A 72,089-nucleotide genomic window follows, 5' to 3' on the forward strand; every position below is an offset into this window, starting at 1 on the left:
CGGGCAGAATTGCAGCAGTTAGAGGGCAGTTTCTGGAGCTTTGAGACACAAATGACCAGAGAGCAGACGTGCATGGAGACGACAATCACTTATCAATAGATAGATGAGAGGAGAGAATAAAATGTACGAGAGGTGAGGTGGGCAGCGTCAAACATGTGGAGAATTTCCTTTTTGCTCAGATAATGAAACGGTCAAGAAAGTGAGACCAGGCTGGAGGGAAAAAAAAGCAAGTGTGGAGTGTGTGTAGTAAAAGTAAATGATCTGGTAAAGCTCCCAAATGACAAACAATAAAATATGTTTAGCATGAGTTTTGACTCCAGTCTGCTTGGGGTATATTTTTGTTAATTAGACTACAGCAAATAAAACATTCACCAGGATCTCTGCAAGAATTTAAATTTTTATTGATTACATTACATTAAACTAAAATACCACACCATCTATAACCAAAATCACTGTTGTTCCTGATAAACATGCAAAGAAGCCACAGACATGACTGATACTGTAACCACGTCCTGTTTGTTTCATAGGAGTCGGGCATGCAACACAGATGGCTTAGCTGAGTGTTTAATGTGAGTCATATGAATGACATCACTGACAGCGAGATCATATTTCGAGGAGGAAAAATAAAAGCGGAAACAAAATCACTCAGGAAAGTTTCATTGTTCACTGCATTATGATAACAGCTGCAGATGTGTGAGAGTGTCTGCTTTATTAACATCAGAGGAGCGAGAGAGAGGGACTGTGGCAGGGATGGCAGATCGTCTCTGAGTGTCTGATTTATACATAACTGATTTATTCATTTTTTGTGGAGAAAAAGGGCTCAAGCTGCCCGATACTGGTCCTGTTGACTGATATCTGTAAATAAGGGGCCATTAACAAACATCGTGCTGATGTTTATCTGTAGTGTTATATTAAAATGTCAGTGCAAAATGGAAAAAAAAATTGTGATGGAGAGATTATTTTTAAGATAACCTCTTTGTTTCCTTGACACAAAGGAACACATATAAACAAATAAGCATAAATTAAAAAGATGCTTATTGGCCAAATTGTACTTGTAAGTATCAGTACTGACCCACAGTTTTATAGATGCAGCCCATTAAAAGATGATAGAACATACACTAAAAAAAAACAAACACACACAACATGTTGTCCTCCTGCAATAGTGTGTAAATTGCACCCACAACAGGAAAAGCGGTTGGCTGCACGGACGGATGGCAAAAGATAAAAAGCTAAATAATAACAATAAACGACAGACGACACATTAAGCTGCTGCTGTTGCTGTATTTTCAAATCATGCAAGCGAATCCACAAATGTGAAGACATGGAACAGAAATGTTTGAAATTTGCACACAATTCCATGACATCATCATGTTTATTGAGATTTCCCATTAAAACGTTTCTTTTTTCTGGAATTTTGAATCTCAATTACAAGAAAAGAACAATAATAATTTAGTATCAAGCATTTTACTTTATGTTCATTCCATAATGTCATTTATAATGCCATACAACAAACCCCACGTACAAGTATTAAGATGTAGACAAATAAAATCTCTGAGACAGAAATCTTAAGATCTGGAACCATAAAACCAAATCTGTCCTACTGCATGCAAGGATAACAGACATTAATCAATAACTACATAACTAATTTATGTGTGATTTGAATGACATACACCCTCAAGCAGCAAAACAATAAAGTAGACTGTGGTGAGAATTTAACAACAAGCAAAACTCAAACTGACAAAAATGAGAATTTAATTCAGATTTCAGTTTTCAGAGATTCGACCTCTGCATGAACTCAAATGCACCAGCACGGAACAAAATAATCCCACATTAACTATTAATTGACATTTTTAGCCTCTTTTGCACCCCGTCCTGCTCCTCTTTAACACTCCACATAGTGGACACTGGAATTTCTTCTCCCATCGGGCACTGGGCCTCTTAGGAACTCCTTGACCCTGCAGCATGATCCACTTTGCCCACATTTCCCAGAATGAGAAAGAGCCGCCATGTCTAATTGTACCCAATGGGCTTAATTAGCTTTGCATGCTGGCGTCGACGTATGCCAGAGGTGGATATATGTATATACTGTAAGAGCCTCTGCATGATAAACACTTGGAGCTGAGCGTGCTCTGCTGTACTGAGCTTGCTCGGCTTTGAATCAGGCTGAATATTTGTTTGGAAATGTGGAGTTGAGGGTAAGCAATCTGAAGAGGAGGGAAGCAGTGTCTATTGAAAAATCTACATGATGACACAAACAATTATGAGGAGAATTCATAACAGGGCCAAGATGGCTCCTTATGACCTATTTTGGATGTTTCTCCTGGCAAAGCAGGAACAGAGGAGAGAGAGTGAAAGAGAGAGAGAGATGACTGAAGTCTATTGGGGCTGAAAGCAAAATATGAAGAGACTATTACTGCTGCTCAGGTCTTTCAGCACCTCTGGTGATAGCAGGGCAGGAAAAAAACAGGCAGAAAAAAATGAGAGATCAAAAAGAGGGAAGGTTCTGGTTAAACATTTGAGAGAAAGAATGGAGGCAAAAGGAGAAAAAGAAGTGGAGAAAGTGATACAGAGAGAGATGAAGAAAAGGAGTAAGAGGGCGTGTGGGTGTATGACCAGTGTTGTATTTCATCTCTGTGTAGTGGACGTCTTAATCAACAGTGTCAGGTTTTCTTTTTGGAGGCTGCATGGTGTTTTTCACGCTGACAGCGGAGGCTACACGCGAGTGGCAAACAGGACAGAGAGGAGGCTCATAAGCAGCCCCAGCTTTGCATAAAAATATGCCAAATGCAATATCATTGTTTCATGCGCTTATTTGTTGAACTGTGCAAGAGGAGGAAAATAAAGTTTGACTGTAGAGGCAGAAGATTCGTGCTGGCTTGCAAAGCGACAAATTGCACGTCTGAATTTACAGTTTAACAGCAAAATGCATCTAAATGCAGACGTGGAACCAAAGTGGAAAAAAAAGTTTAAATTAACCATTTTGTTTTATAGCAAAAACAAAATTTGCTTTTCAGTTCACAGGGGACTTTCTTTAATTAAAGGAAAAGTTGCACACAAAAACAACCTTTCCCCCTTTCTCCTTCTCTTGTCTTTGAACAATTTTAATAGTTTGTATATGTTTGACACAAGAAGGCTGAAAAAGGATTTAAGAAGGAAAACAGATGCACAATTTATCACACTTGTGGGTAAAAAAAAAAACCTCCACTGTGCTGTGGTTTTTCACTTTTCACTTAAATAGTGTATCTTATATCCATGTCTTATTGTTTGTTTAGTGTAAAACTAAGATGCTTTATGGATGCAGAGTTATAACACATGATAATGCATGACATGCAACTGCAGCCAAATAACAAATCCCCTGCATGGAATTGGTCCTATATTATAATCCCAGCAGCTCAGCTTCCTATTGCCAATAACTTGCTGTATTATAGAGGTAAACATCCCCACTGAACAGAATGGCTCAGTACTTCGACCCTAGTGAGATTATCAGCCAGATGTATGTTAGTTCAATTTCAGATCTTATTAGAACACAAAAGTACATCAATGACACATTCAGTAAATGTCTACTAGAAATGAATTAATATAAAATGCTTGCTTCATTAATTACTGTTTAATATATATATATATATATGTATATAGTTTTTTTTTATGTAAATTTGCATCGTCCTATTTACTTTTGTACATTTTTTTGCACATGCTTTTATTTTTCTGCTTTAAAGCATTTTATTTTGACATGAGGCTCTTGTTGTATTATGTGTCCATAATAAAAATAAAAAGCAAGATAAAAATAAGTACAGTTCTTCAGGATGATGCATGCAAGTATAAAAGTCAGCGTGGTCATGATGAAGAATGGCTCCCCTAAGACTGTCAAATAAATGAGCAGCAAATTTCAGCGCTGTAGCTGCTCCAGGTGCTGTGAGCCCCTTCGGTATTTTAAAATGCAACAATCACAAATTTATATTGTGCAAAATCAACCATAACCCCTCATAAAAAAATACAGTGGACTTCAAAGTATCTGTGTGGCTATATACACAAAAAATAATTCAGTCGAAAGAATAAAAGTGTATTGCAGGAGTGTGGATGGTAACAACGGGAAAAAACGCAGAGCATTGTGCGCATTCATATGAACCTTTCCGTGCAGACTTCAGTGCATTCGTGTGAAGTAAGGAACATAAAGTTGTGACTGATGATTATTTATTGTAACGCAGGTTGGTCGGTGAAATATGCTGCAAACTTCTTAGCTGTAAACAGTGAGCAGGCCAGGAGAGCTTTTATGGAATACTTGTACCCGTGCTGCAGGAGGGTGACACCTCCTGATTTATGGCTGTATTTAGATAAGACGCCGCCGTAAATGGTTTCTAAATAGCGTCAAGGTCATGTAATGTAATGGGATAATGTTTTTAGGCGATGGCGATAAGATGATGTGTTTGGTGGGCGAGGAGCTGCGCGAGGAAGAGGGAAAAAAAATGATAAAGCCAGTGCAGGCCTTCTCCTTCAGGTATGACGCGGACAGGCCGCTGATTCTGTGCGCCAAAAGTAGCACAAAAAAAATCCTCAAACGGGTCATTTACACTTCTCATTACTCTCTGACATTCACGTCATGTTATTACTGGAAAATAAGACGTGGATAAAAATCTGGTCAGGCCTTTTCACTCTGATAAAATAGTTCTAAACTTTGACATGTGACATAAGAAAATGGCCATTACGCCTTAAAGAAAATATTTTTAAAACCCTTAGATAATCTTTAAAGAAGGACCGAAAAAGAAAAATAATTTCATGTTTTTAAAGCAACTAAATTGATGCGTGAGCACACCGGGGTAAAAACGGATAAAATGGTGTCAATTTTACATTTTAGGCATAGTTCTGCCTTTTTTATTCGCCCATTCTTTTAAATGTTTAGCTGAACAAAAAGATAAAGTCTGCTTTGGATTATTTGGGATTATCATTAAAAACAGTCGAATTGTCTGAATTTCTGAGTTGGCAAATCTTATTTATTTTTATTTTTGAAATTTATACACACGTCTTTAAAAATTTACATTTTATATATATATTTTTATTTTAATCTCTGACTCCATGTATTCCAACCTGCAGTTGTTAATTCAAATATAAATGTAGATAACACAGTGCTGCTGCAAATCAGTGGCAGAAATGATTAAGCGTGTATGCCTTAAGAGATGTCAGTGCGTAAAGTTCGTGCGTAAACGCTTTCCAAAAGTAAAACAAGACTTTGAATCCTACAAAGATTTACAGATTTACAAAGTACTTTCTGCTGCAACATTTTCGGATAGCCGATAGTTGCTCCTTGTGCAGGGTCTTGAAATTATGGTGCATGTTTTCAGAAGCCTATCCAGACTCTCCTCCCATCCTGGGCGCTGCCCTCCATTGGCTGACTCCTTTTCACGCAGATATCCAAGTCATATAAACCTGGGGCCTCACACCTTCACCAGGGTCAAATTTCTTGGTCAAGTCAGAGCTGCCTCGTTTGGAAACGATTTCAAGAAGGAAACACAAGTGGAGCCCTGCTCATCGCCGAGATTTCTTCTGTGGAATTTAAAACGTTTTTCTCGGCCTGGGCTGAAGCCGCGTTCAGAATGAATACGATGTGAAGGCGGTGGTTGTTTTTGTTTGACTTGTTAATAAATCCAGAGGAAGACGTATTTAAATCTTGAATGATTTCTTTTGGCTGCGGATCCCCGAGCAAAGATCGTTTTGGGGCGGCAGCAGAGAGAGGCCGAAGGGAAACACGGCAACGACCATATTTGCAATCCCGCTCAGCATGAACCTCATCGGGGGTTACCAGCATCACCACCACCTGATGCACGAACCCTTCCCTTTCGTCCAGCGGTGTCACCAGGATGCACCGTACTTCCAGAGCTGGGTGGTGAACCACGGCGAAGTGCCCCCTGATTTCCAGATTCAGGCGCCCTACCCAGCTGCGGAGCTGGGAGCGCCCGGAACGACGCACGATGCCCGGCTGGAAGGGCTCCAGGCCGGGATGGGAAAGAGGAGAGCGTCGGGGCCGAAGAAGGAGCGCCGGAGGACGGAAAGCATCAACACAGCTTTCGCCGAACTCAGGGAGTGCATCCCCAACGTGCCGGCGGACACAAAACTGTCAAAAATCAAAACTTTACGCCTGGCGACCAGTTACATCGCTTATCTGATGGACGTCCTGGCCAAAGACTCCGGGGAGACGGAGGGCTTTAAGGCCGAAATTAAGAAATTTGAAAACCGGGATTTGAAACGAAAACGGGAGCTGGTAAGTTACGAGTGTCGAAGTGAAATGCAACCCAACCCAAAGCATTTTTCTGGGATTCGGTAACATGTTAGTCAGTGTAAAAGCAGCTGTAGGCCTGAAAATGATGAATGCTTCAGCATGACCTTTCGGATTGAAGTACCGTTAATGTTTAACCTGCAACCAAAGCCTTTTTATCGCTTTATAATTATATCATTTTATTTAATCTCATTTTTCCTTCAAATAATTCCCAGTTATGAGTCCCAGTTGAAATATCGGCCAAATTATATTTTAAACTAACCTAACAAACAATAAAAAAAACAACATTTAACAGTTTGTGCATGTAAACATTTATGACGTGTTAATTATAGTGAATGCATAATGTTTGCTAACAGTTTCTAATTGTAGATTTAGACTCAGATATTTAGGCTTGAATATGTGCAGGCCTAAAATATTGACATGAATAACAAGCTATTATTAATTATTAATAACAGTTATTATTATTTGTTATTAATTATATAGCTCCTAATCATAGCCGACGAAAAGTAAATGTCCTTTCCTTATTAGATATACAATAAAATGCTGTTTTAGACAAATGATAAAGTCTTTATCGTTTCTATGAATTTAAAAGATTACTAGTCAATATTGGGGTACGTGACAGGCAATGCCTGATGCTCCGACCCAGGAGCTGACTTACTGTCAATTAGTGAAATCCTGTTATGTCATCGCCCTGAATGCGTCACTAAAACCTCCAGTTTTCTTCAGATTACACGAGGATAACTTAGAGTCGAAATCCAGATTTATTTATAAAGCACATCTAAAAATAGAGTGCATCACATGAGACAAAGATTGGAATACAGATAAATATGATGTGCGAAATAGCGCAAAAAGCTCAAATAAAGTAAAAGCAAAGTGGCCCTCAGCTCTCTGTCCTGCTGATTATGTTGTGGTGTTTTGGTCTCCATCCTCATTCTCATCCTCCTCCCCCTCCTCCCACAGACCGACGGCCTGCCGGAGTCCTTAGGAGCCGAGAAGAAGGTGAAAGGCCGGACTGGGTGGCCGCAGCAGGTCTGGGCTCTGGAGCTGAACCAGTGACCTCCACTTCTCAACCCGAAAACAACTCCTCAGAGACTCTGGATTCAAATCAGATTTAAAATAAAACAAACCACTGAGTGAACCTAAGCACGTCGCTGTGGCCGTGCGGCGATGCGCAAAAAAGAGCGAACTAAAGGACAACACGGGCATAAAAGGTGGAGGGACGTGGAGAGCTCCAGGACAGACGTCTTCTTCTCTCGTGCCGTGGTTTCTAAGCCGATTCACAGATCCGATTGTAGGTGTTTGATATTTGTGGTATTTCTGCTTTGTTGATGTTTTCCACCCCTGCGGACCAGATGTCGTGATGGAAGGTGTCAAAAACACATCTGTCTCCCCTTAAATGTGTGTTTACCTGACGCTGTCTTCCCAGTTAAAGGAAATGAAGCAAAAAATAAATAAATTATAAGAAGGTGGAAGAAGTCTTCAGTATGAAGCCATTTAAATTTAGATATGTTTTTTTTTTTCAGATCAGAGACACCGGTTTATTTCTCAGTGTTAATAATTTATAGAGTTTTGTTAAACCAGGAAGCAGTTATAAATTTCAGTTTTGTGCGTGTTGGCGTATTTTTTCTTCCTTTTTTTCTTTAAAAATTAATATTTCATTTCTTACCTTAAACTTACTGTACTTAATTTACTTAATGCTGACACAAAAACGTGTACAAAATAGGAATAATTTACATGTCAAAAATAAAATTAAAATGTTAACTTTTAAATCATGGATCGAGTAAGTACTAAAAAAAATCGGACGATTTTTATAGATGTCTGGCTTCTAAAGATACAATCAAATAAACGGAAGCCGGAAGAAACACATCATGAAAGGGGGGACACGTTTTTGTTTATCACTGTTCCATCCCGCTGTATTATTTCATTTTCAGGTATTTTCGTCCACAGTAGGTTTTCCCAGCTCAATTATCTCCCAACAGACCCTCTGTGTGTGTGCGCGTGAACTCTCCGGGCTGTTGTTTCGCGTAGGAATCGTATTGAATTTACTGAATCTACCTCAAATACTCTACACGATGTCACTGTCCGCTGGGAGAAGACACCGACTGTTCAGTTACCGCAACTTTATTCACTCCGTCATGTAAAACTTAAAAAACAAAACAAAATCAAAAGACCCAATAGGATAAAAGTTTATTAATGTGCGCAGTGGTGATGGAAATGTGCATTAGATGTGAAATTATATATATATAGTTCCGTAAATAAATGATTATTTTAAGACACTAGCTGTGTTTGGTGAAAGTGTTTTTTCCCCCCATCATGTTTAAAATTATTATCATTATTATTATTATTATTGTTGTTACGTTATTTTTTTTTTTAGCCATGTAGGTGTTATACCCATTGCTTGGTCCCAAGTAAGAAAAAAAAACAACGAAAAACAAAAAAACCTAAATCTTGATATGGACAATAAAGTTTTTTTTTCGAACAGCAGGATTTTTTTTTTTTACATTTATTTAAAATTTAATATTTCTAATTCCTTTTTTTTTTTTCTTACTTTTACTCATTTGCTTCCCAACTGAGTTTGTTTCACCAACACAAGTTATATGTAGGCCCACATCTAAATTATCCATTTGTTAATAGTTTTCTGGTATGTTTTAAATCTACATATAATTTGAAATAACATAAAAAGCGCTATCGTGTTAACCGGATGCTGTTCAACAAATTCATTACTTTGAAAATGTAACGCTGTCCTTATCCTTTAAATAATTTCCACAGGTTGACAGTCTGCTGTTCTCCACAGTTTCCTTCATATTATTTATTTATTTATGATTCTTTTGCAAAAAGCTAAATAAAAGAACAGCGTGAAGTAAGTGTTGTTTCCAAATGTAAGAAAAAAAAAAAACCAATGGACTGCTGTCGCGCTACAGTAGCAACAGTGACACCTTGTGGTCGATGGGCGTCATTGTAAAAATACAGCATGAGGAAACTGCAACTTTCAACCAAGTAAAAGAAAACTTTTTCTTCATCTTTAAATATAGTGTGGTGGAAAACATGTAGGACAAAGTCAAGGCCTCTGAATCTCCAGTGCATTTCGTTTAAAAAAATAAAAAATAAAAATACAGTGCCAATCTGTTAGAAAGCATTAAATGAAGAGCTCCAATACAGTTTAAACATCAGTCCTAATAGACTTAAAATACTTTGATGCTAAAGTGCTATAAGAACTTATCATATAGGATCATACATTAAACCACTGAAGCATAATGTGTATATAACTTTATTTAAAAATATTATCTCCAGCTGTCCAGCGATGCATTACTTACATGTTCTGCTTCATGTTTAGTGACAGAGCATAAGGTATTTCTAGATTGTACTTTTTAAAATAAGTGGCATGGAGTACAAAGTATAATCTTTACATAGAAAACACTTAAAGCACATCGCTGGTTCTATTGTATAATTAGTCTGGTGTTATTGACCTCTGGTCACAACATGTTAAAAGAGCAGAGATGAGGCTTTTTCTTCTTCCTGTACAATACATTTATTTATATTAATAGGAGCAACAAGCAGTCATACTTAAATATGTTTCTTTTTCCTAATACAACAATTAGGTTAACGTGGCATGACCTACACATTAATAAAGATGGATGTTACCTACATGACACTAACAAACCTACAAGCAAAATTTAAAATGTGACACTTAAAAAAAGAGAGCGAGGGAGAGAGAAAAGGACAAATCTGACACAAATCGTGCGCACAATTATCCAAAGTGCACGTACGATCCGTGCCTCCGCCACCATAAAAGACAAAGAGGATGTGTCTGTAAAACAGCAAAGATGTCCGTCACCTGGAGGTTGCAGCAGTGCTTTAAAAATTTTTAAATAAACTTATAGGTCGTCAGCAGCGCGTTTGCTTTATCACATTAAGTGTTTTTAAACACATCAACAGGTGGTTAACGGTGGCTAGCAACCCAACAGCTCCCACTCATTTCCCATCACTTCAGGCAGCTTAAAAAAAAAAAAAAACAGAAGGGAAAAAAAAGGAACTGAACAAAAGTAAAAAAAAAAAAATAAACAAAAAGCCAAACGTATTATTTCTTCTGCTTTAAATGTAAATAACTGAGTCTATACAGAGAAAAAACATGTTGCTGTTTGATGCCGTTTTACTGCCAAATGAATCGTGCTGGACTGAAGCAGCAGCAGGTTCACCACTATGAAAAGGTTTTTTTTAAGTTTTTAAAATTTTAAATCTCACCCGCCGATACGGAAGAAGGGCATCCACATGTAACACATATTCAAAATTGTGAATAAAAGAAGAACATTAATTTTTTTTCTCCCGCTTTCACCAGGCTAACCTGTCAGCCCACTTTGGAGGAATGAAATTAAGAGCAGAGATTTTATCCGCTGTAAACACCGTCGGATGGCAGCACAATACAGCCCGACCATTCATGCAGGCACAGCTTTCACTTAATGTGGAAGGAAAAAAAAGAAAATAGAAATGATATATGCAACCAGACACAACCTTTGAACAACTTGTGGAATTAAGGCTGAACTAAAGCTTACTTAAACTTAAACTGGGTTACAGAAATAAAGAAATCAGCATGTGTATGTTCACAGGTACAAAAGAAAAAGAAAAAAAAAGAAACCACTAACAAATAGAAGACTGAGTCACAACGTATCACATCCTTACTCGGTTCTTCTTCCTTTAATGTTTTACACAACATTTATAATCATTATCTTCACCATTTGCAGCTTTTAAAGAGTGAACCTGAGCCTTAATGTTCTGGATGTGACTTCAGACCAGGGTGGCATTTCTTTTCCAACAGTCACGTATGAAGAAAGAGGGAAAAATCCCACTTATCATCGCATCATTCAGCTCCATCTCGCAGTCTCGTTTGGCACAAGCATTCCTCACTGTGAGCGTGTTTAACAGTCAACTTGGCAAAGAAAACCAAAATTACCAAAAGTTGTTTTGTTATCTTTTTGACTCTTAAGGCAGGAGCTGCATTCAGCTAAGTCGCTTGAGTCGGACGCTGTTCTTTTGTACATATAGACACAGTTGTGTTACAGTATGACGACATAAAACTCTGCAGAGTGAGTCCTTGTAATCAGCAGTCTTTATGGTCCTGGCTTTCGTAAATCAGGGAATACCTTGGAGAGGGCCAAGTCAAAAGGGAGAGACTGGATTTCTGTGAAGAGGGCCAAAAAGCCAAAATGAACTCATCTCACCCTGGATTTCTGTTTTGAGTCCTTTAAGGACAACAGCAGTTCGTGTCCTGTTCTCAGAGGGGAGCAGGAGGGTGCAGAGGAGCCGTTACTGAAGTCCAGGTTTTGTCTGTAGCTACAGTTGTTGTTGTTGTGGTTGTAGCTGCCGCTGTGATTGTTGTGGGAGAAGTTTAGTCCAGCGGTTTGCCACCGTCCCCTTTCTGGTCCAAGCGGCTCTTGCTGCTCTTCACCATGTAAATAAAGTAGGTCAGCGTCTCCTTCTCGTTCACTGGAATATTCCGGAAGTGACGGCTCACCGTCTGCAGAAGGGAGAGAAAGAGGGAAGCGGTTAAAAGAAAAGCGATATACATCGTTTGTTTCAGGGTTGGTAAGCGAAAAGACTGAGACTGCATACCTGACTGCTGAAATCTTCCATCACACCATTAAATTAAATCCCCAGAAAGAAATCTGGATCCAGATTAGTTTGTGATATTTGTAAATGAGAACATGGCGACACGGTTTCTCATTTTTCTGCAATTGTGAAAAATTTAACTTTTCCATATCTCGCACTGGTTTCCCAAGTTTTCCCAGAGCCAGATTTGGAGAAACTTTAAAAGTTGATCACTTCTAAGTTGGCCCCTCCTCTGATATGATGTTTATATGAGTCAGTCACATGATAATGAGCAGCTTTTTTGGGAGTTATTATTTGAGAAATGCTCCATTGTTGTCCAAAAAATGAGAGCGACTTTATACTTCTTTAAAAAGCAACCCCATGATTCCTCTTAATCAGCTTTGACTAATAAGTTGTTTAAAACTATGTAAACACACCTCTTACAAACATTGTAGGTGCCCTCTGGACACCTACAATCCTTGCTTTAAGAAGAGTTGGTGCTTTTAACCTCTTCTTGGTTATTCATTTGCACAGAGGGCCAAGTGATGCATCAATCAAAAGCAAATGGAGTTGAATTTATAGCTCAGGGAACAAAAACATTTTACAGAGTGAAAACAACACTACAGTACAAAGCTGGCTCCAGTCAATTTATAATTACTGGAAATAGTCCTTGCGGTGTCTGCACTGAAAGCGTCGATCACCAAAAGCACCGGGCCTAAACTAAACCCTGAAAAATAGCCATTTGTGTTCTTTACCTCGACTTTTACAGAGCCAAACATCCTCTGCACAGCCTCTCACATTGCTATGCTTCTCCTGAACACGGCTGAACACAGGACAGCTGTAACTGGTTGTGGGGCTGTTGACTGGTGTTTTATTAATGATGTGGTAGGCTCATTAATAGGAGGGTTTGAATGTGACTAAAAGCCTGGGGAAACATCCAACTTACAGCCCAGTTTGATTTCATTCATTCCCACTGTTAGCCCAACACCACATGCGACCCCAGCTGACCCCATCTCAGGATGACCGGGAGCGCAAAGCACAGAAGGTAATTATAAGGACGAGGGCGGAGCTGGCTGCACCGAGTCCACCTGTCGATTTGGGAAATCAGTCTAACAATTTGCCATTACAGCTGAATGGGAGCGCCAACACTTCCTATATCACAGCAGCATACACTAATGAGAGCAGCTCAGTGATCAACATTCCCAAAGAAAAGAAAAAAAAAAAGAAAAATTAGTGAGATGTACTGGATTAAAAAAAACACAAATCCACTCTCACGGTAGTCTCCCTGATGAAAGCGTTAGGGTACACAACACCCCAAATGAAAAGCAGCATCTGCTGTTACCTCTGCCAGCTGGGCCTTGTTGAGGCCGGGCCTGGTCTGGAGCTTGTAGTGTCGCTTGTAGCGTCTCAACGTGTTCACTTGCAGCTGGAAAAGGTCCACCTGAAATCACCAAGAGAAGCAGGGACTCAGTGAGTCGGTTCAAAGCGATGAGCTTTTTGTTTTGTTTTTTTTTAAATCCTGCTTTCCATGGTTTATGCAAGGCTCCCAGTGGCTTCTGCCTCTTTTTCAGCTTTTAAAGGAGCTGAAACTTTAATGATGCACAGAGAGAAAGTGGGTCAATGCAGCATGAAAATACATGAAAACAAGTAAATCCAGAACAGATTTATTTTTCTTAAAGAAGGAAATTGTGGCAATCCAAACGTGGTCTGAGCTTAGTGCTGCCTTCTCAAATATGGCTGCACTGGGGAACAGAGAAACATCCACTGTGGGGTTTCAAGCAGTTTAAATGTATCATTACAGGCCACGAGGAGTGCTGTTGAGCACAATGAGAGGGGACTAACTGTGAACCCACAGCTCTCATTACACAACCCAAAAGTTAATACAGGATAAATATTACCCATCCACACCAAGAAAGCTCCACCCACACAGTGACATGGAATCAGGTGAGGCAAAGAAAAAGACTTAGGTGTTTTTACCCAGAGAGAAATAAAGTTTGTTTAAAAGGTTCACTTTAAAACTGCTGCACAAACATTAACGAGCCATATGTAAGCATTTAATTTTGCTTAACAGAAGTGATTCTTTTTTCAATTATAACTTTAAAAAGTTACTATATATTGTATGTGCTTCTGACAAAAAGTAACACATTGTAAACAATATAGTGACATACACAAAGCCACTTGAATCTTAATGAAAACAGTGATACTAATTTGTAGTCACACCATCCAGTCTTATGTGAGTGATTAACACATTCACCTTAGATGGCAATCTTTGGTTTGAGAGACAAACAGAGGCTCAGGGGAGCTAGCATACTCCTGCCAATCCCTTCCACTCTCTAACTGATGCCTAAAAAACTGGGAGTTTATAAACAATATTAAAGGGCTGCCTGCTCGCAAAGCAGGAAGAATTGCTGCAAACACAGAGGGCAATGTTCATAAAGTATGCAAAGCAACATCTGGATAAACCAGAGTTCTTTTGGAGACGAATGTTGATGTGGATAAATTATAACTGAGGGTTTTTTGCTTTTTTTTTTTTAAATCAAGCTTAGAATGTTTACGACGTATACATCAGTTCTGCAAAGTCAGTAAAGAAAGTGAAACTAAAACTAGTGCAGGGAAATCATCCAAAGCATTCCTCAAAGTTCACCATGGACTGCTTAGAGAAACAAAACAAGCCAAGCTTTTAAACATGAGGTACGCGGAAAACATCGAAAGCAAGGAAAGAAACTTGAATACTTGGACAACAGAGCTTCAGCATCATTATAATGATTAACGTTTCACTCCCTGTTACCTCGGGCACCTCCACATCATGATCTGGGGATTCCCCTCCATCATCGCTGGTCTTCCTCTTCCTCTTGTTGCGAACACTCTGAATGAAATTCTTGTGAAAGTCACAGATGTAGAGATGTCGCACCTGTGGGAAAAGATGGGAGAATTCCATTAATGCAAAGCTTCAGGTTCACCAGTCTCACTGGTCATTTCCAGATTGTTTAATACAGTTTTTCAAAATCATTCTCAAGCTTCTGCTTTAATGTCAACCAAAACAACACTTCTGTTTTTGCCGTTCTACTTTAAGCCTCTTGTTTGCAGCCACGCAGAAATCATCCAAAATGTGTCACTCAAAACAGGAAGTGTCTCATTAAAGACCTCCACACTGAAACTGTGACTCTACGCTCTGCTCGTCTTCCATGTGTTGTCTCAGCTGAAAGCCTCTAATGCAACAATCCCTGTATCTTTGTGTGATCATAAGCACGTAACTCCTCAAGGCCACACTTTCACTGTATGACGTGTCACTCGAGTCCCTGCATGTCATGAATAAACTAGGAGAGTTAACACACAAACACAAATGAATAGAAGCTCATTCCCTGAGCTGACACGTGGGTGTAACAAATCACCAACGTGCCCACGGCCACCACCTTGTAGGAAACACACAGGACACAAACGAGAGTGGACACAGTGAGGAGCAAAGCATGCAGAGTGGCTTAATGCAGCAACAACAGACACCTGTACACTCGTGGATATGACACTGCTGTGCATAACGGGGCAAAACTGGGGCCCGTAGGTTCTTCTTAATCTTTTTCAGTGTTGTGGACAAACTGCACAGCAGATCACACAAGGACGCTATGTAAACCTGCCATATGTTTGTGTTATTCAGCAGCTGCTGTAATGCGAACACTATTCATGAGCTGCTCATTCGCCAACTGTTTGAACCAAAGTGTTTCTCAAAGCGTGAGGGAATCTGACTAAAAGGAAGAATATACACAATCTCATTTCTGTAATGAAAATAAAAGAGTTTGCCATTGTTATTACTGGAATTTCGCTTTGATCCAGATTTGCTGTTTTTGTTAATAACTGATAAAACTTTCTCCAGCTTTTAAAGTGGGGCATACTCAAAAGCTTGACTGCGTTCTCTTCAAATGCGCCAATCTGCTGATTTTCTCCGTTTTGTCACTCGGTTAGATAACCCTCTTTTGTTTTGTTTAAAAATGTGGCTCTGGGCTAATGAATGCTTTTGTTTTTGTTCCCAGACACAGTAAACAAAACCAGTGTTTGTGGAGCTACAAGGCAGCCTGTCATCCCCAACAATATTGAGTTTCAGTGGTCTTATTCCCAGACATCTTTGTGCAAAAAATTGACAAAACTGGGGCTGGGAACAGTTGCTGTCTCAAAGTATGAGGCCCTCACTATGGCCTGAGGCACTTTTACTTTAACATGGACCCTACAATTTTTATTGATTATCCTGGTGCTGTAACAACAATTTCCCAATAATTCCAATAAAGTATCTTCCTATAATGTCTGCTCACTCCGAGTAAAGTGCTGTCTGTTGCTAAATATAAGCAAAATATGAAAAGAGAACTTCTAAAAAAGTCTCTGCTTCACGTCTCAACAAGTGTCTCTCTCACTGTGGGCTCACACAGACCACGTGATAACTGCTGGCACAATCAGCTGTAATAAATGCGTATCAGACAGCGCGTGCCATTAAATAACTGCCATAAAAGAAGCCAAGTCGCTGCAAAGCTCTTCAGCAGACACACGGTAGCGATGCGGTGTGGAGTTTAACTTTAACAATTGTCGACAGCCGGCATTAAAACTCGACTGTTGCTATAACTGGACTGACATTTAGCAACTCGTTAAGCTTCCCTGGCAACAGCCATTTTATGAGCAGCGGCGGGGGCGTGTTGGAGAAAACTGTTGCGACGACAGAAAGCTCTGAGTTCGGGACACTGCTATCCCACACGACGCTCAAGTAACGAGCACAGCTAACGTTAGCATGACAGCTAAATCTCTCAGCAAGCAGGACTACCACAGTCTGCTAACTTTACCTCCAGCAGGACCGGAAAGCTCTGTGGTCACAATAACTGACGCTAACCGGCTAACTAGCATTAGCTGACAGCTGTTCAGATTCCACTAACTTTCAGCCACCCCCGCACTCTGTTCAAGACTTTAAAATACGCAATAACATGCTTTGTCTTACACTCTTGTCGATGTCCAGTTTGAGCTTCTTCTGTGATATGCTCTTCTGGATTCTCTTGCTGAAGGAGGCGTTTCCAGCAGACCGGCCGCAGCGTTCTCCGTCCTCGATCAGGCAGCAGCTCTGACCGTAAAACGGCGGAGCAGGCGGTCCGTCGTGGCTATCTTCCTCTGTGCTGAACCCATTCATTCTGTACTTGTGACGATGTGCCTGCTTTAACCTCAACAATTAAAAAGAGGAGCGCCAACAAAAAACAAACAGCGTCAGGTGGGACACTTAGTCTCCTGTTCACCCGTTGCCCTTTTATGAAAGACAATTCTGGCAACGTTAGCTAGCGAGCTACCTTGGCTAAGTGGCTACAATGTAAATTTAACAGCCCCTGATGTTTTGATGCCGACTTGCAAGTTATTTAAAAACACGATCGCTGCCATAGGTTGAAGACATATTCGTATATATCTCCGGCAGACTGGCGCCGTCAGTCTCTGCTTACACTGGCTAGCTCCAGTGCTAGCGGTGCAGCAAGGTGGATGAGCTGCCGCTGATGCAGGAATTCCTTCGGTGAGACCGCCGCAGTTCGTCCCTGTAACCAGCCGTCGCTTCTGCGCGTACGACAACAACTTATCTGTAACTCCGAGCTATAAAAACACTGGCGGCTACAGCTTTCTAACCAACTTTGACTAAATTACACATTTAACGACGTACACCTCTAACGATTACGGCACTCTTTCGAGGAGATCCTACAATGGAACATGCTCTGTCTATGGGGCGGAAGTTCCCATACTGAGCGCCCATTGGCTCATTTCGTACAAAGGCGGGCTTAATGTACAAAAAGTGACATTTCCATTGGCTCTAACCAACTTCAATTTTGCAGCCCAGTTCTTCCTGTATCGTTCGGCGTCAGATGTTTTCTACTATGAATCGGAGTTAAAGGTGGCGTTGCTGCCAGTTAAAGGGGCTTTTGACGACACGACACACTTTCGAAATCAGTTTTTCTTTCGTAATGTTAAAGTTTTATTGATTTTTGACGAGTCACCACTTCTATCACACGAAGTGAGTGTATGCGAAATTGAAGGGGGAACCCCACTTTCGTTAAGTCTGGCTTTGAATCGTTTGCGTTCTTTGGATTCGTGATACGAAGGAGACATTGTTACTAATTTGCATATCGTCACAGTTACTAGTTTACCGCTTCAAACAAACCATCGAAGGTCAATATTAAAAGACTGGTTTGTAGCGGCGTGCTCTCGGGAGCTTAAACAGCATTTAAGCTACATGAGGACAGAGTGAGGACAGAATTGTTCGCATCAACACGGTGCAGTTCCACACTTGACCGCTGGAGGGAGACAAAACCTCACAAATGAATAAAAACCTGAGGAACAACAGACTCCTTCACATGCCGTGCCTTGATTTGGACTACATAGGCCAAAGGTTTTGACTGCTCATCATTCATCATTTTGGTAACATCTCAAGTAATATAACTCCGACTTGACTGTCAAGGATATAAAGCCATTTTAGTGACTAAAAATGTTGGGTTTTATAGTTCAATGGGCAATGGTGTTTTCTTTATTTCTAGCCATCCATTTTTCTTCGTGGGGTACTGGAGCCTAACCCTGCTGTCACAGGGTGAAAGCCAGGGTACACCCTGGAGAGGTCGCCAGTCTGTCACAGGGCTAACACAGAGAGTCAGGCGTTCACGTTCATATTCAGATCTATTTAGAATCACCAATTAATCTAACCTATTCAGCCAAACCACATACATGTTTGTATGGAAAGAGGCTGGAGTAACTGGTGATGACACATGCAAATACTTGAAAGGCCCCAGCTGACAAGTGAATTGCAGCCCACAATTTTTTTTGCTGTGAGGCATCAGTGCTGCCCACCATTCTTTATCTGTAACTGATATCCTTAAATGTTCAAATGCAATTCATTGTGGTTTTCTTTTGCAAAAAGGGGTTGTGTCAAGCGTGGGCTAGTTTCAATTCAGCTTTATTTATATAGTGCCAAATCACAGCAACAGTCACTTCAAGTTACTTTCTAAGGTATACTGACTTTTTGTTCAAGTACAGGTCATTCCCGGATCCTAACTTTATCCTAACTTTTAATCCAACTCTGTCATGACATCTGTTGTGCCATATTGCCATCATTTTCCAAATGCCACACCACATTTTGGACTGTAAAGTCCATTGTTATCTTCAATTAAAAGCTGAAAATTACTGAAAAAAAATGTTGTTCAGATTCTGCTCTTAACCTACTTATGTCACAAGATCATAACATGGTTATTACGCTTCATCCATATGTAACTGCTGATCAGTGCTGTTGGCTGTACCTAGGTCTAGGTTAAAGACAAGAAGTGAGGTTGTGTCTTCCAAGTTGTTGAATTCTCTTCAATTGGACTGAACATCTGTGGACGCTGCTGATACCTTAAAAAAGAAGCTTAGCTCCCCCCTGTGCAGGATTGTCTTTAATAAGTTTTATCCATTTATATTGTTTCAGTTGTGGCACATTATGACTATTGCTTTAGATAAGAGCTATAAAAGCACATTTTACTTACAATTACACAATGAAATGTCAGCATAAGTGTGTAGTTATATTTTCTAATATTATTCTTGTAGAAACGACTTGGATGTGTTTGACAGATTAAATTGTGCTTAAGGCAACTGCAGAGCAAGAAGAAATTCAGATTCTTTAGCAAAAAGAAGAAGCAAAATCAATAGTACTCATTCACTAAAAGGGAAAACCATTATTCACCAGGAAAAAAACTTTATTCAGCCTTATATTAGTAGTTTATAATGTGTTATTGCATTATTGATTCTGTTTTAATATTATAGTCACCGGTGCAAATTAGATACGTTCCTCTAGGAATTTATCAGAATCAGAATCAGAAAGGGTTTTATTGCCAAATGTTGAGCAGGTTTACAACATTAGGAAATTGCTGCGGTGCTTCAGTGCAAACATACTGTCATAAATTACGCTTAAATAGACATGAAAATAAAAATGAGAATAAGAATTAAAAGTGCTAAGTAGATAGATATATACATGAGTGCTGGTGGTGATCAGTGCCAAACATGGAATGATGCAGTGAACACAGCGTAGGGTCATGAGTTAGTGGTGGGAACAGTCATACGGTTATTGTTCATGTGTCCAACAGCAGAGGGGAAGAAACTGTTCTTATGGCGAGAGGTTCTGGTGCGAATGGACCGGAGCCTCCTGCCTGAGGGGAGCAGGTCAAACAGACTGTGTCCAGGGTGAGAAGGGTCAGCTGAGATCCGAGCTGCACGCCCCAGTGTCCTGGAGGTGTACAGGTCCTGCAGAGATGGGAGTCTGCAGCTAATCACCTTCTCAGCAGAGCGCACAACACGCTGCAGTCTCTGTTTGTCCCTGATAGTGGCACCAGCGTACCACACGGTGATGGAGGAGGTGAGGATGGACTCGATGATTGCAGTGTAGAATTGCATCATCGTCCGTGTTGGCAGGTTGAATTTCTTCAGCTGCCTCAGGAAGTACATCCTCTGCTGGGCTTTCTTAATGACGGAGGTGATGGTGGGCTCCCACTTCAGGTCCTGAGTGATGGTGGTACCCAGGAAGCGGAATGAGTCCACAGAGGTGATGGGGGTGTCAGACAGGATGATGGGGGGGAGTGGAGCTGTGTGCTTCCTGAAGTCCACAATAATCTCCACTGTCTTCTGGGCATTCAGCACCAGGTTGTTGTGGCTGCACCAGGACACCAGACGTTCAACCTCCCTCCTGTAGGCAGACTCATCCCCGTCCGAGATGAGCCCAATAACGGTGGTGTCATCTGCAAACTTGATTAGCTTGACAGACTGGTGGGTGGAGGTGCAGCAGTTGGTATACAGGGAGAAGAGCAGAGGAGAAAGAACACAGCCCTGAGGGGAGCCGGTGCTGATGGTCCGGGAGTCCGAGACATTCTTTCCCAGCCTCACATGCTGCTTCCTGTCCGTCAGGAAGTCAGTGATCCACCGGCAGATGGGATCAGGCACATTCATCTGGGAAAGCTTGCCTTGGAGATGGTCTGGAAGGATGGTGTTGAAGGCAGAGCTGAAGTCCACAAACAGGATCCTGGCGTAGGTTCCTGGGGAGACCAGATGCTGCAGGATGAAGTGTAGGGCCATGTTGATGGCGTCATCTACAGACCTGTTGGCTCTGTATGCAAACTGCAGGGGATCCAGGAGGGGGGCCGTGAGGGTCTTGAGATAGGAGAGAACCAGGCGCTCAAATGACTTCATGACCACAGATGTCAGAGCCTCTGCTCTGTAGTCATTTAATCCAGTGATCCTAGGTTTCTTGGGGACAGGGATTATGGTAGAGGACTTGAAGCAGGCAGGCACATGACATGCCTGCAGTGAGGAGTTGAAAATGCCAGAAAACACTGGGGCCAGCTCGTTTGCACAGTGTCTGAGGGTGGCAGGAGACACACCATCTGGGCCGGGAGCTTTTCGAGCATTCAGACTCTTAAACTGCTTCCTCACACCTGCTTCATGAATATGAAGAGTTGTGGTGGGAGGAGGTGGTGTGAAATCCTCTTTTGTGTGGGGTGAGGAGGGGGGTGTCGTAGGTGAAGTGTTTGAAGGTGGTGATGGCTCTATGGAGGGGGGAGAGGTGGGGGAATGTTGGAAGTGTTGGGGCCATTGGAGGTGTGAAGGCTGCCTGATGGCTCGTCAAAACGGCAGTAAAAGTCGTTAAGGGTGTTGGCCAAGAGCAAGTCATCAGTGGAGTGGGGGGCTTTAGGCTTGTAGTTGGTGATATTCCTAAAACCTTTCCACACAGAGGCCGAGTCATTCTCTGAGATCTGCTGCTGCATCTTCTCAGAGTGCTGATGTTTAGCAACGTCCACTTCTTTAGTGAACCTGTACTTGGCCTCTCTGTAGCAGTCCCTGTCTCCGCTTCTGAACGCCTTTCTCTTTTCCAGCCACAGCTTTTTGAGTTTAGGAGTAAACCAGGGTTTGTCATTGTTATAACTCACCCTGGTGCGTGATGGCACAATGCTGTCCTCACAGAAGTGGATATAGGAGGTGACAGTGTCCGTAAACTCGTCCAAGCTGTTAGAAGCAGCCTTCATTGTGTCCCAGTCTGTAGACTCCAAACACGTGCGAAGCTCCTCCACAGCCTCGTTGCTCCACAGTTTTTTGGTCCTCACGACAGGTTTGGAGAGCTTTAGCCTCTGTCTGTACGCGGGGATTAGGTGGATCATGACGTGGTCAGAAAGTCCGAGTGAAGCGCGGGGCACCGCACGATAGGCCCCGCTGATCGTGCTGTAACAGTGGTCTAATGTCCTCTCCTCTCTGGTCGGGCATGCTTGTATTTGGGAAGCTCATGGCTCAAATTGGCTTTGTTAAAGTCCCCAAGAGCAATGATGAGAGAGTTCGGGAATGTCCGCTCCATGTGCAGTATCTGCTCCGCGAGTGCGCACTGAGCTGCCTGCGCATCTGCATCTGGCGGGATGTAAACAGCGGCCAGGATGAATGAAGCAAACTCCCGCGTAGAATAAAACGGTTTGCAGTGAATAAAAAGGTATTCCAGAGAGGAAGAGCAGTGCTGAGCAATCACTGTTACATCTGTGCACCAGCCACTATTAATGTAGATGCAGACACCTCCACCTTTGGTCTTACCAGAGAGAGAGGCCTGCCGGTCCGCGCGCAGCAGATGAAAGCCCTCCAGCTTGAGCGTGCTGTCCGGGATGTCCTCACAGAGCCACGACTCCGTAAAACATAAGACACAGGAGGAGGCAAAGTCTCTGTTCATGCTTCTCATCGGGGCCAGCTCGTCTATCTTATTCCTGAGTGAGCGTACGTTGGAAAGGAAGATCCCAGGAAGAGCAGTTCGCAGTCCGCGTCTCCTCAGACGCACGAGTGCGCCGGCTCGCTTACCTCTCTTTCGGCGTCTCACTTACCTGATCAGAGTCTGCAGTAAATCTGCCGCAGATGCGACAAATATTGGAAGTAAATCCACAGGTGTTGTAGTCCTGTAGTTAAGAAGCTCTTCTCTGGTGTAAGAATATCCAGAGGAGTGCCCAGACACAGAAGTTATGCACAAAAACAAAACAGAAGTAATGCACTGAAGCACCAGGGCATCCATACGCGGCGCCATGGATATATATATATATACACATACATACACAAGAACTTTACTTACCTGCACAGAGCCTCTGATCACAACCTTATTCATCACCTTCAGGTTAAACTGGAACAACAACCATGAGCCAGACCTTGCTACCAACAAGAGCTGCAGACCTGACTAATGGTGCTGTAGCTGAGCATGGACAAATAACTGCAGCTGGTTCCCAAAATGATAACAGGCTGGGCTGGCCACACTGGGAGCTGTTAATGCTGTAAATGTGAATCTGTTTGTACTCTGTTGCTTTGCTGATGATGTTCTTTGTTGTCATATGTCTAATGTGATATTTACTCTCATGTGCAAACATCTCGCATGAAGAGGTAGGAAATGACTGAGAGAAGGGGTGCCATATCTAAAATATGAAAAGACAACTGAATTCCTCTGTGTAAAACGCAACAAGCGCCACATTAGCAGCTTTCTCTTTGCATTAGGTTATCTCATGAAAAGGCTCGGCAGATGACAGAACAGTGGTCTCTCAGTGTATTCAACGTTGTCCCGACACCTCTTATCCACATCCGGTGACAATTTGAGCGTTATGACATCATCGAGACCGTGAAGTGGGCACGCTCTGGAGAGCGTCATGTAACTGTGCCTAAGTCTGTATAAGATTTAACTGTTGTTGTTCTATTATATTGTCATATCATGTACAGTTGTACCACGACAGCCTTACCTTATAGTATAACTATACACAGACTCATAGTGTTCATAAAGTTGTATATACACAGTTCTATATATGCTCCTATATGAGTACAGCTATTCACAAAACTTCTGATGGGCAACTGCATTTCGTGCCTGTACCGATGCAGGCAATGCAATAAAGTTGAATTCTACTGATGCTATTCTAAAAGCCATCCCAGCTTCTGCGTTGACAGATGAAATGATTATGAAGTTAAGATTTTGTGTGTGTTTTAACATCATCAGTCACAGAGATGATTAAAGTCATTAAAGAAGAAAAAAAAAAGCACGGTAAGAGAGGCAAAACACAAAAGCTCAGGGCCGGGGAAGATACCCAGCAATTTATTTAGAGAGGAGATGATTATGGTTTGAATGAGTCACTTCTCCTTGAGTTAAGCAAATACAGGGATTACAAAGAAAGAGAAAAATCTGTGCCAAATCCATTCAGGATTTGGAGTTGGAAGTAGGTAAAGTTTGATATACAGACTGAAAGGTATTACCAAAGAGTTCAGTAAAGATTGGGTAAATTAAAACATCTGTCTTTAAAAGCAAAAAAATAGTTTTTTTCAAGTGCTGTTTGAAGATGGAGGAAACTAGCACATCTACTCAGATTTTTCAATATCACTGTAGGTGCAAGGGCAAATTTCAAAACTCCTTTTAAACATTTATCAAAGAAGATTGGATTTTATCGATTCCACAAGAAGGAAAATTAATGCTGCTGACATCCACAACCCATCTATAAATGTCAAATATGCTTACACCCCGACATCTATTTACTTTAATATCGGCTCAGCCTCATAACAAAATGTGAAACAGGCACAAAAAGACATATTTACTTTGTTTGTGCACAGAAACACGAGCTTCTGCTTTTTGTTCTTGCCTAGATTTAACAAGTAGCTTTATTTTATTGAACCCCAACCCCAGCTACAGCTGCTTAGCAGATCTGCATGTTGTAATGCCACTAGAGGGCAGTGTCAAAAATATGTGGAAAGTCAGTTATGTGGGCTACTTTTGTTTGTGTTTGTGCTATTGCTGCTCCTTTAGGTTAGTAAAAGGCAAAAATGATAACATACAAAGAATTTCTTTGTAATGAAGCGAAACAGTGGAAATCTCCCACTGCAGCCGCTCGATGCTTCTCATCTGTGCTTCTTCAGGTGTTTTTCTTTTCAGCCAATCAGCATTCTACCAAGCCAAACAGATCTACATTGCTACACAGATTGCTACAAAGGATACAAATGCATTACCAGTAGTATTGATGAATAAACCCAACCAGACAGCAAGTGTAAATACCATGACATTAGTACTGTCATTTCTTGTTTACTGTTACTACAGCTAATATTAGCAAAGAAAGTAGCATCAAGCTGCACAGGGATTAATTTGCTCACTGTGATTCACTTTGGGATCTGCCTACTTCAAGTCAGTAGTGGGTTTTTTTTTTCTTGTTCTTTGCTCATAATCGCTTGAAGTCTCCAAATGTGCTTGACTTTCTATGGTCTCAGGTCAGTGTTGCTTCAAATCGCTTCCTTTGAGGATGGAGCTTTACTCCCAGGACTAGTGTTTCTAGTAAATCAAGACCAATAAATTGTATTTATCAAGTTATTAAGTTCTGTATGGCATGCTAATGCCTATTGTAGACAGTGCTGTAAAATTATCACCATGAATCCAGGTTGTTTCTGATTTAACCTTGATGAAAGCAATGTCAAAAGAAAACTATGGGAGGACAAGCTGTTTTACTCTGCCCTGTAATAACTAATCTTTAGTCCATATGTGGACACAGTAATGAAGAGAAATAAATGAAGAGAGAATGCATTTGCTTTCTCCTAATGTGGTCTTTAATGCTCTATTAATTTCAAAGTACTACATAAAACACTAAATTAAATTAATTATATACAAAATAAAAAAAAAAATTGAGGGAGACACTGAAAACTCGTCAGATCTCATTGGCTCAATGTGAAAGAAATCATGCTGAACATCTATGCTGGTATGGACTGGGTAATGTGTTCAGTTTGTATGGCCGCCATATATGATGTTCCCAATGAATGATGGATGTTTTCCAGGGGGATTTCTTCCCAGATCTGGACCAGGGAATCACTGAGCTCCTGGACAGTCTGAAGTGCAGCCTGCAGTGTTGGATGGGCCAAAACATAATGTCCCAGATATAACCCAGATATATGTTCTATTGGATTTAAGTCAAGGCAAGCATGGGGACCAGTCAGTGGTATAAATTCCTTTATCCAAAAAGTCATAATGAATGACAGACAGCATAACATTCTTAATGGCTTCTCCAAACCCTTTCACGTCTGTGACACATGCTCAGGTTGAACCTGCTCTTATCTGTGAAAAGCACAGGACACCAGTGGTGGATCTGCCTATTCTGGTATTCTAGGGCAAATGCCAATTTTCTATCTTGGCTCTCAGCGAAGGTGGTCGCACTTTTCTCCTCTCCTCCTTACCCTTTATGTCCTTGTCTTGTCTCGTGTGCATTACTTTCCCTGGAACAGTCTCTCACTGTCGTTCTCTAAAACCTAAACGAGAATTATGGATTTGATCAACTGGTCTCTGAATGCTATTGACACCCTCTTCTCAACGAGAAGTCTGGGCTCGGGAGAGCCCGAGTGCCCTGGAGGGACTTTCCCTGCCGGATACACGATGGACGGGTGGCAGAACTGGAGGGTCATGTGCCTGGCGGGACTGTCGATCGAGGACGCTGAAGATATCTATCTATTCGGAACCGTGATAACAGGGTTCTTGCTGATCGGAGCTGGCTTAACTCTGGTTTATCGGAGAAATAAGAGAGCGGAACCGGCTGTTCAAACCCCCCCCCAAGGCTGCCCGCTGGAATCAAAGCGATGGGACGAGGCGCAACCTCTCACAACGAACGTAATATGGTCAACACCTTGGAGACGCTTACAGCTGCTGTGAAGGCTCAAAATAACACCATTGAGCGTATGGGGGGGAAACATCAGAGAGAGGCCTGCTCAAAATGAGACCCTTGAGCGACAGTTGGAACACATCGCGGAACGGATCACTGCAGTTGTGGGGTCTCAGAATCAAAAGAATGACAACACCACGGAACAGAAGTTTGATACCATCATGGCGAGGCTCGCGGCTCTGCAACGGGAAATTGAGAGAGCAGCGTCAGAGTGTTAAAGAGCAGCCTGAAAATTCTCCTGGGCTGCTCACATGGAAATTTACAAAATCAATATCGAAATTGCGGACCCCCATCACGGCGCCAGCTGCAGGCCCAAGGCTGGAGCCGAACAATCACTCCCTGATAACGACTGTGTTATGGCTGTTCTTCCCATCCCATGCAAGGCCACCTGGATTGGCTGGAGGACTGTTTACTTAGCCTGATAGGGTGAAGGACACTGTCTCAGCTGAACTATGGACACGCACACACACACTTACACTGATAAGCACTCACTCATCCCCCTTCCCCTTCCAACGCCTTCGATGCTTACCTGCCCCATGATGTGGACGTCGGGTCAGCTGGCGGCGCAGTCGAAAGATTGCAGCAGTTCCCAGATCAGATGTACACACTGTGTTTATTGTGTTATGATATCCCCTACCCAACCCTGTGGCTTGTCATGTCTTTCACTATGTGGTGATGTGTCCATTCTTATGGTCCTTTTTTTGGTGCAGAGGAGTTTTTTTGTTTCCTGCTCTCGTGCTGTCCTGCCATGGAAGCACAGCATGAGTGGGGGTCTCTTTTTTTCCTCTTGTACCATCCCGTTGTTGTGTATATTTCAGTGTTTTTTTTCCCTTCTGTAACGCTGCCAATCTCCGACTTGTAACCCCATGTGATGTCTGTGTTATGTGTGTAATGTCGGGGGGGGGTGTCCCATTTTCGCTGCAGGGCAACCTGCTTGCGACAAATAAAGCTTGATGATACTGATACTGAATTGGACCCAATGGTACTGGCCAGTCAGCACAAGGCCCACTAGAGTCTGTTTCTTAGTCAGAGACATTCACGTGTAGGTCACTGTCGGTCATTTTCTTGGTCTCTACCAGAACTTAACCTGTTCCTCTTTGAACAAAGGTGCAGATACCAGTAATTCAGATAAGTTAAGAGTGTTCTATGGCCCTCTCCTAGAGAAATTGTCTCCTGGAACCTCCCCCATGCTCTTAAGGTTGTGCTCCAAGACACAGCAAACCATCTGGCAAATGCAGATACAGATGTGCTATCCTGGAGAAGTTGGACTACCTGTGCAACCTCGGTAGGGTCCAAGTATCACCTCATGCTACCGGCAGTGACACCGATTCTAGCCAAATGGAAAACTAGTGAAAAGTCAGAAAAGATAAAGAAGGAAACACATTTCAGTGTCCTCCACCTGTTTTTTTTGTTGCCCCTCTACTGCACCTGTTGTTAATTTCATTAACGCCAAAGCAGCTTAAACTAATTAACAACCCTGTCTGCTACTTAAATGACCAGATCAGTATCCCAGAAGTTTAATCGACTTCATCTTATACCATGATTAAAAAGTGTTCCTTTAATTTTTTGGAGCAGTGTATTTCTGTTACTATTCCTGAACTGCGTAGACAGTTTTGAAAGAGCATTACGAAACCTCATACTGTATGAAAGGAGAACACAGATCAGTAGATTACACGACTGCTTCACCAATTTTGCTGCTAATGCATGACCTGTTATCAAATCAAACATGCTCTTAGGGGTATTGGGAACTGCAAGATTTACATATAAGATTGAATTATTCAATTAAGATGATCCTACAGATAATACAGTGTTTATGCCTCAGGTGCTCTTCTGGATGTTTTTGTCACAAAGATTTATATTTTTCTCCGGTGTCTGCTATGGAGCGGTGAATGGACAACATAAATCATTTGAACTACATCACGTTGGGAAAAGCAGGTTCCTTCAGGTGGTAACAGGTTGCTGACAAAATGAACAAATGGGCAAGTTGTTGGCACAATTTTGAACAATCTTGGTTTTCATTCAGGCTCAAGGTTTTATCTGTCTGTTGCTCTTCACTCATCCGCTTGTATTTGGGGGGAAAAAATCCAACCAGTCAGTGGTGACTCACAGAAACACCTTCCTGAGTCAGATGTTCTCTCAGAGCAGCTGCAGTCATATCTCACTCTTGTGGCTACAGGAGGGTAAATTATTTAAATCGGAAAAAGATTGGGAAAAAAGGTGCATTTTCTCTCCTCATATTTTCTAATACTATCTGTTTTCAAGAATTAATTTGTCTACATGCATGAACTCGTAGATGTCCATACATGGCAATAAAATGATGCGTCAGAAAGTCATGGGCTTTAAAAAAAAATAGTTGCGGCATCTTTCACACATGACTGTTTTCCCCCTATACCTTTGCATTCCCTTTAGCAGATGTAGCGCAGTACTTTATGAAAACCACAGCCCAGAAAAGCACCTGCTTCTCCAGCAGATGTGACTGAAAGCCAATTATCCCGCCTGTCACAGAGGGGAATGGAAAATTTCCACCACTGTCTCATTTTCTGACACTCTGTGGAATGTGAAAGGACAAACAGGTCTGCTCTGTGTAGACACTATTTCTAGATGGGGATCTGATTAACTGTCTCCGTATTATGACTCAGTGCTTATAAAAACCTGGAACACAGTCTGCATTTGTTTCAGTTATGTCTCCTGAATTAAAAAAAAAAATATTTTAGAGAACTGCACTTCTGGAACTTCTACATAAAGCAAGAAAAAAGACATATTAAGTGCATTATATTACAGCATTTGTTCTTAAAGTCTACGTAATTCATTACAAATTGCTTTTTAAATAACACTGCTGACTTGCTCGGGCACAAATAAAAGCTTACACATCAATATACACATTTTCTTGTTACCACTTACTTACAAATAGCATTTATTTACAAAACTTGAAAATTCTACTTGCTTACTTACAGATCAGTATAGAAGACAAAAATTCAGAGCCCAACACATACAATCTTGCTAGTTCTTGTGACGAAAGTACTAGCAATAAAGTTGTTCAACATGCTGCAAGTGTTTTTGAGTTTTTCCTACTTGGAAGCTGGCAGAGTAATGCCGTAAATAACTACTCACTGACTAAAATCTGCACTTAGTATAATTTGGTAAGGCTTACAGATGAATAAATTTGGGCACATCTAACTTGCTGGATGGTTTGTTACACAGAACCCTCTGAGAAGTCGTGCTCTGAAACCAGTTAGAAAAGAGCAGTCATACATACAGAAACATATCTTACAGGCTGCTACCTGAATCATGCATCACATAAATTTCAACCAGTCAGATAAGAATCAATAAGATCACTGATAGCAGAGGGCTCCAAAGAAAAGAACCTACAGTCTGTGCCAGAAAATCACTGTCTCAAATTGCATACTTACACAGCCAAATAACAGGATAAGTTATTAGTGCTAATTGTGATTTCAGTGCTAACTAGCTTGCAGTGGTAGCTTTAGGTCATGTGCCAGTGCTATTTATGCTTATATAAACTTTCATCTTCAGTGCAGTCAGATAACTAACAAGTTGCAGTCAAATGTGATTACCACTTCTGTTAACAACTGCTTCGGTCCAGTACAGGATAACTACCCTATCAAAATTCATGCACTGTGTGCATAATATTCACAGTACAGCACATTAACGTGAGCATCCAAATTGACACACAGCTGGTTAAAAGGGTAAGCATCTGTCTGTTGTTTCACCCTAAACCCACCATGTTGATTCTCAAAGGATGTTAAAGCATGTATGGTTTGGCTACAGAGCTTGAAGGATGATCAGATGGATTTGCTCAGATAGCGTTTGTACTGAGTCATTCTCAGTGGATGGTTGAAGACTGCTTTGGTTTACTGTCCTTTTGTAAAAACCAGACATTTTGAAGTTATCTGAATGCAAACCTTTCTCCTATTTTGTGGAATCCATCCTTCCTATCTTGGTGATGCTTTCTGTGTTTGTGGCTTTAGTGATTATGGCCAGAGAGCTTAACTTTTAGTCTGTGTACAAAATGACTGGCTTATGCAGCTGTTGCTTTATGTACTCCATGAACAAACATTTAGACCCTGTTTTTGGGTGGACCAGTTCAAACTACATGTTTGAACTGTGGGTTTAGCTTTGGCTTGACAGCGAGCAGATGTGCACTTTCATCTGAAAGTGTTCTTGGCTTTCCAGATTCTGCTTTGTAAGCATAATGAACTTTCTTCTTAAATCCTTAATATGTTGAATCTGTGGTTGGGTAATGAGTCAGGGAAATTATCAAACTTGTGGAAAGTCATCAGCTTGCAGTTTCTATTCACACTCTGAGTGTTATGTTTTATGCTTTGCCAAAGGTTTTGTGCTCCAACAAACATTTTCCCTTATTCTGGCAGATTAGACATCCACTCAAGTTGAAGTTCAATGAAACTGCAATTGAACTATTTAATCATGGTAGTAAAGACAGAGAAACCCTGACAAGCAAACAAAATAAAAAAATTAATAAAATTAACACCGAGTCAGTGCAGCTGCACTCATGGTTAAGGACAGCTTCTTTATTATTACATTGGCAAAAGGAAAAAAAAACCCTTTGACTTATTTAGATTCCAGTAATCATGAAAATAAGAGAAAAAAAAAAACTCTTGGAAGTTTGAAACCTTGACAAATAATAATGATGATAATACTTTGGGCCCTAAACTCTTTGCTTTGAATGGTATTGAAAATACCTTTCAATAATGTATGAATAAAATAAGTATACAAAACAGAGAGAAAAGTGGCAACATTAAAGAAAGAACACAATTATTTCCTTAGAAAAACTAAGGAAATACAAGGACGGGTGAATCCATTAACAGTTGGTGACTGCAGAAATAAACTTGTCAAAATTCATTTTCTTCAACTGAAATCATCACATCTCAGTCATAATGTGTCGTCTAAACCTGCTGACATTTCGCTCTTTTGTCAAATGAAATTATTGCGATTGTGACCATAACGAATAAAGAAGCCTCTAGTTTGTGTCATTAATTAGTGCAGATTCTGACAGCTGACAGCGTGTCTGCATGCAGACTTTATGGATTAGAGGATGCCAATTTATTTATTTTTTACATTGATAGAAAAGACCAGGAGATAAATGACAATTAAGGATATTTCATATCTGCGTGGCTATGAGTGAGACCAAACAATTTCATGTGAACTTGCTGTGTCCAGACCGTATCCTGGTCTTTCAGATCATTTCAAGGCACCTGCAGAGTGAGGCTGATAAATCTGGGTACAACATCAAGTTTGACATGTAATCTTGCTGCTGCAATGCGGGACTGAATTTCTTGTTTCACTGCTGTCCTCTTGGCTTGTCATGATAACAGCTGAAGGATCCATCATACAAACGTTTCAGTGCCACAACTCGGCAAGATTTTCTTCTCCACGCTACAATATTTTATGTTCTTGGGTTTGTTTTGTTTTTTCAAAAATTATGTTGATCAATTTGTCATTTCATGCTTTACCACTACTGGTTGGCTCTGTGGAACTGTGAAAAATGAAACCATTAAGGAAATGTCAAAACTTGAATTTGCTTGAATGGCCACCTGAGACTGGTTCCCAAAGTGAAAAAAAATCACCATAGACTGTCAGCGTTAGAGCAGAAATAAATAGGTTTACAACCCAGTAGAAAGAAAATACCTTTTCTCTATAACTAATTCCATCTATGTAATAGATACTTGAATAATTAATTCTATTAAGGCTGAAAGTAATGGATTTTAGATGTGTGCCTGCCATACAAGCGGCTTTTACTGGTGACTGTTTATTAGCTAATTAGAGTCATCGAGCTGGACTTCTTGGCCCATCCAAAAGTTTATGCTCTGATTTTGGTGAATTAAATTTTTGTGTTTCATAATTGTTATCCCTAATCAGCAGCTATATATATATTTTCCATGCCACCTGTTAATAAAGTTTGTTAGCTGTTTTTAAACCCCTTGTATTTTACATTAGAAGAGCAGTTTTGGAGCTAAGGGTATGACCATGATTCTTCCACACAGCCCGAAATCACACAGATTGTGCTTACTTTAACTAAAGAACATAAACTTCTGAGATTTGGAATGTAATAAAAAAGACTAAGATCAGTTCTAACGATCATATTACTGCCAGATACCACACTTAACTGTTTTCTCAGTTTAGGATGAAAATAGGTTGGTGAAATTTGGCAGTATCACCATCATCAGAGAGATATCATTAATGAGAGAGCCATGTCCTTTTCTAATATCTCTGCCACAGTCATTTGTTTTCTTGAGCTCCAGTGACTAGAGTCAACAGAAAAGTAAATAATCTTTCCATTTCCACATTGATGCTTTCAGGTTATATCTGCAGTTAACATACATTTTGGAATATTCTCAAACCATGAAGGAATGCAAGTTACTCAGGAAATAAATATTTATTTGCTTTTGGAATAAAAATGTTCTGAGATGTTTTCCAGCAGCGGCCTTCAGTTTGAGTTGTGATACTTTAAGAAAAAGAAATTTTGCTCTGACTGTTAGCTTTATCACTCATAAGGATATACAGGCCCTGTATTGATTCATATACTGAGCATCAATATTGGTTTGGAACTTGCCGACCCCTGTGCTGCTCAAAATGCCAGGCATAATAAAGTATAAATTTCAATAAACATCAAGTTTTGCCGGAGCAACACAGGTCGGGGCTCTTCAATCAAATGAGTGCCAGACTCAGTAGACTCAATAATTAATTCTAGGTCTCTTTCTGTTATCCTTACTGTTTACTATTTTCTGCTAAACTAAAGAATGATGCATACAACCTGTGAAATCAGACACCCTTGCCAAGCAGAGCGGCACTTTGACTTATTGCTTTCTGACCTTTCATGGCATTTGGAAAGGGCAACTGCAGACATGTGACGCATACACATATGCAAATTGATAATGTTAGCTGATGGCAGCAGCAGGCCGTATCAGTGATTCCAGTAGCTTCCTCTGTGCCTTCATCGTGCTCCTCAATGTCTGAACTATAATCAGAACTCCATCAGCATGGTCTGAGTGAAAAGACACAGAAGTCCCAGCGCTCTTTAGGGGAAAAAAAAAAAAAAAAGACCATCTGCATTTTTTATGTGACTGAAATTTTAATGGCTTAGACCTCCGACCCCTCCCTCATTAAACATTTGTCTCCAGTCAAAGTTAATTTCAGATGCTAAATCACTGAATCCCCCATTGCATATATGCTAATTTCTAAGAGCATCACCCTTGACCTCCACTAACATTTTCATTGCATAAGCAGACATGAAGGGCATTAGAGAGATTCCAATAAATATTAAGTGCTCTTCTGTACTTACATACACACTACACAAGCAGTGTAAATGCCCAGACCTCCCCCACCCCAACCAACTCCCCCGGCTCTTCTGGGAGGCCCATATAGGAGTTCCTAAACTAGTCGAGACAACCTCTCTCCAGTAGGTACTGGGTCTGCTTTGCAGCCTTCTCCCAGTAAGATGTGCCTGAAACACTCAACTGAGGAGGTGCCCAGGAGACATCCTAGTCAGATGACCAAACTACCTCAGATGTCTCCTTTTGATGCGATGAAGTAGCCATTCTTTCAGTCAGTACCTACAGCTCCTGACCATAAATGTGGTTGGAAATCAAGTTAACCAGTAAATCGACATCCTTACTTTCATGTTCCATTCTCCACTGAGACAAGAGACAGGTACTGTGTCTGTCAGACACTGCTTCAGGCTTGGAAGTGCTAATTCTTATCCTAGTACTCTGCTTCAAATCAAACCAAACCTGACACCCTTCACCCTATTGCTGAAATTCTGTCCATGCAAATTATGAGTTAGTGACAAAGAGTAGGCCCTATGAAGTCCAGAAAACACAGAATGAGTCCGACTTACTGCCAGCAATAGGACCCAAACTCTCACTATGGTTGTGTCTGTTTGCAGTAATCGTCGTAATCCCCCTGCTTCTGACACACCCCACCGCAGGAAGAATGCAGTCAAGTACCTCATCCGAGTCCACAAGCTCACATGCTCAAGGATTGTCTAGTGTTCCACAAAAAGAATGAAAATCTCATTGTTCCTTGTGAATCTGAGGTTTGACTAATGAATGGACTTTAACATCACAATTAAGCAATTTCTTATTTAAAAAAAAAATAAAAAGACTTAAATGTAACAATAGAGCAGTAAGAGTTTTGGAAAAAGGCTATTCCAATTAATTTGCCATTTCAGTGTCAAGTTGTATGAGATTTTTCCCTTTTGAAGAGAAGAAACATGCTGCTTTTGTACAGGTGTCATATTAAAAGAGTGTGTCAGAGATGGTATTAATGGATTAATAACATTGAAAGTTTGACTCTAAACACCGAGTGACTGAAAACATGAGAGAAAACATGTTTACTTCATTAACAATATTCCAAAAATGATCTTTTTCCAACATAAGCAAGTGTACTTTCTGCATGTACCCAGCCACACATGGAGCTCAGAATGAGAACCCAGTCTCTGCCCCAGTGTGCAAACCCTGTAGCATTTTGTACGCTTCCTGTGTCTTCCTCAGTCATGGTCAGATCACCCTCCTGTTTCCCTGCTGTCTGACATCTAAGAGCATCTTTTCACTCATTTCTCAGCCAGTCTATTCCTGCTCTTCATGGACAACTCCTCCTACTCATGTCACAGCTTTAGCATCAATTTGAAAGATGAAGACTAAAAAAAATAAAAAAATCAAAGTAATTAGCAGGATGTCTCACAAGAGGAAATGTGCCATCATCCACTCAGATCTCACATTATTTTCATTTGTTCTATTTTAGTGGAGGAGAGCTTGTGCTTTAAATGTCTGGTTTTCTTTAAATGTGTACAAGTGAAGTATGCACATCTATTGACAAAGTTAATGCTGAATGACTTAATCCAGATGCAATCTTTGACCTTTTGTTATAGTCATTGTTTTAATAAAAAAAAAAAAAAACCAATAGATTTTTTTGCTCTAGGTTAATGTTTTTTTTTTTTTTTTTTTTTTTTTTTTAGTTAGTTAATTTAATGATGCTAAACAAAAATTAACTATGTAAAAAAAAGAGAAAAGAAAAAAAATAATTTGGACAGCAGATACTTGTATGTGCCTTCAGTCTGGAGCTGGTTTTTATGTGCTGGGCCTCACAACAGTTAAGCCTTGATTGGCTGCACAAAGCTCAGATCTCAACCCCATCCACCCATCCAAACACCTCTGGGATGAACTGGATTGTCGACTGTAAGCCAAGCCTTATCGCACACTGTTGGATCTTACTAATGCTGTTTTGGCTGAATAAGAGCAAATCCCTGCAGCCAGTTTCCAAAATCTGGTGGAAAGCCTGAAACCAAAAGTGCGGAGGCTTAGAGTAGCAGAACAAAGCCCACAGTATTAGAATGACATGTTCAGTAATCACATGTGGATGTACAGTTCAAGCATTCGCATACTGTTGGTAATACTGATAAAAACTGTGATGAGTCCTATAACCAGGGCATGACTTTAAAAAAAAAAGGGAAGCTGAGTCATGAAGCAGTTTGGATCTACTGCCAGATACAACAGTGGGCTCAGCTGTGACAGCCCTGCCGCTCTGAGACACCTGCAACTACAACAGAAACAAAAGAAGAAATATTCCATCAGAAACATTCTAGTGCTTAAATTATTAAAGCAGTGCTATCCAACTATACCTAAACATAATAAAAATGTAGGTTTCAAAACTGGAAAAGCAGAAATGAATGTATTTTTATAACAGTCTGCTGGTACAAGAAGTAGGCAGCTACTTTCTCATAGTCAGGGCCCTGGGAAATGGTTGAAATGATTAGACGAGCCACACGGTGGTCATCTGTAACTGTGGATCTTGCCCTGATGAGTTATACTCAACATAAAAAAAAAAAAAAAAAGAGTTGCACAAATAATTTGGTCCAAATGGCGCTGCATATCTTTGAAGTTTCTGTCAGAGCTCTCCACTCATGCCAGGTGATGCCATGGATATAATCTCAATATACTGGTGATTGAGAATTAGTCAGGAATCACCATCAACAGAAGCACAACAGAGGTAGAATAATGCATGATGCAACCCATGTTAATATCAGTACGGAAGCTGTGAACAGGCTCAATAGATGCAAAGTCAGTAATGAAATTGTAAGATGTGCTCAGTTTCACAAAACCTCCACAGGTGGCAGCATTGCATCACTTTTATCTTGTTTTTCACTGTAGTCACTCAACTGGGGATGTTGGTTTCATATTTATCCTTACTCTGCAACTCTAATTTAAACATAATGGGTGGGTTGGTGCAATCTGTCAGGAACACCAAATCCACAATCCAGAGATAGTCATCTAGCTGTGTTTGCTGCTTGCTTGTTTCAATTGAGTGTAGAATATCCATCTAAGCAGACTGTTGGCACAAACAGAACAAGTAATCCCAGAATTCTGTCCCAGATGAGCAGAGTCAACTTTTTGAGATTCCTTGCCTGAATGATTGGACATGCATCAAGACAGAACAAGTCATGTTCAGGAGAAAATCCATCACTCCTTTGTTAACCCACACAATGCCTGCTAGGTAACTGATATTTTCTCCTTTTTCTCCCAGTCTATTTACAACAAGTTTGTATTTTCTCTGGCAAAATCATCTCCAAAAACCTGATGAAAACACTTTAATCACATCAGTCAACTCAGTAAACTGGAGAAAGCAATACTCACATTTTACAGTGACTGGCCACACTTGTTATAAATTGACCACATAATTTAGCTTAGCTCAGGTAAACTGTTTCGTCTGTCAGATAGTATATCTGGGTAGCTCTAAAAAACAAACATCTATAATTTAGCCAAATATATCAAGTATGAGAAATTGTTTAGAAGTTAGAATTCCAACACGTCTCATTCAAGTCTTAACCAAAAGGTGTCAAATATTGGTGTCTGATTTACAAAAAGCTGTCCTTTGGTGTTTGCTGGTTAACACACTGGCTGAGAGACAACTGTCCTCTTTTAAAGGACGGTAGTAGTCAGTTAGAGGCAGAGGGGAGGTGGAAGTGACTACCCAGGGCCCCATCGGAAAGGACGAGCTCTTCCAAACCTTTTGTTTACATTCTTAAAATTTCTACCCAATAAGTGTTATAATTTAATTGCTTGAATAAATCAGTTGGCTGCCTGAACTTATTATCATTAGAAATAGTAGCGGAAGCTCTCCGATGCCGTTTTCACCCCTTACAAATCAAGCAAATTGGTTTAGTCCGCCTCACACTGGGACTTCCCTTTACAACACAGCTAATTTATTTTATCAAGGTGACTGCTAATGTGAACTGTGATCCATTTGTTTCCCCAAGAAAGAAAAATCGGGGGCATCAAAAAAGAAAAGAAAGAATGGAGAGGGGGCAAAAGCCAACTATTAAGTAATTTCTTTTAAAAGAAAGGTGAGCAGTGCACAACTAACATGCTAAGAATGGTTTAGATCAGCAGCTGTTAAAAATATTAAGCTAATGCCAGATGTAACACTATAGCCCCCTTTTCCATTAGTAACTATCGGCTCGAATCGAGGCGGTACGACTTGACTCTACTCAGTTCTCATTAACATTTAGTACCACTGTGTGTGGGGTTGTTATAGCAACGCAGCCGAGCGCAGTAGCGTTTTTTGATACAGGCGACACGGGCATCGTGGTGGGGGGCGGCATCACGGGCATCGGCAAAAAAAAAATAAAAATAAAAATAAAAATAAAAAATAAAAAATTGCTGGTACTCATGCTGCCCCGACATCAGCCAGCACATATTGGGAATGGCATAGGCACCGATCGGTTTTCTATCGCCCAGGGAGGAGAGGGCGGGGCGGCGGGGGATTCTCTGGCTGGCTGGAGCAGCATCTAATAACCAACTCTCAAAATAAAACAAAATAAAAACAAAACGTGACCAGACATCATGATACAGACTTATAATTTGCACCGATGTTTTTTTTCTCGAAATTCTATACGCGAAAAGTGAGCGAGAGTCAGAATCAGAATACTTTATTAATCCCTAAGGATTCAGATTCGGGGACCATTGTTGTTTTCTGTGGCCATTTCCTCATCACTAGGTTTTTAAAAAAAAAAAAAAAAAAAAAAGGCAGTTTTTATTTTTGCGAAGGAGACGCTCTCATGACTCATCGAGTGACGCCTTAACTTAGTACCTTAGTAGGTACTAATAAAGTAGCAGGTACCAGGTTTTTTTTTTTAGGGTTTTAACCTAGTGGAAAACCCTGAAAACCAAGGCGAGCCATGGGGTGCCAACCTGAGCAGGTAATAATGGTAAAAGGGCTTATATGCCTCAGCCAGAGAAGAAGCAGCAGGTTCCCCAGATGATCGGACTGACTTCTGATCTGCCTTAGCATCAAAAGAGTTAGAATGTAATTAGGAGCTTGTATGTGTAGCAGATAGTGAGCAGGAAGATATGATAGAGGATGATAGAAGTGAAGATGGGGAGAAAAATGAAGTTTACCCTGAGGGTGGTGGGAAGAATGAGGAGAGGACAGAACGTGTTAGAAAACTCAGATTGCTGTTTTAAGCTTTATACCACAGTAATCATAAATAATTAACTGAAAAAGAAAACTATGCACTCTTAACCTTGATACTTCAAGTTAAAAACATTAACCATAAATTATTGCAGACAACAGGTTGAGAAATGAAGGGTGAAATGTGAGAAGATTTCACACTGTGAAGACTTCTTGACATATCACAGATTTTATTAAATGTGGTATATGAACACTTCTGTAGTGGTCATTAGGGTAGTCAGTAATGATTGTTCTATACAGCTGTCGGCTCAATTATTTGTTCAGAGTTAGTGGACTAAATCACAAGTGTTCCAGCCAGGAGACCATAGTTCATATTCCATTTGGAAGCTTTGTGTTTGTTAGGAAAACTTACACGGATGGATTTAGTGGCAGAAACACACACACGGGCACAAGATAGTCGTGATGCAAGTTTATATACAATGATGGGGGCTATATACACAGTGACAGGTAAAAATGTGCAAGGAGAGCAAAGCCGAAGAGATGAGACGGAGCCGAGGTATGCGGGTGGGCAGATGACGCACCGGAGCTACCTGAAAACAAGGGACAAACAGAGTTTACGGAGTAACGTCGACAACCGAGAGTTAAACTAAAGTGGACGGGGAGAGTTGGAGAGCTTACTTGAAACACAAAACTACAGCTGTAGCAGTGATCACAGACTGGTGTGACGTAGCTCTCCGTCACGGATCCACAGTAGCCAACACAAAGAAACTAGGCAGGCGAGCAGGCAGCGGAACAGGCTAAAACAAAGGAGAAGCAGGCAGAAGATGGACCCTAAAAACATGCAGCTCAATAGCGTGGACTCAACCGATTCCGCTTGCACTAACACGTTACCACTTGTGACAGCGACAATACTCCGACACCAGACGTCCGTGACTCAGCTCCATAAAAGCGCTCACTGATGACGTCCGATGCGCCGCAGGTGTGCCGGAATGCCATCAAGCCCCGCCTCGCCTACCTATGCCAAAAAGGAAAACAAAACCCAAACAACAACAATACACCTACCCACCACCTCCTAACAGTGTTTTGCACTCTATTTTGTTTGTTTCCTTTTCACTTGCAGTTTACATTTGCATTCACACACCTGGTTAGGTCTAGGCACCAAAGATTACTTGGTTAGATTTAGGAACGGATCAAGGTTTGGGTTAAAATATGCCCTTTCATGCCATTAACCCTCCATATTTAAACCTTACTGTGGTGTTTTTGGTCAAGGAAAACGGGACTTTTTGAAAATGTTCTCCAAAACAGATATATTTGAAAACGCTGTTTTCGTGGTGCAGTGTAGACTGCGTAAACTGAGACTTTTTACAACGATGACGCATATTAGTCATATGATGTAGTCATGTGACCAATTAACCTAAGATAGCGGAGCAGTTGTTTTGTTTGCTCTCAATTTTGACAGCCCTATTAAAGCTTAATATCAGTTTGTACATGCTCCAGATAGCTTTTCTTCAAATTCTTTAACTCTCACTCGCTTTTGCAACTTTGTACGTTTGTGTTACTCGCAGCAACAACTCCACCTCATTGTCAGTTCATTTGAAAAACTTGGTGCTTTTCCTCGACATTTTGCTGTGATGTTTCAAAGAGCCGGAAAGTAAAGAAACAGCACACAGAAATGACTTAGGTCGAATCGTCTTATGTGTCACACATGTGCAATACAGCAACGTAAGCATTTTCAGTTGTTTCCGTGTGGATGAACAACTGTTTGGAAATGATTGAAAACGCTAGTGTGGATGTGGAGCGTTTTTAGACAAAAAAGACATTTTCAAATTTATTCGGATTAGTGTAGACGTAGCCTGTGATTAAAGCTGATACAAAAAGGGGTCGTTCACAAGTGTCCCTGTGTAAAGTGTTGGGAGTGATAGGTCATCTCATCTTTGTCAGAAACCTGGTGTGTGATGACACCTTAAACACTGTATTTTTGAGAGGCCAGGGGCTTTGATAAAAGAACGTTTGACAGCCTGGATTGAGAATGGGATGATTATACTCACATTTCCAAATTTCTTTGAGTATAACTTTGTCTGAGCTTGAAACCATAACTTCCTTCTGTCTCACTGCTGATGCTTGATGATATTCAAATAAGCAACATGGGTGAATAAGAGTTCATCTTCCAGTGTGAGAAAATGTCATTTTACCTTGCTGACATTTGTTCAAAAGAGAAGAAATAATGACTTGTGGTGTATTACTGTCAGTGAGCTCCAGGGTAAATATTTAGGAAACTGGAATTGATTGACTAGTCAAGTCGTTGACTCAAAAAAGTCAATATCTGCTCTTATTTTGCTCCCCCGACATTTCTTTAGGGAATGGAGAATATCAATTTGGAGAGGAAAATAAATATCACATTTTGCAGCTTGAAACTTTGCCCAAGATTACTGGTAAATGTGTATAAAATCAAACTCAGTATTCACAAGGTAAAACCTCAATAACATTAAGTCTGCAGTTCTTGTTTAACACACACATATATGTGTGTGTTTTATTAGAGTAAGGGATAGTTATATATGTGCCAATCACATGGCAGCAACTCAATAGATCGATACATTTAGGACATAGTCAAGACACCCTGCTAAAGTTCAAACTGACCATCAGAATAGCAGAGAAAGGTCATTTTACTAACTTTGAATGTGGAATGGCTGTTTGTGCCAGATGGACCGGTCTGACTATTTCCAAAATTGCTCGGATTTTCTCACACCACCTCTTGGATTTACAGAGAATGGTCCAAATAAGAAAAAAACAAATCCAAGGAGCAGCAGTTCTCTGGGAGAAAATGCATTGTTGATGCTTGAGGTCAGAGGAGAATGGCTAGACCACTTTGAGCTGATAGGAAAGCAACAGTAATTTAAAAAAAACCCCACACTCATTACAACCAAAGTATGCAGAAGAACGTCTCTGAATGGACTTCACATCAAACCTTGAAGCTCATGGAGTACAGCGGAAACTAAGGCTACAGTTTTGTAGGGTCTCACCAAAATTGAACAACAGAAAATTGGAGAAAAAAAAAAGTGATGAGTCTTCATTGCTGTCGGCAACATGAAAGCGTGGCTCCATCCATCAATGATGCAAGTGGATGGATGTGGAATGGAGGATATGTTCTTGGTACACTTTGGGCCACTTAATACCAACTGTGTACTGTTTGAACACCACAGCCTACCAAGTATTAGTGCTGATCATGTCCACAAATCTCAAATCATCTCAAACTGGTTTCTTTAACACGACAAGTTCACTGCACTCAAATGGCCTGCGCAGCCACCGGATCTGATCCAATAAAGCACCTTTGGGTTGTGTTAGAGATTCACATGATGGATGTGCAGGTGACAAAACTGCAGCAACTCTTAATGTGGTGCTGGTAAGGAGTAGCTAATAAAGTGCCCAGTGGGTATAAATCGAATACACTGGAGGTGTAGAACCAGTGACAAAAACTAAAAACGCTGCTCAATAAAAACAGGGAAGTAATGACATGGAGGGCAAATGTTAATGTAGTGGTATGTATAAGTCAAATTTTATATATTATTTCATTTCTAAATGTATTTCTTTAATTCTGCCAGTGGAGTCCTCCAAACATATTTCCTTTTAAAATATCAAATGAAACTAATTTTTAACATTATCTTCATATCTATTATCTGTATGTAAAATTTATTTAATTGCCCTTAATTATACCAATTTGGACCAAAAATAAACAAGATGAGACCTTTCTCATAGTTTTATTGTTTGGAGTGGAGTTCCTCAATACATAACATGTCTAATGAATCCCCCCCCGCCCCCTCTCTTTGTGTGTGTGTGTGTGCGTGTGTGTGTGTGTGTGTGTGTGTGTGTGTGTGTGTGTGTGTGCGCGCAGAATGGAAAATTACAATAAGTCTCTTGAGGTTTAGCAAGAAAAGTCAGTCACAATAAGAGGCTCAGTCAGTCTTTTAAAAAAAGCCAAATATTGCATTTCATCTACTGAGAGAAAGCGAGCTGGGGATAAAACACACCTCAGGAGAAAAGAGAATAGAAATTCAGACTTTGTTGGAAGCAATTTCTTTCCTTGGTTTCTGCTTTGTGCGCCTGCTAGGAATCCGGTGAGATCAAAGCTGGGACAGATACTGGGCCAGGATCCCAGTCGATTGTTTGCGAGTCCCTTCAAATGACCCATGCAGCTGTTCCAAAAACAAGCTGCAAGTACTTTTGATTGCTTTCCCTGTGTGAAACTACACAAGCAAAAATGGTTGGCTGTTAATCACATGGAGACAAATGTTTTAATATGAACCTTAAGAAAGAGGGATTTATTCAGAAAATGAGAACAACTGAAGGAAAGGCAGAAGACTGATGTGAATATGAATTTGGCCACTGATCCAGGGTATGCCCTGCTTCTTGCCCTGTGACACGTGGGAACACCTGCGACCTCTCTGCGACCCTGAACTGGAAAAGCAAAAGAAGATGGATGGATTGTTTGTCCCTTAACTGGCAGTACAATCTGCAGTGCTCACTTTATTCTGCTCTGATCATCAGCATTTTCCTTCGCTTGGTGCTTCTACTGACTCTTGCTATGTGGACTCTTTCTTATGAAAGAAGCATGTCGATAGTTGTGTGCTGTTAATATCTGTTTAGGATAAAGTTTGCATTTGTCTTTTGCTAGATGTGGATGTGCAGGATACATCACTCATTAACTAAATGCAGTCACACAATAAGACCAACCTGCAAACTTGATTTTAATAGAAGTTTACATTTCATTTTATTTGGATGGCTGCACCAATCTGTAACCACCACTCCCACACACCTTGTGAGATGCAGTTCTTGCAACCGTCAACCACCACATGAAAGACCATTAATGAGATGAAAATATTTTGGTTTTCTTTCCTTTTACATATTTTTGAGTTGCTTCATTAAAGCAGAGGCTTTATTATCGTAGCATCAAATGTGCCAGAAGTCACAAGGGTCTTTAGTTTGTGATTGCTGGCTAATGGCAACAAGCCCACTCCATGTGGTTCATTTGATGTCCCATCAGGATGCCTTTTGCCATGCCTTGAATATTAACCAGACTGAAAAGGGCCCAGTGATTGAGCCTGCCTTGTAACGGTGATGATGATGAATATAGCAAAGGAGAGGCAGGCAGTTTAAGCTGTCCCCAGTCAGAATATTTTCAGTTCAGTTGGACATTAATGTTCACTACAACAAGCATTTGTTCTTTTTATTCACTGTCATAATGTCAGTTATCCACATCATTTTGTCAGAACAACGAACAACGCCTTTTGTTTAAATTAAACACGAAACCCTCATCTCTACACAACCTTCACATTCCAAAGACTTTAGTTGTTCTCCTCTGAGTCCATAAAGTAGGAAACACACAACCACAACATTATCATTCAGACCTCACAAATGTTCATGATCTTGAGTCCACCTCCTGTAGCTGGACAGGTTGAGGGCTGTGTCCGACTGGAATGCTCCATGTGCCATTAGGACTAATGTGGTAATTTGACAGAGAGCAACTGGATGTTCCACTGCAGTGCTGGGCTAATGTGGTGTCCAGTTTCATTTCCTGGTTATTAGTGTTGAATGATTATGGCAGCTTTTTGGGGAGTTAAATCACACTGCTGTTTGTTCTCTCCTGCTATGTGAGGCCTCTCAAGAAGTACCCCCCATGTCTTTCTCTCTTCAATAGTTTTCATTGTCGGAGAGGAAAAACTATATACTATGAACAGTTAAAGGTGGCATTTACAATATAACACATTTCACAATATAACACAAAAATATTGCAACTATTACCACTGGCTTTATGTTGTCCTATAAGGTAACTGGGCAAAAATATATCACACTGGAACATTTTCTATCTTAAATTGAGAACATAAGCTCAATTTAGTTTTTTGTAGGTGCAAAATAGGAAAATATACATGCAGGGCTAAAAAGAACTTAAAGGAAAACCAATGTTGTTTCTCGTTATGTTCTTCAGTAAGCCAAGACATGACATCAGAAGAGTTTCTGGAAATGGGGTGCCAATGATTTTGATGTTTTAATCAAGTTGCGAAAGGTCAACTGGTGTCAAATAGTGACTTCAGACCAAAGGTGAAGCTGTTCTATTGGGGCACAGTTAGATAATAATATTGAAAAATGCAAATAAGCACCAATAGATGGGACTGCATCTGCACAAGTTCAAAATATTAAAATATTTCTAATTTACTTTTGCAGTTTGAGATGTCCACTTAGGTGTTTAATCAGGCTGAGGTTTGGTGATAAGAAGCTAACAACATTCACAAACTCAAACTGTTCGGGATCCCATCCCTTTGGGTGGATCAATAATTCTAAAGAAGATGACGTCCATCTGAATGGATGGGCGGATTTCAATATCCTTTTCTCAAAGGAAACAGAGGCTCCAAATGCCCTCACTGTAGGAGTCAAGAGTTTAGTTTTTCCCCTTTAATTAATCACATGTGTGTGGTTTCATATATCTTCCTGTTAGACAAACATCTCTTTACACTTATGTTCAGTGTAAATGTTGACTAGATTTCATGATTTGCTAATTGTTTTTTTGCATTCAGTCTGCTTAATAATTTATTTCATGTGGTCACAGGTGTCAGTTTAGAGTGTTTCACTAATTACCTCCCATGGAGCTTATTATTCCACTATTATTAAACAAAGCTGAGCCCATAAAAGCCACTCAGTGTGTAAAATGTCTAAGTGGAAGAAATTCTAGTGTGGAAGCCTTATAAGACAAAGAGACTGAGTTTTACCAAGTAAAGATATTCCTTTATTTTCAGGTGACAAAAACCATCTGCTGGATAGAATAACAGCAACAAATTGCATAAACTTTTTACATCGTAGGCTGCACTTTGGTTTTTGGATTCCTGCATTTGTTGAGAGTGGCGTTCACCAAAGTGGATCACAAATCAAACATCAATGCATAACTTGTCATCAGTCACATACTTTTTTTGTCAGACTCTTTGAAGTGGTTAGAATGATGCTCTGTGATCTTTGCTTATCATCATGACACACTGTGACATAAAGTCACTGGTATGTTTTTGCTGTAAGATCTCAAGAAACACCTCACTCATTTTCAGTCAACACATAAACCGCTGGCTGTAAAATATATCACAAATGAGGTAACAAATTATCGCTTCATTTTGAAAGACTCAAAAATGAATATGAGGAACTCACCAGACTAGAAACAGCAGTTTTTATAACGACTCATAAAGCAATTCTTTATAGAAGCTGGTGTCGTAGGTCTGCTGGAATAGATCTGATTCTGATTCCCATAAACACACCTGAGCAACTATTGCAACATCTTTGAGTGAATTAATATCTTCAGGATGTTCATTTTGTATATGTGTGAACTGGAGATATGTTTGTAAAGTTCTGTGGATCACACATGAGACTTCTGTTAAAACATTTAAGGCAGGTTAAAAAGATCAGAATATGGCCATTGATAGTTCGAGGATAGAGTTTGGAATCACACTCTCTTCTAATACTAGCATTAATTAATTTGATTTGTAGTTGATGCAGTTTAGAAGGTATTTGTAATATATTTGTACAAATAACAGGTAATAGAAACTGTGTCTTCAGGCATCTGATTGGCACCATCATCATGAAGCCAAATCAGCATTTCATGTAACTGAGCAAGAATTAAGCTACTTCTTTAATTTTAATAGGTTCCTTCTTCAAGTACCTCATAAACATATCTTGCTTGAGGTGTTTATTTTTATGTATGATAGCTGAACATTTTACTCCAGGCTTTATTAACACAGTTCAATTCTTTTTGGATAATTATAATCTGCTGGTGTGCAGAGGCCTCGTTAGGCATCATTGCCTGCAGGTGCTATAAGTTCTTACAAAAAACCTTTTGCCTGCCTTTGAGTTGTTTGGTCAATTTAAGTTGAGAAGTGAGATTTAATTAGCTCAGTTCTCCACTGCTCTCCTCCACAAGCGTTTTGGTTTTGAGTTTCTGGTCTGGGACTTTTGTCCCTCTGGTGTAGGAGTTGTCAGAAAGCTTGTGTCTGAACTATTGTGCCAATCAATGTTATGTCACTGAAAAAACAGTGCTATGGTTTTAATTTGTTTAGTTTGTCAGGCGAGCTAAAAATGGTGTTAGAAGAGGAGCAAAACTGTAATGAAACAAAACAACAAAAGAATTATGGCTGCACATGACTCACCCTAAAAGTGATACAAATTTACAAATAAAAAAAACTTCCACAGCCAAATTAAACTTCTTAATAACTTGCACTTGTTGCAGCTGTCAGACATATGTGGAAGATCTGGATCTTGATAATAGTAGTCTGTTGTTGACCATGCAGTGTTTTTGTCCTTTGACTTGATGGCTTTTCTTCATCTGAAGTGAACTTTGTGCATTTTGTTTGTAGAGGTCAAGATTACCTCAAGACTATGTGGATACATTTTTGGTCTTTGTCAAAACAAAAGTTTTTGTCTCCACTGTGTTTAAAGACAAAGTTTAAAAAAAAATCTGTTGCTTTGTTGTTTTATTCATTTTATTTAACTTCATAAAACCATCACTTGGATCTCGGTGCCCCTCCCTACTTGCTCTAGGCTAAGGCCACTTTTCAGCCACAGCAGATGGCTGTGGAAGCCAGCAGCAGCAGTGCTGTCAGAGCATTGAGATTCATGTTGCCAAAATTTATTGTACTTGTCGTATAAACCTGACTCTCGTCCAATCCCATAGCTGCAGCAGCACTTGAATTGTATTTAATGACCTTGTAAAGACTCCAACCTAAATTAGAAAGCAAGTTTAAGAATGATACTGTCTTTGTTACTAAACATGCTTGTGATCTGGTCACTTCATTACTGAAGGACAAAGTGTTTGCTATGAAGCCATAAAAGCTGATAATGGTAGAACACAAAGTTGTAGCTATGATAATATGGGCATCGCTAATTCTAAAAGGTGTCTCTTTCACACCGTTTCAGCCCCACAGCGCCACAAATTTGAAGGCGGACACATCAGACGGCACAACAAACTTATTATCTGACCAAAATGTCATGTTGTAAAAAATGTCTCTCTGTAGAACATCACAATGATGCTGACATCTTGTTTTTATAACTTATTGACTGTTGGGGCCAAAGATGTGCTTTCTGTGATGAGTGACCTTGACATTTTGATCGCCAGAATTGAATCTGTTCGTTGAATCCAAGTGAATTTAATTAGAATTCCTCTCGGGGTTTTCTTGAGAGATTTGAGACAACTGGATTTACAATCCAAAAAAAACATGGTATAATAAAGATCGGAAATTGTTTGTCTGTGCAGCCTTGCTTGTATCGCTTCGGGTGACGCTGCTTCCACGGTGTATGTTTCCCATAAACCTCCCTGGAGTAGCTAATTGATGGCTGCTTGTCTTGCTTGACGCTGTAGCTTCATTCCTTCACACCTCTGTTTCCTTTTCTCTTATATTTACAGTGTAAGCTGTTACTGCCATATTAGCATCGCCACCAGAAAGCTAAAGTCCTTTTAAATTTCTTTTTTAATTGCTTTTATTGCTAATTATTATTGCTATTTATCTATCAAGCTTAGTTTCTTAGGTGTCTTCTTGGAATCCTGGTTGTTTGGCCCAAAAGACCACTTATAGTTGTGATTACGGAGTTCCTTTTTTTAATGTTGTGGCATTTAGACCATCTGGTATATAAATGCACTTGATATCAACATCAGTGCCACAGTCCAACCAACTCCATAAACTGCTTTAGCAGCTGTCAGTCTTCCTGTCTCTCCTGATCGCAGCCATCAGTCTCCTCCCTCATTTCCTGACATTAGTTATCTGAGTCTCGTACACCCTCTCCCTCCTCGACTTTGACACTTTTGTCTCCTCATCTCCTGCCACCTGTGAGTAGCCGATTTAAATTTAAAAGAGCCCAGAGGACTCTCAGCCACAGTTTGTAGGACTCTCAGCTGCCCTGACCTGGATAATATGCAACTCTTTTAATGGCGGGTAATGAAACTTACCACCTTGCCACTTAACACTTCTGCCCTTTTAAAAAAAAATTCTCCACTTTTATTATATTCTTTCAAATTGTTCATTTTTAATTCTCTTCTTTCAATTTATGCACGTCCTTCTCTTAGTCTCTATCTCTCTCTAAGGGATCTGATGGTAATTATGTCTCTCTGGCCTGTCTGCCTGTGTGACACGCTCTCACCACTATCATTTTATTCCATCACTGAATGACACTGGGTGAATCAGCACTGCCCTGTATGGACTGATTTGACATGGGTAACACCCAGCCGTCAGAAACGCATCACTCTCCCTTCACTCTTACCAATCTGACCCCCATGTCACCACCCTCCACCCCCTCAGCTGTCAGTGTGTGCTCTTTAGGTAGCATCACGCTCATGGTGACAGGCTTGTCAGGAGCCCTCAGTTCTGGTCAGGACATGTTTCATTTCGCTGCAGCTCCAAGAAAAGAAAAAAATCCCGCTGTTGTCATATTAAGGCTCTGCTCTGACTCAGAGGAACCAAAGGACAGTGCTGACTGAACGGCTTGTTGTGATTACAAAAATAATTCAGAGTTTGCAGTGTTGTCTCACTGCTGTTTTTTTTTTTTTAGAGCCTGGTGTTACCTGACATAACACTTTCAAACAGATTCAGTCTCATTTAAATGGCATTTGGTAAACTGTAATTAGAGTGGTACTTGTATACACACTTACTAAAAGCATTTGAAGTGCTTTTATACAAGAGGTGGAATGATTGATCCAAATATTGATACCAGCACGGGTATTGATGCTAACACTGGCACGATATCATCAATACTTTGTTTCCAGCCTCTAATTCTGTATGTTGCCCACTAAAGTGTGTGTTAAATCATATTTTTGGAAATGAAAACATGCACTACAAAAACTTTTGTGTGGACATTCACATCTTTTTAACTTCTAGACTTATAGTCTATATCACATTTAAACAGAGGTTGACCCATAGTGCTTTAGGGACAGGCACATTTATGAAATGAAAAGCTAAGTGTGTTGTGTTGTGTTTTGTTGATTAATTATTGTGGTAAAGTAAAAATCAGTGATGAAGTGGTCATTAAAAACTGATGATCCATCAGACAAATCTTGACATACTGCTCTCCCATACATACAGTAAGCTGCTTTTTATAAATTAAACGTTTCAGTTTTGGTATGCTTGCCCCGCATTTACTTGGTATTGGATCATATAAAATGTACTGAATCACACATGACTGTTTTTATACTATTAGCTGTATTCCCCCATGGACATGCTTTTTAGCTCTAATGCACATACGCTCAACTTTTTGGATACACCATGTACACGTTGACATGTGGACTGCAGTAAATGGAGAACTTCAGCTAGATGTTCTACCTCCTGAGCTACAAAGGCCCACCATGATTGGCATTCAGGACACTGGTTCACTTTTTGTATGAACACATTCAAACAGAATTTGTGTGCACCATTATTTATATGAACAACTCCAGCAGATCCTTTTCCATCACCTTTTGAGAACAGCTACTAAAATTTAGCAGTATAAAGTGTCAGCTGTTCTTGTTTTAAAGACATAATGATTGATTGTTAAGCACAGCCACTAACCCACTTGATTGAAGTAGATAAACCAACTTTGACAGCACATTGTGGTGTGCTGGGGACAACTGCAGACATTCTTCTGTTTTATAGCTAGCAGAGATCTGTTTTAAAATGCATTTTAGAAGGGGGGAGCAGTGCACACTTAGTGTTGTTGTTGTTGTTGTTGTTATTATAAATTGTATGAGTATATGTAAAATGGGTTGTGTATCATAAAACAACCTCAGCTTGAATTCACTCTGAAGCTCCAACAAGAGGGAGATTGAATTGGTAAGAGATGCACACTTGACTGTACACTTTCTCCCTGACCTCTCAGGCTGAATTTCCATCATTGAGGATATCTCTATGACCATTGTGAACAGAACAACTACAAGGACCAGTACCTCCTGTCCAATTAAATCTGAAACTACCTTTTGAGCGCATGGTCAGCCCACCAAATTGACTTTGTAATACAGGCTACGATCAAGCATAAGCTTTCAGCCTGGCTTTGTAGAGGCCAGTAGTCCACATCTACATGTGTTTGCAAATGTGATGGGAAGCTATATTCAAGAGGTACTAATTTCAGTATCGCCAGGCCGTTCTCATCCCTGGAGCAACAATTAGTGACATTTCGTCAGAGTCACTGCTGTGGCTCATTTACACATAAGGATTTCTTTGAGCCCTGATGTACTGGACTATGACAGCAGTGAGAGGGCTCTGTCACATCCCATTCATCTGTCAGCAATTAGGATTACTGTTAACAGGCATATATTAATCCAAGCCAAGATCCTTTATTTTTTTCTTAAACCTAACCAAGTAATCCCTGCTGCCAAAATGTAATTTAAGCAAAAATAAAGGACAAACAAAACAAATCAGAAATTGCAGAATATAAAGTTGTTCCATTAGAACCATCTGCAGTTTATGGTATCATTATCCCAGTAACCTAACCTTAATCCTTAAAATGGGAACATTATCACGTGGCAGCCATTATTACAACGTCTGGTCTTTCACGGGCACTGGTGGCACAGGAAACATGTGACATGTGACTACTCTGCAACATTTCAGCAAAACTTGTTCCTTTATTTAACCACTCGGTGGTGGTACTGACACCTTTTCAGCGCTTCCACTCCATCGCATGCTTTTCCATGTCTGAAGAGCAGCTGACAGGGTTGTACTGCGTAACTTTTAAAAGGGCATCAGTGCATAATTTATGTAGCCTGTGTGTTTTTAGATGATGGCACCCTTGGAGAAACATGTGGAGCCTCATGTCCTATCAGACCTTCAAACAACCTCTTAAATTTTAAATGTACCCACATTAGCTTTCAGTTGGGTTACAAATGACAGACAACTAATTCATGAATTAAAATCATAGCCCAAAGTTGAGAAGACACATTGAGTCCTGTACACAACACAACACAATTCTTGTCACTGACGAGTGATGGAATGTTAATAATAAACATTATTTATAAGCAGCAGTCATTTCCAGTTTGCATTCGTAACCTTGAATTAACAAGGCCGTACTGTTTTCTTACTGTACAATTTCCTTTTTGTTTTTCTCTGCCTGTGTGGGAGTGGGCAGGTCATGCATATTTTATGGATCTACGCCTTTTTCAGTAGGAAATTATATTTGGAAAATGAATAAACAAAAGGGAATTGATGATGCAAGCTGAACTCCAACATAGATCTGTAAAACTTTATTAAGACACTACTCGCCTGCAGGGACTGTGTAGACAGTGAAAGGGTGTCTGTCTGTGTCCTTGTTGTTGTACATGGCAGATTATATTGTGTTCTTGTGTTAAACTGGGGTAGCAGATACACAGGAATCAAAGTAATTAAACAAACGTAGATGTCCATTTTCAATGACTGTTGTAAACAAACAGTTTTCAGGGATCTGGACAATATTAAGAGAAAATGCAATTACCACCTCTAAGATGATTTTTTAATAACAAATATTGCACACCTGAACATGTGTGGTAATGATGATGCAGGGTGAGAGGAAGTTAATGCAAGCGCACACATCTATGCATGAAGTAGATATCTGACAATATCATTTAGAGTCCTAATATTGGTCCCCTTTGATACAACCTGTTTTTCCACCAAAATTCTGCCTTTTCAAAGCCAGATGGCCATTTGGATTGAGTGGCTTGTTCTTCAAATTGAAGCTTGTCAGCTGCTGTTGTCTGAAGCCCACTTTGAAAAGTCTGTGAAGCATCAGTAAAGGCTCACTGATGTACATTGCCTGAACTTTGATCAAATTATTAAAACAAAAACTGAAAAAAAGTAAAGCCAGATGTTCAAAAACCTGCATCTAATACAAAGATCAGTGTGTTTATAGGTTTATTTTATTAAATCTGTTTTCACAGATTGATTCGTACTCTATGTGCATTAAAATGTAGTTCTCAAAAAGCGTGGACAAAAAAAGCTAATGTAAACAAACCACGTGTGTCTGTGGTGTTTTCTGTTCTCACTCATATCTGTATTGTTGCTTGATCTCTACTCTGTCATCATGCAGCTGCTCCAACCCTGTGGTTAAAAGTGCATCACAGGAGACGCCTTATGTCTAGAAGAACTTGTAAGATGAAGGTGTAAAGAAGGGAACTGGAAAACAAATGGAATAAGAGAGGGAAATGGAGGAATGCCTGGGGTCAGTATCTTAGCAGATATGATCATTAGAGGTGATGACGTGGAACAAGAAAGTGAAGATTTTGATCTAGTTTTGGACTCAGTCTCAGTCTGAGTCGACTGCACTTGCAAGATGCTGCTGTTAGCCGAACAGAAGGTGAAGGTGTGTTTGGAGGCAGCGAGAGAAGGAAGGGCAGGAATGAGAACTTGAGTGGGGACTTGACACCACCATATCTTGACACCAGGTTGAAGGGAAGGAAGGTCAGGTCTAGAAGCTAACAGATTAGCCAGCTAGGTACTTAGAAAACGTACCTTGCAGAGATGCATACCTTAGGTTTGTGTTGTAGTCCTCACTACATTCTTTAGCTTCATTAAACTCTTCTAGTTGCTGCCTTTTCTTAGTGTCTGCTTAAGTGGACCAAAATAATCTTGTTTCATTTTGTCTGATTATAAATCTACTGAAGTAAATATTTCCTTAGAAAAATGTTTAAAATCTCATCAGTAATCTCTTTTCAGATAACCTGACACATGTGACGTTTAATTGACCTCATATTGCATATGAGGTGTTTTCTATAAATGGGTTTGGTTGATGCAGCTGTACATCCTGAAATGCTCTTTTCCCCCTGGCTGCTGAGCACAAAAGAGCTGGTGGTAGGTACGGGGGATGGGGGGGGGGAGCGTGTACTTTATTTGTAAAGTTAGTGAGGGTACACAGGCCCTCCTCCACCACCGCCAGTAGACTATTTTTTCTTTGACATTATACTTTTCTGTTTGCATGCATAGAAATTTGTTTTGCATTTCACACTCCAGCAAACGCACAAAAACAACCAACACTTTCTCTCCCCTCGTGTTTCCTCCTGTTCTCACTATATTTTTATACACCCTTGTCTTTTTATCCCTCTTCTTCCTCTACCTCCTCTTGTCCTTTCATCCATCTCTCCAAGCTCCTTCCTCCTTTTCTGTAAAAGTAAAAAAATCTACGTCTGCTTTTTTTTTCCTTCTTTTTTTTTTTTTTTTTTTTTTTTTTTAACATTCTGGCTGCAAAACCTTCAGCACATTTGTTATCTCTTATTGCTGCCTCAGTGACTATTTTTTTCCTTGTGAGCAGCATTGTCTATTTTGTATATTCAGTGCCTGCACTGGCTGAGGGGTGAACTAAACCCCTGAGGGTAGATGAGGAACCTTTTCAACACCCCAGAGCTATCATGTCATCTTCAAGGTCCGACCCTCAACAAGTTTTGTAGTAAGACTTGTGAACAGAAAAGAAAAACATCTTAAAATCATTGTAAGATGGCCTAGAGGGGAACACAGAGTTATGATGAATTTTGAAAATGATCAATTTTGTTGGTAATGAGCAAACTTGTGAGGTGTGGATCAAATCTTTATATAAAACTGTGATGCTTATTCATTGTTAATAATTCTGCCGTTCTCATTATAAATATAACATAATACAACATGTCAACTAGGTTGAATGTGTAGACACTACTCATATTTCAAGAGTACTTCTTCTTTCTATTTAAATGCAAACAACAAATCTGAATCATTAAGTGACTGTCTGGTTCCCGCAGTGAAATGTTTTCAACTGAATAATTGATGCCCATGTCATTAAAAAGCCAGACAACATGCAGCACATCCCTCGAGTACTTTAGAATTACCAGTAAACCATAAAGTCCATTTACAAATGTAACCCATCGCTGAAAGCAGTAACTTCAGACTTGCATGTTCAGTCACTCAAAAAAGAATATAATTAGCCAACATGTTGTGTCCACAATGAGTTGAAGTAGGGACATTAGAAAGCAAAATTACAATCCATGTGTTTCCTCTTAAAAGGATTTAAATATGAAAAGACATTAAATATTAATCCTGACATCACTGTGAGGCTGTTTGAGTTGCTTTTCCTAAATACGAGCAGGTGTCTGCCAGAAACTTGCTTAACCATTAAAGAAGTGTTGGTGTAAAACTATCATGCACTTTGATCATCCTGTATACTGAAGACTTGTTAGATGACTTCTGTTTTAATGCATTCAGATGTATTATGTAAAAGTCATCTGCTTACTGATGATTTGTTAGATTAAAATCATAATTTTAATATAGGCAGCTTAAGATTTTTGAGTCTGTGTGCAATGACTTGGCCACATGCATAGTTTCCACTTGGCGCTCTGTGACCTTATGGTCCCCTTTTTAAAGTTCATTACATTAAAATATGTGGCCTATAATACCTATTGTCATGGAAACGGAGTGATGCACTGAAAAGAAATAGCATTTAACAAAGGTGGCACCATGCTTTTGGTTGTCTCATAGTGACAAACATCACAAAATTGTTTATTTCTGGGTCACAATAATTTATTCCAATTACATTTAAACAAACAACATGCTGCTGTGACAACACCGTCAAGTATTTATAGATTCACAATGAATTAAAAAACTTAATGAGGAAAACAATAGTAGAAGGTGATTAAAATAAATATGCCAAAGAATTAAATTAAATTAAATTAAATGGGAACTTATCTGGTGATGTAGAGCCTCAGCTCGGCACACTGGTTTTTCATGTGCACAAGCTGACAAACTAATAATGTTTGGGAGTTAAAGGTTTGAAGATGGTTATTTTTAGCCCTTTTCCATTAGTACCTACTTGTGTCGACTCGGCATGGCTCATGGTTTCTAGGGTTTTCCATTAAGTGATAAAACCTGGTTGTTAGGATGCCTGGGTCGTTGACCCAGGGTTTTTCAGTTTATTATTATTATAATTTCTAGGCTTTGGTTTCTTAAAGTTCTGTCTTTTGGTTTATGTCTCTGTCGTCTCTAGTTGCTCTGTCCCCCTGTCAGCTGTATCCCCTTGTCTAGTTCGCGTCTCTGTGTATCCTTAGTTGCTATATCCCCGTGTCCAGTCAGTGTCTGTGTCTGCCCTGGTCCCACGTCTCTCTGTTGTAGTGACTGCATGTGAGTCTGTGTCTTTTGTTCAGTCTCTGTTATGTTTCCCGTTTTACTTTGAAAGTCCATGTCTGATGTTAATGTGTCTGGTTTTGCTTCCTTTGTCTCGTTAGACCTGATTTGCCCCAGCTGTGTTTCCCTCCTGTTACCCATTCCCTGATTGCTCCCTCTGTGTATTTTAGCCCTGTGTTTCTCTGTGTCGTAATCTACTGTTTACCTAGCTGTGTGTTCTGTCAGTCCTCCGGTTTAAGTTTATTTTGATTTTTTCCCCCCAGTTATGTTATATTTTGAGTTTTACATTAAAGCTGTTTTGAGTTCATGACTGTCTCCAGAGTCTGCACCTTGGGTCCTATTCCTGTCTGCACACAGCCACTCATAACACTGGTACCAGATAATTGTTTGGTAACTTCTCAACCAGGGTTTCAAACCATCTGAAAATGTGATGTCAGACCATATGCCACGATTGGTTAGTCAGTGGCATCACTGAGGCATGAGAGCGTCTCCCCTTTTTTTTTTTTTTTTTTTTTTTTTAAAAAAACCCGGGAATGAGGGAAATGGTTACATAGAGGAAAAAAAAAAAAAAGCGTCATGGTCCCAGAGTCTGACGAAAAGCCACAGTCCAAGCAGCAGGTGTACCATCGCCTCAACATCCACCTGTGTTGGTTCCTACCAATGATGTCGCGGGACGTTTGGCTGTGTTGCTATGTTGACCCTGCACACATTACGTGGTACTTGATTCTAACGGTAAATTAGCTGAGCTGAGTTGTGCTGCCTCAAGTCGCATCGAGCCGATCCGAGTAGGTACTAATGGAAAAAGGGCTTTTGTAAGTTTCCAAAGATACTGGCATCCAAACATGTGGTATGGCTGTTAAATTAACTGGGAGTTATGTGCAGTACAGCATTTTGCAATCGCTGTGGTGGTTGTTAAAGATGAGCACGCCAAACTGAAGCAGGAAAAAAAGAGCAGTGAAACAGTGAGAGTCAATTCTTCTTTTCAGTTGGTCTGCTCTTTTCCAATGAAATGACCTTCATCAGTGCAAAACCAATTTGAGTCAAAGATTTTTCATTTCGTCTGACAGACTGATGCACATACCATTGATATTTCAGTTTATTCAGCAATAACGCAGCCACAGTGATATGCTAGGACAGAAAAATTAAATCAAACTATCACTGCACTCTGTCTCATTCTCTTCAGTGGCTTACTCTTAAAGTCAATCTCTGTCTACATATGCCAATTTACAAGAATCACATTGATTCAAATAATGTCACCAACTTTTTTTTTTTTTTTTTTTTTCATTATTATTAAATTGACAGATTGTGTAAAAAGGATTAGGCAAGAGTGGCAGAGTAATGGTGCGCTCTGTACTTCAGATGTCCAGTAAATTCAGAAGGTAAATCAGTCGTGATGGAGTGTATAAGCTAATGTTTTGACTGAACTGGGGCCCGTTCTCCGTACGTCGCTTACTACATCCAAGATCAAATGACACATCCAAGACCAAACCATCGCGCTAACCGTGAGCTCGCTAATCCGGTTCCCCGAACACACCTGGGCCCTATTTCAGGAAGCCGGTTTAGTGCAAAGTCTGAGTAAGTATACCCTGAGTTAACGAAAACTCTGGTTTTTCGGTTTCACAAAGCGAGTTCAGCTGAAGCCTGAGTGAGTCACTATGACGACACACTCCGTGAAGCTAACCTGCCCCCTAGCAGGTTTACTACAACTAACCCTGACTGTCCCCGCCTCTTTGTCGGAAACCTGACAGTAGGAAGTGTCAGACATGGCGTGTCCCTTCCTTGAAGAGCCAGTAGATCTTGAAGCCCAAATACTCCGCAGAGCTCTCCGCCGGGAGAGAGTGATCAGAGCGCGTATGGACATTTTATCATTACCTGATGATTTCCTGTGCGAACGTTACCGTTTCTCAGCACAATCAATAAGTTATTTGGATAACATCCTCAGGCCATATATTGCGCATGTGACACATCGCGGACATGCGCTCAGTCCATTACATATTCTTTGTACCGCACTCCGTTTCTTTGCAAACGGGAGCTTTCTGTACAATATTGGTGACGCTGAGCACGTTTCCAAGGCTACCGTCTGTCGGGCAGTCAGGAATGTTACAGTTGCACTGAAACGTCTCCTGCACTCGTTTGTGGTGTTCCCCGGTCACAGACCCACAAGATTCATCAAAGAGGGATTCCACAAAATTGCAGGTATCAGGTTGAACAAAACTCAATGCATGATGTGGTGATACGTGAACTACCACTCAAATGGTACATAAATTTCCAGGGTTCCCAGGCGTGATTGGCTGTATAGATGGCACCCACATTCCAATCATTGCACCCTCAGCAAATGAAGGAGACTATGTGAACAGGAAGTCCTTCCACAGCATCAATGTACAGGTACATAATTCCCTGTAGCATTTCACACCAACAAGTGATGGCATCATGGTAATGGATGCCAATATGTGTCCTCTGCACTGTGTAGATCATATGTGATGCTGCCAACATCATCACAAATGTGGAAGCCAAGTGGCCAGGCTCTGTACATGACTCACGAATCTTCCGGGAATGTACACTGAGCACCAAATTTGGACATGGTGGGTCGAAGTAACTGTGAAATATACAGAGACCAATTGCCACAGGGACGTTTGCACTGACATGTATTCTTCTGTCCTAGGAGAGTTCACTGGCCACCTGCTTGGTGATAGGGGGTACCCATGTTTACCCTATTTGCTCACCCCTTACCCTGACCCTGAACCGGGCCCACAACAGCGTTATAATCTGGCCCATTGCAGGACACGGGCCAGAGTTGAAATGACCATCGGAATGCTCAAGGCCCGGTTCCAGTGCCTTCGTAGACTCAGGGTCACCCCAGAAAGGGCATGTGACATCATTGTGGCATGTGTGATCCTACACAACATTGCCACGATTAGAGGTGAACACTGTCCAGCTGAACCAGACATCAGCAGTGATCCACACGATGAACATCCTGACCCACCCACGAACGTACAGGATGGAAGAGCAGTCAGAGACACCATATGCCACAACCATTTCCTGTGACCCGTCACCCCAACATGTTACATGACAAATACACAGATACTGTGGTCAACTGGCTTTATTGGTCACCCTGTATGTCCTGTACACAAAGTATAAATGCGTATATTAGTATGTTGTACAAACACTGACATGATTCGTCCATCTATGATCACTCCACCCACCCTTAACTGTTGTTCCAGCAGTACAATCTCCAGCTTTGACTTTTGGATCTGCAGCTGGAGGTGCACCATTTCCATTTCGCACTTCTGTATCTTCCTGGCCAGATATGTCTTATACAGCTGCTTTACAGGGAGCTATTGCAACAAAGGACATAGCATTGGCATCCATAGTACATGCCTACTTAGGTTGGTTGTAAATCAGTGCTGGACAACCCACTGTGGTAAGGTTTGTTGTAGGAGTGGCTGGACCCTCTTCCTCTTCATTTCCAGCATCACTCTGCCAGGGACATAGTAAGTCCATGGTGTCATCATAGTACCACATTGTAGTCAGTTGTTATATTTTCCACTGTACGCTGTATACCTCATAGTGTGGCTCTGTTGCGGCCTCCTCTGTAGCAGCTGTCACTGTTTCGTCATCATATGCCTGTGTTGGAGACATTTAACAACATTGCTGTTCTACTGTTGACACATGTAGTCTGTGGAGTATTACGAGTACTCACGACTGCATGTCGGTCTGGCTCAACAGGGGGCTGCACCAGATGCAGTACACCATCACCATCAACTGGAAGTATATGGGGTTCATACAGGTCACTCATGACTTATGTGGGCGCAAATGGCAATTACCAGACATACCAATCACCATACACCTCATTGTCAGTATGCTCTCAGAGACAACCGACACTGAGGGAAGGCAAAATCAGTAGGTGTCAGGGTGGAAACGCTTTTATGAGCTTTATGTTGCATTAAGGTATATGTTCATATGTTACTCTTATTGGGAAAAGTACGAAATGTACTACTCGCTCTGTCTCTGGGAACAGGGAGCTCACCCTGTGAGAGGTTAACACACACACACACACACACACACGTATGCAAAATTAAAGGACACTGCTATGCTCTTCATAAAGACGTACCACTGCAGCTCGGTGTGTGTGAGTCTCTCCCTGGGCCCTCACCCGTGCAGCACGTTAACAGTTTCCAAGTGTCTCAGTGTTGTTTATTCACCTGACTGTTTGATAACTGTCATTCTCTGACAGTAGGACAATAACTTCACTACGACACAGTTCATTTTGGTCAAGGTGATTGTGCAGAATGGATGTATGCACGCCATGTATTGTTTTGGATTTACCCCTTATGTAGGCACTTGTGTCTTGTGGGGTTATTGCCACAGAGGATGTCCCCGCAGAGATGTCTTCAGCCACAGGGCGCCCACTGTTTTGGCTGAGGGCCAACTGCTCAGCCTCTGTGAGTGGTGGTGGTGGAGGACCCCCACCTGTTTGTCGGGCCTCCGCTTTTTTTCTGTTGGCTGTGACGGCACACATTTGGGCATACAGAGTAGGCAAATGTGTACTTGTGATGTGCTCAGATAATTTCAATATGTGCTTACAGGAGGTATATTACTGTAGCCTCTAACTGCAATTGATTTACATAGGACACACAGACCAAGCACTATGGCTCATAATACAATTGCACCTCACCTGTTTGGACTATGTTTTTATATTTCATTTTTACTTGCTGCCAGGAACGTTTGGGGCCTGTTGGGTTGCACCTGCGCTCACATCACATCACAACATAGAATGTATGACATAGGCAATGAAATGACATATACTGAGATGACGTGTTAAATGGGTGGTGATCCCTAGATCAATGTTTAGATTAACACTCACGCATTGACTCTGTCGGTTATGTTTTGCCATGCATGCTCCCTTTCCTTTGCAGCTGCGGCTGTGTTACTTTTTTTTCTGCATGATGTGCATGCTGTCGGCATATGCTGCCATCAGAATTTCCACCTCAAGCGCTGTGAAATACGTCGACCGCGCCTTCTTTCCCTCCGTCTCCATGGTGACTCGCTTAATCTGTGCTCCACTAATCGGGGCTTTATGTATCCTCGTGCGCGCGCTTGACTTGGGGTTGTAGCAACACCGCGTTGATTGAACTAATTGTTATCAGCCTTTCTGAAACCGAATATTCCGAGTTGGACAGTTCGGGGTTACTCAACCCTGAGTATCGTTTTTCACTCGGGGTTTTCTAAACCGGCTTCCTGAAATAGGGCCCTGCTGTTGACGATCAGTACAGCTGGATGAAGTAATGTGAGATCACTGGGTGTCGTAAAAGGGGCTACGCATCGATAGTAGAAACATTGATCGGCAACCCTCTGATTGGTCGGCGAAAATGTCGAAGGAGCGCGCTCGGTATTTTTCGGCAGCAGAGCAAGAACTCTTGAGTGAGGGATTTCAGGAGTTTCAGAGTTTAATTAAAATGCAAGGGAACACTGCAAAGGCTGCAAAAGCAAGGAGAGAGGGCTGGCAGAAAGTTGCTGACAAATTAAACTCGTAAGTAATTTAATAATAACAATAATAATGGAGTGGATTGATATGGCGCTTGTCAAGGCACCCAAAGTGCTTTACAATGCCACTATTCAGTCACTCTCACATTCACACACTGGTGGAGGCAGCTACAGTTGTAGCCACAGCTGCCCTGGGGCAGACTGACAGAAGCCAGGCTGCCATATCGCGCCATCGGCCCCTCTGGCCAACACCAGTAGGCAAGTAGGGTAGATTTATTATATTACACTATATTATCCAATATTATATTACATTATATTATATTATGTTATATTATATCCCCTTTCACATTAGAGCCACAACAGGACCCACTAGAACATGGGAACAGGTAAAAGTGAAATATAAGAATATTCTACAGAATGGTAATATTTATCACTTATATTGCTTTTCGTCTCTTGGAAAGAGACCCTGAAATAATCTGTTTGTTTGTTCATAACAGCAACCAAGAAAAGGGCAGAGCACAAAAAGACAGGTGGTGGTCCTGCACCCCCTCGTCAACAAGTTGGTTAAGTGAATAATACCCTCACGGGAATATCGATATCTCTCTATGAGCACACTGTCGCGCTGAGCTAAAGGATCCTGTCTATCCCGCAATATACGCTGAATTCTGAAAACTCCCCTTATCAATCTTGCACCTTCCGCAATGGGCTGCTCGCGTATACGGACAGGACATGGCTGCGACAGACTTCCCAAATCCACCTTCGCTTTCATAGCCGTGGTCTCCCATCTTGATTACACGAAGTAATTTACTATTACTACTCTGAAATATGAATTACATCTGTAATAATCACATACATGTAATAGAATGTTAATAGTACATTTCCCTTTTCCAGGAAATGACCTGTATGTATCTGTGTGAAATCAATAAATGGATCAAGTGCTGCATTATCTTTAGTTACATTGATAATATTTATTTATGGTGAAACAGTGGTGGAATATCGCTGTTGCTTTCGTATACATGAAGCGGACATACCTGCGTGGCCGCGATCTAATCCTGTTTACATAAAGTAAACCTGCTCCCGAGCAGGTTTACGCTTACGGCTCTGTTGCTATGGCAGCAAGTCCCGGATGAGCTTCGGGGAACCGAACGATCCAAGATCACGCGAAATCGTCAACAATCAAATCCAGCTAACTTACTTAGCGAGGTACGAAGAACGGGCCCCTGGTCCGTGTGATATCCAAAGTCTTGAGCCCCTGACCACAAACACTCTTTCTCCCTTTGTTTTCAACAACTGCCTGAGGATATGAGGCTACATAGTGCCTGATATGGCACAAGAAAGACAGCAATGGAACTGGAAGACTGGAAGAGCTTTAAATAAAACAAACTGCTACTCAAGACAGGAGTGACATGGTCATACTCCTCAGTTCAAAGCATGGCAGCAGAGCTCTGTTTGCAATCTTCCCTTTTCTACAGTGTAACTAGATTACTATTACTTTTACTACGATTATAAAAAAAAAAAAAAAAAAAAAAAAAAAAAACCTTTTTTTTTTTTACAGTTCTTGAATCTGATTTTTACAGGTAGACACATTGACAAAAACCATTTGATAAACCTCCAAAAATGCTAATGTTTAATCCCCAAATCAATTTTTTCACACTTGTGCCTTTACACAGTAACAGATGGCTGAATATTTTTTGGCCCATGCAGATCTCAGAATAAACACAACATGCAGAATAACACAAACTCCCAGGGGAAATGAATCATCATTAAATGTATAAACTGTGTAAACTCAACCATCACTATAAACCCTCCGATCTCTTTGCTGTGAAATGAAAGACATAATCAAAGGTCTTTTCACATATTAAATCTGCACACTCTCCCAACCTTATTCTGCCAACTTTGTCTCATGCACAGCACACTGCAGGACACAGGAGTAACTCTGGCTAGGTGGGATTTTGGATTCCATGTGAGAGTAGGTAGTCAGAATTTCTGCTTTTCCTTTGCACGTTGAGCTGGCATGTTGAGGACTCTAATGTCCAATCTGTTTGGACTACATTTGCATTTAAACCTCCCAAGTGATGCATTTAAAATAAAAAATAAAAAAACTAATTCAGGCTTGCAGAGTTTGTGTGAAAATGAGTGTAAGCACTACTTCCATATTTCACTTACTGGTATTTAAAAAATAAGCAAGGAGAGTATCACGGTTACAATCAGAATTTCTTAAAAATGAATATTGACTGTTTGAGTAATCTCCTTAGTTGTAAAATGCATTAATATTGAGACAGATGTGTCCAAAAACTTTATTATAGATTTATTTTTATTGCACAATCAGCATGTTTTTTTTTTTTTACTAACAAACGAGCAACAAGTAGTCAACTTGAAAGATCAAACAAACTGCATCGTCTATGCCACATTTGACAGGACAGCAGCAAACGCATGTTTAAAGAAATCTTTAATTCATCCATGAGCTCTTTACGTCCTAAAAGTGTAATTTTGCAGAGGACAGCTTATTTATGTACTTATGTATTTTCTCTTGACTTGGTGAATTTTGTTGCATTTTCATGTTGTCTGACTGTTTTCTTCTTCTTTTGCTTCCTGTTTTCTGCAGATGGCTCATTAAGGGTACTTTAAGTAGACTGTTTTTTTTTTTCCTGTTTTCTCAGTGGAGTCCAAAAATGACAAGACATATTTTTGTCCAGATTTCTTTTGATGCCTGTGCACTCCTAATATGTTTGTCATCGTTATTCTGTTAAAGGTCTCGTACAGAGACTTCCTCACCTAAAGAGATAAAAGCATACAGGTAAAAACAGTTGTGAAAATGTGAAAACAAGCTGGGTTGCCCAACTCATTTCAGTCCCTAGACACCAGTAATTGTACTTTATTGGTATTGTATCATTTCTACCGAATATTCAGTGTTTTTCTAAATGTTCTCATATTTTCTATTAAATCTGTAGCTGAGAGCTGCTCCACCATATCATGTGTGTGATTCAGCACAGTGCCATTTACACCACGCTGTAATGCTACTTGGAGCAAAGCTTACATTCAACATCATGAATTCCAGCTTTTCATCTTCTGACCTTACACATTATGTGTGTCTAATGGAAATGGTCACAGTGGCTGCAGTAGTTTAGACTTTGCCCATTTTACTTTATGAATGACCAGTTCTGGGGCGATGGATCTTTATGTGGCTTAGTCCCTGTGTGACTTTGATCAGGTTTTCAGTAAACTGACACAACTTGTGTCTAAATTATGAAATTTCCCCTTGTGGGACTAATAAAGGTATATCAAATAAATCAGATGTGGCAGACGAGTGCAGTTGAGTCAGATGGAAGGCCAGACCCTCTAAAGCCACAATTCAATTATTTTGAGAGCTTTCCAAACTCCTCAGAGATAGAAGTGGCTGAGTCGTAGATGGGACTCGTCCTCTACATGCAGGTCCAGTTAGATAATGAATAGCTCATTGAATAATTCATACTGAGGCACAAGTCAAAAACACAAGATAATGCTTTTTTCCTGAGTATGATGGATGAGTAGGGTCTTCAGTGCAGAGAATATTTAGTCTCAGTGGCTGAAACATGAGATCACTGTAGAGCCTTGGTCAACACTCAGGTCTTCAGTTTTGGTTAGCAATGTTGGATTCGCCTTTTGCATGTTGGCCTAATCCTTAAATTGTTGGAGGATCTTTTCGCAGGCGGGTATACCATCTTTTGGCGCATTTCTGGACACCAAAAAATACAGCAACATCAAGTGTAAAATGGCTTACAGGAATCTCCATCTATTTTTAGATCCATTCATTTAACAGTATGTGCAGTTTGGCATTTGAATGCAAGAGATCACAACCAGAAACCAGTACTACGAGAGGAGCCTGAACATTTCTACTGCTAAAAAACAATCTGGCAGATGGAAATGCTGGTCCTGATATACTGTCCAGTTAGCCAGACGTGGGTGCGTGCCAGAGATCTGCAAGAAACCAATGAGTAGCAGCGCCTCCAAGAATCCACAAAAACCTAAAGATACATGCATAAACAGAGGAAGAGGGGCAACAGACAGAATAACAAGAAGAAAAAAAATTAAATCAGACTACACTGTTGAATCTGTTACCAGTTCATCATGGTATCCATATAATCAGACATAAAGCCTTGTTATACTGGAAGGTTAATCTTTTTTTCCCTTTCAAAGGGTTTAAGTCAAGTTTATTTATAAAGCACATTTAAAAACAACCAAGGCTGACCAAAGTGCTGTACAATAAAATACAATAAAACACAAGTACATAAAACACCTCACTGATAAAACAATAAATTAAAACAATAAGTTAAACCTTGCTAAAAGCCAATGAGAAGAGGTGAGTTTTAAGAGCAGTTTTAAAAGTTCCTAAGCTTGTGGAGAATCTGATGTGAGGAGGTAAACTGTTCCACAGTCTGGGTGCAGCCACAGCAAAAGCCCTCTCTCCCCTAGTCTTTAATCTGTACCTGGGAACATCTAAAAGCATCAGGTCTGCTGACCTCAAAGATCTCCTGGGGCGGTAAATGCTAAGAAGCTCTGCCAGGTAAGGAGGTGCAGTACCGTTAAGAACCTTAAAAACCAGCAGTAAAATTTTAAAATCAATCCTAAAAGCAACTGGGAGCCAGTGGAGAGAGCAGAGGACCGGAGTGATGTGGTCTCTCTTTTTGGAACCGGTCAGCATGCGAGCAGCAGCGTTCTGTTTAAATATCACTGTTTGCAGTAAAGCTTGTTAGAAATTCTGAAAACTCTGTCAAACCTGAGGTAACATCTACAGGATTCTAGCTACAATCTGTCACTAAACGGAATTTTAAATCAAGCTTAAACATTAAAAATGCATATGGTAAGTAATCATGCCATTTGTCATTTAATAGTTGTGGAACGCACAAGAGAAATTGTGTTACAGAAGCATGACAAAGAATAAAAATAGTACAGTCTATTATAATAATAATAATAATAATAATAATAATAATAATAATAATAATAAACAACACACTTAAAAAAATGTCACAGGCTCCTGGTAAGGACCTTATTAGGGATGGGAACTGGTAGAAATTCAGTGATTCCGATCCCATTATCGATATCACTTATAAATTAGATTCCTTAAGGGGTTGGTTGATGGGGTCAGCATTCCCTCAGCTTTCTCTATGGGTTCTTGGCTAACTTAGAGTTAGCAGCAAAGTTGTGTTGTGTTAGCAGCATAATGGGGTATTTCTGTCTTTGATGCAGTTTTCCACTTTATTTTTATTGCACAAAAGGATGAGATAAATGGTAAAATAAATCTCCATATCCACGGCCTAAACTGCATCACCATTTGGACTACTGGGAACCAGTTTTCAAAAAGAACTGGTCCTAGATTCCCATCACTAGGCCTTAGACTATGAGAGAGTGCAGGATTTTATTTATATGCACAACAGTGATTTAAAAAAAAGATGTTATCTAAAAAAGTAAGACTACATTTTGTAAGAGAGAAGATAAAATTGCGTTAATACTTGATATGTGCACTATTTTAAACAGAGTAGCCTGCAAAGTGTTACATTTCAAAGGTAACCTTTCCAACACCACCTTTAAAGGTGAATTTTTTTGATCTACTTTTATTTAATTGCTTTTATTTCTACTTTTATTGCATACTATATAAATAATCGAGCGATCGTGGCTCAAGAGTTGGGAGTTCGCCTTGTAATTGGAAGGTTGCCGGTTCGAGCCCCGGCTTGGACAGTCTCGGTCGTTGTGTCCTTGGGCAAGACACTTCACCCGTTGCCTACTGGTGGTGGTCAGAGGGCCCGGTGGCGCCAGTGTCCGGCAGCCTCGCCTCTGTCAGTGCGCCCCGGGGTGTCTGTGGCTACAATGTAGCTGCCATCACCAGTGTGTGAATGGGTGGATGACTGGATATGTAAAGCGCTTTGGGGTCCTTAGGGACTAGAAAAGCGCTATACAAATACAGGCCATTTACCGTTTACCATAATGACTCTAACTGGGAGTTCAACCTAGCACAACAGCAATTTAACCCTCTCTCAGTGCTGTGATATTTTTTGCTTCCGTGTATTCTCAGCTCATCTTCCACTGGAAGGACAGAAGCCTTGTTATAAAACAAAACCATTCAAAGTGTGCCAAAGTAATGGGTTCAAAATGAATTCAGAACAGGCCAAGATGTGCTGTACTCGCATTTATGTTCCAAATATCCTATAATGCTGCTAAGCTCTGTTTCTCAGACAGTTCCTCTCTGGTAACCTCCTGTGTCTTCACTGACAAAAAAGAAGTTGATACTTGACCAATAAATTTAAGCTTCCAAATCAAATTGGCTAAAAAAAACCATATTTCAACCAGCACAGTTCTCATCCAAGATTGATCCTGTGTGAATCTGCATTTTACAGTCAGTCATTTATTCGGTTCTGTACCATTTTTCTTCCTCCTGTGAAAAAAGGCTGTATGTGGCTGAAATTTAGTGGACGCTGCGGACGGCTCATTTTAGCTTCACAGCATGGAAATTAATTTTCAGAAGTAGCGAGTTGACATCTATTTAAAGAGAGAAACTGTGACAGACTTTTGTTTTTTGTATCAACAGGTGCAGTAACAAAACTTTTTGCCAGATTTTTAGCCTACTGTGCTTAAATTGTTGTATTTCCACTGCCACGTTGCCAGTAATGTATTTACTCATGGATGAGTTTACGGGGTGAGTCATCAGTCTGATGACTCACCCCGGTGAGAGCAACTCCTGCAAAGAAGACTAAAAGAATATCTAAATATTTCTGTGATTATGAGTTTTTAAAATGAATGAAATATAATTAATTAGATTTTAATTAGAAATTGAACATTTTAAAAGGTAAAGCGTGGATATAGTGAGATGGGGATTCAACCAACTTGATTTGGAGTGAAACCTCTCAGTTTTGGGGCACAGTGGACAGTTTTAGCTTGAATACTTTATTATATTATATTGCTACAACAGATGTTATTGATAAATGTGTGTTTTAAGTTCTAAATCCTTAATTTGTGGTCATAAAAACCAATACTAATGCAAACCTGAAGAGGAACCTCAGCTTTCTTTAACTTTACTGTGGGATTTCCCTTATAATGAGTAGTAAGGCCTGAGAGGGTTGTTAGGGACGTTGTTGCTCCTAGTCTTATTTGGAAACAGTTTAGACTGTAAGCACTCTTAATGGCACAGAACTAATTAACCCATCTGCACTACTACGACTCTGCCATTTGTGATGTGCTCTGTGGTGCTGAGACACATAATGGTCCTCGGGTAAGGATGTAGCGTAAGCTCCAGTCTGGACAGCTCATCAGGCACAGAGGACACACAGCTGGTGAGCGACAGGAAGAACATGACGTGGGAAGCAAAGCAAGTTGCTGAGGTTGTTGGCTACTGAATGGTGGCTGAGAGATTACATGGCATTGCAGATTGGCTGCTGCATGCCTGAGGCAGAGCACTCGGCACAGCAAGGTGCATTGTTTGTGTCACTCGCAAACATGTGCTCTGAAGGAGAACATAATAACCTCATTGTTGGAGCTACATTGCAAAGGGGAAAGTCAAATAATTGTAATTTCCTCAAAGCTGCAATTTAGATTTTGACAAGAGAGGAACTTTGTCATAGTTTTTAAACCAGCGGCACTTTTAGGACTTCCTGTGATTAGTTGATTTCACTGAAAGTCTGCTACAAGAATGACAATACTCATTCGTGGGAGGACGGTGTCTCAGAAAACAAATGTTTGTGGTGCTGCAGGGATATAAGCTTCTCCGTTGCCTTTTTATTCTGTCACATTCAGCAGCCTGCAGAATATTGCTTAAAAACAAATTGGTAATTGTTGTTGGCAATATTTCTTCATGTGAATCTGGAAATGATCTAATTAACCTGTGCAAAGATCAGCAGCCTTGACATACATTCCTGCTTTCAGCTGGAAATTAATTTTTTAAAGATCTCGCTACTGATTGCATATCTGTGCATATCCAAAATGTATTTTATAATCTGCTGCACCCATACTGCTTATAAAAGTAAGATAATCTCTCTGTGTGGCTTCATTATCTAAGTTTTCTTGTTGATGGTCACAGAGTGTAGACTACTGCTTCAATACTTTGTTTACTATCAGATTTTTCAGCAAAACGAGACTTTGGATATTTTGAGAGTTCTACATCGTCATTACTTTCCTGGAAAACTTGTAGACATTGTAAACAGTCGACATGTCTTCTGCGCTCTAGAGGTTGTATGGGACTAGCATTTATACAGTCTAACTGGCCACACAAAGTCACATGTAAACACAATGCAAGCACTTTGGCTGCTTCACATCCATGCTCAATTTCTAGAATTGCCAGCTGACCTCAAGTGTAAACCACACAGAGAGGAGTGGAACCAGCAATCTTCTTGCCATGAGCCAAGAAGCCATCCACTGAAATGGAGTTTTTTTTTTTTTTTTTTTTAAAACCCCCGCTGTATTGAAAACTGTTCCCTCCACTGAATAAATGGCTTTTGGAAATCCTGCCCATTTTCTTCCTTCCCACATTGTCTATCTTCAGTTGCCTGAAAGTACCTAACCAGACATGCGAGTGGGAAATGAGGAAAAGTATTAAACAAAAGACATCCTGCGTTGGACCTGTCATTTTAAAGAAAAGTCATTATAATACTGTGTACAATGTGTGGCACAGCTGCTAACCGGACAAAGTTTGCTTTGGAGCTGATCAGCTTTATAACTAAACCAGCATATGAAAAGTAAGCCCGTGATTTGCATGCCAGTGGTGGTGACATGTGGTAATTTAAATGGATAAGGATAAAAACACCACACACAAAGAACACAATTGTGCATCCTTGATTGTAGCTCAGTGTCAAAAAGTAAATCTTTCTCCAGTGTTTAATAAGATAAACTGGATCAGAGCGCAGTGTCTTGCTGGACTCTTCCCTGAAGTCTTCAACTTTCTGCATTATATCATGGCTGAAGATTTATAAAATATTATTACTTACTTACATTTAATATCATCTAAATATATACACCTAATAGGGTTTTTAAAAAACAAAGAAACAAACAAAAAACACACAATTCCTTTAGAGAGGTTTGTGGGTACAGAAGTAAACCATGAACACCTCAGTACACATAAAGCAGCTTCATGGTCAGGTGAAGGCCATTTTCTAATTTTGTGACAAATGGAGCAGACACACTATAAATCTGCTTTCCACTGTAATTTTAAAAATGAAGCTCAAAGAGATGTTGGTGCAAGTGAGAGAGGAAACCATTAGGCTCGAAGAACAACAACAAAAAAAATCTATCAGAAAGAGCAAAAACTTTAGGAGTGGCCAAACGAATAATGCTCGGCTTTACAGCAACAGAATTATTTTCATTGCTTATGAAAAATGATTTCACAACATCTAACCGAGTGAAGAACACTCTTGAGAAAGCAGGTTTATCTCATCAAAGTCTCCAATCAAGAGATTCCTTCATGAATGTGAATAAAGAGTTTACAGCAAGGTGCAAACTAGACAAGATAAACTGCAGTGACCCCATCCGGGGTCACGGTTTTGTTCCTGTTAAAAGGAGGTTTTTCCTTCCTGCTGTTGCCAAAGTGCTTACTCATAGGGGTTCATATGATTGTTGGGGTTTTCTCTGTGTTCTTTGTATTATTATAAAGTCTTTACTTTAAACTCTAAAGCACCTTGAGGCAACTTTTAAAACTGAATAAAGTCTGCACACAAAGCTGGCACATGATCCAAAACACACCACATCATCTGTCAGACATGGTGGAGGCAATGTTACAGCATTAGTATGTACAAGTGGGTCAGTAGTGTTTGATAGAAGTAGCAGGAAGACTTCTGTAGAGTGTGGAGGGCTATTGTCTGCTCAGATACTAATACTCCAGAACTAGCTGGGCAGAACTTCACAGTATTAATACATAATGACCCAAAGAATTTCTTAAAAGCAACCAAGGAGTTTCTCAAGGCAAAGAAATGGGAAATTCTTCAATGGTCAAGTCAATCACCCGATCTCAACCCAACAGAGCATGCTTTCCACTTAATAGTGGAGGTAGAAGGGCTGATGTGACAGAGGAGGGATGGAGTATGATGGAGTCAGACCATTGTGGGGAGCAGCTGTAAGAAGAACCCATGTGACCTTGTGGCTACTGCAAAGTGCATGAATAATTCTTTTGTATAATTCCTGCAGTACAAACCAACTCTCACTGACTGTTTATTAATCTGTGCACACTAAACAGTTCTTATCAACATTACACCAAGAAACTATGGAGTGTCCAGTCCCATGTATTAAGATTTATATCAATAACCTCATGCAGGTCATGCTTGATAGATGGCAAGTTACTGAATACACAAAAATGTGCAAACATCTCACTTATTTGGCTTGCAGTACCCACACACATAAAAGTAGTGATGTATATTTCATGCTTGGTTGGCCCTCTCCGCACACTCTACCTCAGCCAAGCGTCAATGAAACATTCATACAGCAATTCCCATTTACATATCAAGCAAACCACCCTCGGCTAAATTTGGTGGGTGAAAATGCCTGTTTTGCTCCACA

General features: G+C 40.4%; 3 protein-coding genes and 1 long non-coding RNA gene across 5 annotated transcripts; 2 read left to right on the forward strand and 2 right to left on the reverse strand.

Moving 5' to 3' along the window:
• Positions 1–5,276: 5,276 nt before the first annotated feature.
• On the forward strand, positions 5,277–10,297 carry LOC120733995 (heart- and neural crest derivatives-expressed protein 1-like). Its single transcript, XM_040032535.1, has 2 exons — positions 5,277–6,253; positions 7,229–10,297. Exons 1-2 carry the CDS (start codon positions 5,774–5,776, stop codon positions 7,322–7,324), a joined length of 576 nt encoding a protein of 191 aa, XP_039888469.1. The 5' UTR covers positions 5,277–5,773; the 3' UTR covers positions 7,325–10,297.
• On the reverse strand, positions 9,521–18,174 carry sap30l (sap30-like). Of its 2 annotated transcripts, XM_040032537.1 has the most exons (5): positions 17,164–18,174; positions 16,824–17,040; positions 14,640–14,762; positions 13,194–13,292; positions 9,521–11,780 (listed from the first exon to the last, which is right to left on the reverse strand). In XM_040032537.1, exons 2-5 carry the CDS (start codon positions 17,007–17,009, stop codon positions 11,652–11,654), a joined length of 537 nt encoding a protein of 178 aa, XP_039888471.1. In that variant the 5' UTR covers positions 17,010–17,040; positions 17,164–18,174; the 3' UTR covers positions 9,521–11,651. The 2 variants fall into 2 exon arrangements, with proteins under 2 accessions (XP_039888471.1, XP_039888470.1); XM_040032536.1 differs by having other exon boundaries at positions 16,824–18,173.
• A 20,424-nt stretch (positions 18,175–38,598) lies between these two features.
• Positions 38,599–40,289, reverse strand: LOC120734109. Its single transcript, XR_005695969.1, has 3 exons — positions 39,892–40,289; positions 39,679–39,797; positions 38,599–39,590 (listed from the first exon to the last, which is right to left on the reverse strand). It is a non-coding gene; the product is annotated as an uncharacterized LOC120734109 (long non-coding RNA).
• A 17,947-nt stretch (positions 40,290–58,236) lies between these two features.
• LOC120733997 (putative nuclease HARBI1) lies at positions 58,237–59,334 on the forward strand. Its single transcript, XM_040032538.1, has 3 exons — positions 58,237–58,478; positions 58,564–58,675; positions 58,756–59,334. The coding sequence occupies exons 1-3, from the start codon at positions 58,347–58,349 to the stop codon at positions 59,136–59,138; spliced, it is 627 nt and encodes a 208-aa protein (XP_039888472.1). The 5' UTR covers positions 58,237–58,346; the 3' UTR covers positions 59,139–59,334.
• Positions 59,335–72,089: the final 12,755 nt, after the last annotated feature.

Source organism: Simochromis diagramma, unplaced genomic scaffold, assembly GCF_900408965.1.
Source record: "Simochromis diagramma unplaced genomic scaffold, fSimDia1.1 OVJJ01000216.1, whole genome shotgun sequence".
NCBI classification, from domain to species: Eukaryota; Metazoa; Chordata; class Actinopteri; order Cichliformes; family Cichlidae; genus Simochromis; species Simochromis diagramma.

Coding starts and splice junctions, on each gene's coding strand:
- LOC120733995 (XM_040032535.1), top strand. CDS start 5,774: ATGAACCTCATCGGGGGTTACCAGCATCACCACCACCTGATGCACGAA. Junction 6,254..7,228: donor TGAAACGAAAACGGGAGCTG/GTAAGTTACGAG, acceptor CTCCTCCCACAG/ACCGACGGCCTGCCGGAGTC.
- sap30l (XM_040032537.1), bottom strand. CDS start 17,009: ATGAATGGGTTCAGCACAGAGGAAGATAGCCACGACGGACCGCCTGCT. Junction 14,763..16,823: donor AACTGGACATCGACAAGAGT/GTAAGACAAAGC, acceptor CTTTTCCCACAG/GTGCGACATCTCTACATCTG. Junction 13,293..14,639: donor ATGATGTGGAGGTGCCCGAG/GTAACAGGGAGT, acceptor TGGTGATTTCAG/GTGGACCTTTTCCAGCTGCA.
- LOC120733997 (XM_040032538.1), top strand. CDS start 58,347: ATGGTACATAAATTTCCAGGGTTCCCAGGCGTGATTGGCTGTATAGAT. Junction 58,479..58,563: donor TCCACAGCATCAATGTACAG/GTACATAATTCC, acceptor TGCACTGTGTAG/ATCATATGTGATGCTGCCAA. Junction 58,676..58,755: donor GAGCACCAAATTTGGACATG/GTGGGTCGAAGT, acceptor CTTCTGTCCTAG/GAGAGTTCACTGGCCACCTG.